Source organism: Perissodus microlepis, chromosome 5 (assembly GCF_051167445.1).
Source record: "Perissodus microlepis isolate ML-2025 ecotype Zambia chromosome 5, ASM5116744v1, whole genome shotgun sequence".
Lineage (NCBI taxonomy): Eukaryota > Metazoa > Chordata > Actinopteri > Cichliformes > Cichlidae > Perissodus > Perissodus microlepis.
In genome coordinates, this window is record NC_140465.1 from 7,625,908 (window position 1) to 7,697,996 (window position 72,089).

The following is a 72,089-nucleotide window of genomic DNA, read 5'->3' on the forward strand; positions in this document are numbered from 1 at the left end:
TGGCGACAAAATTCAATAAACTCCTGTCTGAAGAGAACTTACACGTTCACTCACATTAAAAGCAATGCAGACAAGGACACAAAGACTTGAATCCTCTGATCCTTGAACATTAGCGTATTCCAGTACTGATTTCTCCATTCTACAATCTGTGTTACTAATGCTTACCATGCTACTACTACTACTACCATGGAAATTATACCGGTTGATTTCATTTCAGATAAAAGTTCAAGTTTTCATGACTCACAGCTTAATAAGAGACAGCAGCACAAGGAGATTACTTTTAAAGACAAAATATAAAATGTTGCAGTGCATTTATCAGCAACTCTTCTGCATGAATTAAAGCTGTACCCATAACATTGCTAACGATGTGTTAGGTACAGTATTGGTCAATAAGATTAAAGTAGCATAGGAACACTACTCTTCAAGCCAAGACTTGATTGACTGGTAATATTAAAACCAGGTCAGAGCAACTACACAGATAATAACACAAATCCTCCAGATTTCTTTTTTTTTAATACAATACTTTAATTGTTTTGCTGAAAGTTGTTCTTTAGTCGCAGAGTACAAACAAGGATTAGTGTGCATTCATCCGCAAATCATCTGCACCTCCGGGAGGCTGTTTTATGTTTGCAAAACCAGACTGAAACACTTTGAAAATGTTCCAGAATTTTTTTATTTCATTTTTTATTTTTTGGAATTGAATGCTAAGACATGACGAAAAGGAGCTTTTTTTTTTTTTTTTTTTTTTTAAAGAAGAGGGAATTAAATGTTGCTCCTTTATTTACATGATACTGCTTGCATTTATATTCCTGTGCCACAAATCTAAAAAAAAAAATACTTTTCATCACCCGTTTCATGCGGTCTCCTTGTAAGGTTTTGTTTAAAGCTCAAATGTGTTGTATTTTTAGATAGAATAAGTCCTCTGATGAGAATTAGGCTCTAAACCATGTGACTATGTTTGACCTCCTAAAAGCTGCGCAGGGCCTCAGACGGCACCGCGCAGACAAATAAAAGTAGATACTGCACATACTGTGCAAAATTGCATGTTGCGGGTTACATCTACAGGGAGCACTGCTTGTGACCAATTTTCTCATTACCTGGTGCAGCACAATTACAGAGCTGAGTGCTCTAGCTCATACTGCTCCATAAAACCTATTGGAGGTCCTTTGTGGCTTTTCTAACATAAAGCGCGTCTGCATAAACAGATGCCAGTTTTAAAGCGAAAACATCTGCACATCTTAAACTCACTGGATCTCTTTCAAATTACCTGATGGCTCTGGGAGTTGTGCGGGCTTTAGGAACTCTAATGTTTTTTAATAACATCCAAATGGCCTGTCCTTTACTGGCCAGGTTCAAATGCCGTCCCATCCCGGCCGAGCGGATGTGGACAAGGTCAGGTGGTTTTCACTGCTGCGCAACACATGCGTGCACCTTAATGGTCACTCAGAGGATACTGTTAACCCATTAGCTTGCATAGTGCTCCTCTAGTTCCTGGCTTAAATCAAAACAGCTGGGAAGAGGGTCAAAAAGAAACAAAAACGCTGAAATGATTAAATGTGAAATGGGTTGTTGCTAACAAAACACTTCAAACGCCGCGTGCCGCTCTGCTGTTGTGTTTAGTGACACAAGACTCGCATTAGCAAAGTGATCTAATCGCGTGCTGCTTCGCCATGTTTACATGCATCTCTGCTCACTAATCGGATATGAGGTTTCTTTGCAGAGTTCGGGCCCTGATCGCTTCATTAGTGTGAAGCTGCTCTTCCTCCTGAGCACACAGCACTAATACCATCTCCCTTCAGACACAGCGCTGCAGCCCAGAGTGGCCTCCTGAGGAAGCAGCACCATTAAATATTAATGCCATGTGTTTAGAGGGTTTTTATTTCAAACAGCGGGTTTGTCAGCATCTTATGTGGCGTTCTTCAAGATTAAGTCCATGTGGAAAATGGGGGTCCCGACGCTTTCTGCAGCATTGTGCCTTCAGAATAATTTAGATCTGTTTTTCTAATGGTCTTTCTGTGTTAATATCGCCAACATTTTCCATGATTTTCTTAAGCAAATGGAGCATTTTTAAGTGGGCGAGAGTACTGCCTTCTGTACCTTACAGTGTGCTGTGTAGCTGTCATGAGGTGAAGAATGTTTGGGTTCATTTAAGTTGACATCACTGCAGAAATGTGTTTTTTATAAGCCTCTTTTTCAGTTCCACCCATGATGCAGAAAAATACCATAATGCCCAAGAAAATAACTTTTGAGCGTCTATGAATTACGACGCTGGAAGACAATCTCGAAACATAATCAAGTTCATACATTTCCTTTCTTTGTTGGACTGCTCTGATAAAATAGCGCGAGCTCGTCTAAACGTAATAAAAATCAATCAAAGAATTTGTCATCTGTCCTCATTTGTTCTATTGTCCTAGTTTACATGCCAATTTCACAATTACCCCCTCAAATGAACCTGACCTCGCTTGCATATAGGGAAGTGGCGTATGTGAGCATCCTCCTCAATTAGGTCAGGGGCGTTAATAGTACAGCAGAAAACGAACACTCCCCACAACATCCTCCAGGAATTGCGCCTGACACTACTGACTGCCTTGAATCTATATTTGGGCCAAGCGTGTGGATGTGTGTCACCCAAGACTACCCGCCTAATCTCCGCCACAGAAAGTAAAGTGAGTTGTGGGCCCATGGGCGGAGATCGTCAAGACACAAAGGGATCTCCCAGCAGGCACAGCAAAAACCAGGCCCTGGGCAGGCTTTTATGATACCTTTCAATCAGTGGATGATTCCCAGCTGAAATGACAGGTGATTTGACTCAGCCTGCAATTAATGACCTCATTTTAACAATTAAGAGCAGGGGAGGAAGAGGAAAGCCCCCGAAAAAGACAGCGAGTTGAGCCGGGGGGCGAGTTTTGATGCCTTGATAGTGCAAGACGGTAACGTCTCCGTGTGTCAAACGTGACTGGAGCTTGTTGTCGCGGCTCAGGTGACCTCCTCCTCTTTTAAGCAGGTGGAATCCTGCAGGGAGAGCACACAGTGATGAGGAGCAGGCATGGGGAGCGGGGAGGGGGAGGCTGTGGCAAGGATAGGGCGAAGAGGTGACTGGAGGGTGGCAAGGGAATGATGGAGTGCATCAAGCTGTGTGCCCACCCCCCCAACCTTCGCCTCCACCTTCTCTTACCCCCACCCCCCACAGCATAGAGGAAATTAAAGAGCTGTGTAGCAGGAGGAGAAGAGAAGAGGAGGGTGGTGATTTAGAGCGTGGCACAGGGGGATGGGGACCCGGCGCATTGGAGTTAATTACTGAATAATGAGGAACAATTTATTGTGTTCTTGTTAGAGACATCAAAATGCTGCTGGATACTGCCTATAGAGAGGAGCATGCCTCTCTCACTCCTTGTGCATCGGTTAAAATGTGGCGTTTAACTCAAAGTCATTAAAAAGCCCCCACCTTGCTTTGCCTTGCCTTATAAAGTGGCGGTGTTGCAGGTCTCCTGGGCAGATGAGGGGTCTTAACACATTGCCCTAAAATACTTCCACTTTCCTCCAGGCCTTCTGGAAAGGGCCTAATGACATTACCTGAGATGGGCTTCTTCCTGTTTTCATGGCATGCCACAAATCGTCCTGATTTTTAGACACAGCTACAGATAAGTTAGCTTCCTAACAAGGGTCGCTATCAGCTCCTAAGCTAGCTAATTAAGACACTGCTATAAAATCTCCATAAGTAAAAAGAAAAACGGTCTCCTTTTGATCTTCTAAATGTTTGAAAAGGACTCATTAACACAACCACCTTTTGCATTTCTAACATTACTAGAGAACGACTGCTAGAAGAAGGAATACCATCCCTGATGTCACACTCTGTCAGGTAGCATGGGCTGAGGTTAGCGTAAATTTTGACCTATTAGATCTTCCCTTCCTTTATTAAACCTGTAACTCCGCAATCTAGTTTGTTTTATAAATTATATGCCGCTTCTAATCCTAAAATTCAATGTTTGCTTATTGTTTTAGTAGTTAACTGGACTTGCCAATAATTGCAGCTTGCGTTAGTGTTGTTTCCTTACATCTGTTTTTTTGCCAACTTAACTTCAAGGCTGTCATCCACACTCATCTCATTCAGATCTCCACTGATATTTGTAATGTATCATTTGAAATTGTAGATCAGGAATAATGGTGTATCTGAGTCACATGGTAGCTCACAGGCTAGCTAAATGCTATATCATACCCTGTTTAACACCACGAACTCTTTAGGAAAGCATTTACTGAAGAAATAAAACAGTTGAGAAGTAAGTTAATTTTGTCATAACCTTCCATACAAGTCTTATTTTAAGTCAAAGCAGTTGCCCCCTGCTGGCCCTTAAGGCCAATTCTATTAATGAAATATGGAGTTGTAGCTACCTCAGTCATGTCTAAGCTAGCAGTGGGAAAAAGAGGCATGAACAGTATAACTATGTGCATTCCTGCATGCCTTGGATGGCCCCAAGTCAGGAAGTTATTCCTCTGTCTTGGTGGTCATGTGCTCTTGAATAGAAATGTGTATGAGCATAACAAAGATGTATTTTATGCTTAAACAATGTGTCTACTGCAGTTTTCAGTACATAATAAAACATTACAGATTTACCTCTCTATCTTTGTATCACAGTTAGCTACTGCTACTACTTTTCTAACTAGTCTAGGTCACTGTGGTAGCTCTACAAGACAAAGTTTAGGACCTAACACCATATTAAAATTCAATTTTATCAAGCAATTAAAAGAAAATGCCACATATTTGTACTGTTAATTAAAAATGGCCAGCTATCAGCCAAACTGTTACTTTCACCTGCCAAATTTCTGCTCATACGATGTCAACAAGTCAGCATGTCATACAAAATTTTTGCAGACAGAATTTTTACATGAATATTCTCATTCAGGAAACCATTTGTAACCTCAATTCAATGACGCAGGAATGCACAGTAGCTATATATATTGATGTGGTTGTAATTTTGTTTGTGTTCACAAAGCACATTATTAGCCAATACACTATATTATTATTAAACTATATACTGGCAAAAATGGCATCCATTGGAGGTCCAGGGAGAAAACCACTGCTGACCAAAAACAACACAGAGGCTCGTCTCACATCTGCCAAAAACCATCTTGATAATCCCTAAGACTTTTGGAAATATATTCTGTGGACTGATCAGACAAAAATTTGAACCTTTTGGAAGGTTTGAATCCCGTTAAAACAAACACAGGATTTAAAAAAAACAACAACAACAATTAAACGGTCTATGGTTGCTTTGGTGCTTCAGGACCTGGACAATTTGACTGAGAGAACCATGAATTCTGCTCTCTACCAGAAAATTGTAAAAGAGATTTTGTGGTCTTGGGTTTGTGCCCTGAAGCTTGAGCACACCTGGGTTACGCAGGAGAACAAGGACATGAACCACACCAGCAAGTCCACCTTTGAATGCCTTGAGTGAGTTATGGCTATTCACATTCAAAAACCAACCAACGTTGCTCAATTAAAACGATTTTGCAAAGAAGGAATGTGAAAGACTGCTTGTCAATTATCGCAAACCTTTAATTGCAGTTCTTGCTTCCAAAGGTGGCACAACCAGTAATTAGGTATAGGGAGGAAAATACTAGCACAGTAGCCTACACAAAGAACATGATAAATGTTAACGCAAAAGGTAGCAGCTAGTCTGAATATATATTTTTTTTAAAAACAGCCATTCCAATAGCTCGTTCATACTAGCTTTATGTGTTGACGAAGTTACTTCCTTTTTTGGAGCAGTGTTTGGCAAACCACCAGTTTTTCCCTTTGTCGTAGTCCTAGTGTTAAAACTCATCTATGTGCAAAGTCATTCATATCATACAGGCTTACAGATTACTCATGCAAGAGACTTGTAAATAGCTTTCATGTTGCAGAAGTTTCATGCCAATATTCTTTCATTATCGCTGTAAACACGACACTTCACACCTCGATGATGCTTACTGCGTTCCTCGTAAAAACTGGCTGCGTATAACTTAATTTATCAGGTAAGAAAGTGAAAAAAGGAACGCTGAATGCAACTTGACTTTATTCTCCACCAGAGAAAGACCAAGGCTCTCTTTTCTTAGCAGCAACGTGTCAGACCTGCTATCGGTCCTTAGCAGAGTGTGAAGTATCCCAACTCTTTGATGTGTTAAATATGAAATCTGACCATAGAACAAAGCAGCTGTCAGCAACCAGCACGTGTCAAGAGCAATCCACGCCAATTATTATTGAATTTCTGTCATGCATGCGTCTGCCGTGCAGACACTGAGGTGTGTTACTGTATCGCAGTGCTAACAAAGACTTCAGACAGTCTTCAAAAATAAACATCACAGGCTTCAGTTGTGTATATCAAAAGGTTGCTGATGATCGTCTGCAAATACAAGCCAAGGCTCACCTTTTGTCCAGGCTTCATCGAGAAAGGGTTAAATAATTTGCTGCAAAACAGTCAGAAGCGTTGCACACACTGTACTGTGACCTCGAGAATATGGCTTTAACTTTGTCAAAGGGTCCCATATTAACAGCAACACAATCACTGGATCACAAATCACACAATGTAAGTTATGAGAGCTACATGCTGTGTCTCTGGTGACATTGAGGGAGAACGTGAGAAGGTGCTTGCTGAGTGTGTAGCCATGCTGTGTTGCCCAAATAGATACGTTCCATCTGAGAGTGATGCAGCCTTCGGAATGATCCCGCTAGACAGATGAGTGCTACTTGAATGTTAATGAGGGCTCCTTTAGACACGCATAAATTAAATGATTAGATGTCTGCAATCATGCAAGGTCCTTAGGTGTCCCCTATTTATGGCATTTGAAATGTAGCTGCCTTTATTTACGACATGTCTCCCCTGCACAGGCTTCGCCACCTGAGCAGCCCAACGCTTTCAAAAGACGGGTTTTTTTAATGACCTGTAAATGAATCACTTTGGCAGAATCGTAAGAGAAGCGGAGCCCTGCCTCTTTTTCAAAACAAAAAGGGAAAGTGTGCTGTCCTCTGAAAGAAAAAAAAAAGAAAAAGCTCGCAGATGTTTTGAATAAAAGCCGCACTCCAGACAGGGAAAGATGCAGTAAAACATTTGTTTCCTATACGCCGCTAACAGAAAGATACACTGTCGAGCCTCAGAGAGGGGCCTCAGAGGACCGGCACAGTCTCTGAACGCGGTCGCCTAACAATGAATCTTCCTCCTCTCCAGTTCACACGCTCTTCATTGTCGTTTTCTAGATGCAACAACAGCTATTTTCATCTTCATGATTGTATTAATTACAGCATAACTCACGTCTCTTGGCTCCAGTACTGTTTTCCCTGTAGAAAACAGCGTGTCAATGCTTCAACAAAGGAAGGGAACAGTACATATACTCAGCTGGCACTTCATTAATCAACATAAGAAATCAGCATGGCTTGTCACTTATCTAGCCGAGTCTGCTACTGAAGTTGTATTATTTTCTCTTTAAATGATTCATTCGCGTTGGGAAGATTTTAATGAGATTTAGACTGCATTCATATTACCGTTATTCCAGCCAGATACAGTACATGCAAACACCTCAATATGTAGACATAAAGCCTTGCGACGGACAGGCAGTGAGCGGCTGCTTCACTGTTGAATCATCTTAAAGACTCCTCACTGTCCCAGGAAGACTCTGTTGTGCACAAGCAGCAATAATAGGAAGCACCTAAGTTACAGCCATCTGCTCTCAAGCCAAAGCCGAGGTTTTTTTGTGTGTGTGTTTTTGTGGCAGCAGAGAGAAGGGGCTAGAGAAATTTCTTTTAAGATTCTTGCTTTTTTCCCCCTCTATTTATTAGGATAATGAATTTCTGACTGCAATGCCAGTTCCACTGAGCCTGCTTCTCGGCCTAATTCTCTGTAACATTTCCTCATTGCCGCTGGGGAACATTATATGAAGGCAGGGCTTACAATACCATCAATATGCCCAAGACGACAATCGGACGTCTCATAGATATTAATGGAAGTGCAAATTAAATCAAAGTTGGAGTGCAGCTATCGGGGCTATGATCAATGCCTTTTGCACAGTCAGATTTAATATGGGGTTTGTAATTTGAGTATCCAAACAAAATGTGCATCTTAATGGGAAAGATGAAAGTAATCCCACATGGGGAGGAAATAATACATTAGCTGCATTGTAATTAGAGAACTCAGAGTGCAATGTTTCCCCAGTATTAATGTTGAATAAAAGCCTGATATATTTACGATGTGGAGACAGGATGTGGACGTTTTGAATTGTTTTTAGACACCTCGAGTCGTCTTAGGAAGCATCTTTTAAAAAAAATAAGACTATAACAATGTTGGGTAAATGCATGCGTAGGAAACAAATACAAATGATGAAATAAACTGTCAAATGTTAGAGCAAAAAAGCAGATTTGTTTTTGTTAAAGCAGTGGGAGCACATCTGTGTTATCACAGTCATAATGAAAGAAAAACACCTCAGGTATGTTTTGATTTAATTATGAAATACTTGATCTGAATATGAAAAATCCCATGTTTTTTAAGCCAAGCCGCTACAACCAAACACAACAGAAGTATATGAAACATGATTTTGGTAAAAGGTTCTTAATAAATAGTGATTGAGCAAGTCTCCCCGCAAGCATTCAAATGAAATACGATATAATAATGCCTCACTTTTATTTATTGGCAATCCTTCTGAGTACACACACAGCAGCCAGTTAAAGTGACCCCATGTGAAGTCGGCAGGTAGCATGCAGAGAGCAAACAGCAAAACAGCTTTTCAATGAATAACACATGAGCCAACAAACGTTGCTAGACAATGATCCAGTGCGTTCAGCGAGTCAAGTGCAACACACACAATCACGAGAGAACACAAAGAGCTAATCAAACTTGATGCAACCCTTCGTGATCAAAATGAAACAGCAGCTACTAGTAGGCGCCCATGCTTTTGTAAAAGAAAGTTAACTTAATTAAAAAGATATGAGCTTTGTAATAATCTGTTTTTTTTTTCCTTCTTTGTAATTTTTGTTTTGAATAGAAACACTCTGACAGTTTGAGGTGCTTTCGCTTCTTGGCTGACACTTATACGAGAAGGTCAAAAGCACTCCCATGCGTGTATGCTAAATAGCATGCTAGTGCTAGTAAGCCACAGACTATATAAAAGATTGTTTTCAGGTCTAAAAAGTGAAGCCAATGTGGAATTGCCTTAAACCTGCATTCTTTCTCTCCTGGCGAACACAAGGTGTCTTCTGTGGTGGCAATAAAAGTCCAGTTGAATCAAACTCTAACCTGGCTCACTTGCTTTATGATCTTAGCAAAAACCTAACATCAAAAATCTCAATAAATGCTTTGTTGATAAGATTATGGTCTCATTTACTAGCTTCAAGTGAACTGAATACAATACGGTGTTTATTTCATAAATTATGATTCCTATTATGTGAAAATAGAACAGTAAAGCAAGGTATGGTTTTGGGTCAGTGTACTGGGCTTAAGTCACTCCAGTCAGGCAGCTCACATGCTTAGGTGTCTTTTTTCTTCTTTTCTTGTCTGATTTACTATTTTCTACATGCTAAGATGGCAGTGGCAATCAGCTTGAAAAACAAAATTTCTACAGAAAAAACAGGAACTTCACAAGAAGATCACTGTGGCTTCAACTTTTTACGAGCAGTTTATGCTAGCAGACAGTTAGCTTTGTGCTTCACAAAGATAGCTTTAGCTTTGTCTGCTGAATATACTGAATATTTGCTGAAAATTTACAATAGGGACCCACTCTTCAGTGTAATGGTACCAATGGTTCACCTTTTACTAACAGTTTATGCTAGCAGACAATTAGCTTTGCACTTCACAAAGATAGCTTTAGCTTTGTCTGGACCTAACAAAACGGCCAACAGTATCACACTACTGATTTTATCAGTGTTATATTTTGTTTGCTAAATGATTAAAAAAAATAAATGTAAATATGATAAGTGGTTGTGTAAAACTGAAGTTAACTAATGCTAATTATCTGTGTCTACTTCATTTTCTCAACTTTATAATTAAAAACTGAGTGTCATTCATATAGCATTTCAAGTGTTAATAAGAACCACAAAATTTTAATTTTCACATGTATTTTGAATCAGAATTGCTGAATATTTTGACTGCAGTAAGCATTAGCACCTTCCATCATTTAATCAGTCCAATTAAATTGTTAGGGGTCATTAAGTTTAAAGTTTGCACAGCACTCCTAGCCTTTATAACGAGATAAATGTTGACTTTGTTTTGTTGCACAGTCCTATCTGATAAAAGCATCAGGGGGGAGCACAACTCAATTTATAAGGGGTAACATTTCATCTTTGAACACTTCACTGAGTGGGTATGTAACAGGACGCTATAATCCATCAATAAAACTGTATTGATACTGTCGAATGTTAATATGTCATCCATAAACCCTTGGGCCCTCTTGTCACCAGGACACAGTCTGCTCAGCAACTCATACTGCCTCATGGTGTTATTCAAGATCGACCCAGGTCTCCCACTGAACGGCTGCCACTGTAAAATGTTGCATGCCGTGATAGAGCGGAGCATTAATCAAAGTTGATTTGAAGTGCGAGAGCGCAAGTGCCTTTTTTGTTGCTGGAGAAGTGTTTAGCACAACAGCGCTGTGTACAATGGGGTCCCACTCTTCAGTGTAATGGTACCAAAAGGAGGTCATAAATAATGGATTCAAGATCACTTACACCTCATGAAGCAGGCTATGGCATTCAAAGGGATCATGTTTTGCTGCAAATTATGGATTTAGCTCTTTTGGCTGCAATTGTAAAGGAAAACAAGACCTCTCCAAGAGGACTCTGAAACAGTTTAATGTGGTGCAAAACATGACGGAAAAACAACAGTTTATACACTGCCACTAAATGATGACAGAGACTGGCTGGAAAAAGCAGATTATTTTTGCTTTCTGGTGGGATGTTTTGATTTAAAATTCTCCTGGAATATGTCTCATCTTCAACTTTAGTTAACTTGAAAAAAAAAAAAACAAGATAAAACTTGAGATTTTTAAATTAAATCTTGCTTGTGTTAAGTAAAGATTTGCAGATGCAAACAGATACCGCACCTTCCAACCGTTTTGTTCTATCGCCTTTCCACTTCACGTAACTTGTAACAATTATCTGAATCTCTCAACAGCTGGACATGATTACATTTTTAATGCATTTGAAATGTAACCGTCCACTATCACACCACATTTAATTAAAGATATATGAGTATTTATTCAGTTTTTCTTTGACTGTCACATTGAGCTGTTTGCATACTAGAATTGGAGAGGTCTTCTTGCAATAATATGCCCACATACATGTAGCAGCTCGCTGTTATTATCTTTAGATGATAGCAAATAATGTGATAACCCCTTGTTGTAACTTTTTGTCCTTGCATCAGTGCTGCACCTGACTCTATGCTGCCCCTCAGTGGCAAAATAGTGAAACAGTCCTACAAAGGACAAACTCGTGAACAAATTCTACAAAGTCTCACCTCCAGATGCTGAGCCAAAGTTTGATATTTCACCAGAAAATACGAGGATAAGAATCCCAATAATTTCCAATGTGCCAATGCAGCTGGAGATAAATACAGAAGAGAGAGGAGATGATCAGATCTCACTCCATATCTTAATGGGATCCTCTCACAAGCCATTCCGATTAATGACCAATCTCACAATTATGGAAATCAGAGATTGGTCACTAACAGTGAGAACTTGAAGTTGCTCACACAAACAGCAACAGTGTCACATTGCAGAGAGCGCTAATTGGCCACTACTTTTCATGTAATTGCAGCAACCAGGGTCACCTCCTCTGCTAACCTCTCCTTTAAGTATTGTTTTTCAGCACACAAACAGTTAATGGAGCAATTAAGATGGTTCTCACAAGTACCACTTCTGGGGACCATTTGGCAAGAAAGAGGTAGAGAGAAGCGGCCTGGTGACTGCTCGGTCCATCACGCTGGGTGCACGAGTCCTAGGCGAAATAGAGCGAGGTGCAAGACGTACAAGAACACTCCCACACTGGTGTGACTGGTCACCGATGAAGCAAACATTGTGTAAGGCAAGGCAAGGCAAGGCAAGGCAAGTTTATTTGTATAGCACAATTCAAGGTGCATTTGTAGGAGCAAATTTCTGGAGTTTTTAAGAATTCACAAAATATATCAGTTTACTGGTGCTGTCGGCAACAACATCAAAACTACCTGTTATGCAGGTCTTCTTTGTCAAACCAAACAGCGCACCAGGGCATGTGGCTTTGGGTGCCAGGGTGGTGGCAGCTGATCCTTTGGGTCTTTAAGGTAGCAGCCTCTGTGGATCAAGCTTGTTCCTATTTGCCTAACACAAATAGGTCAGGTCGGCGCCTTAGGAGTTTTTGTCACATTCTTGTCCCTGAACAATTTTTGCGTTGTGGCACATCTATGGGGGAGAGCCAGCCGCGTTCAGGGACACCAGGATGCCGGCAAACACATGATCAATATTATTCATTTCACATGTCAGTGGTTTTAATATTGGGACTAATTGTTGTACACAGCACTCAACAGCAGCTAATGAGAGGGAAAAAAACAGTCACACACAGTCTTTCACTTTAACATGCAAGGATAACTTCCCCCAGTTCATTACAATACAAAACCTTTTTACTTTTTATTACCCATTTGTATTTTTGACAGCATTTATCTGTGTTTGTGTTGGAGCAGATACAATAAAGTGTTACAGTCACAGTCATCAGTATGTTTAAGCAGCATCCAGGGAATAAAACACTGTAACAAAACAGAAACTGTGATAATTTGGTCTCAATTAAAAGTAACGCTTGGTACTTTCCTGCTAAAAAAATTGGTAATAAAAAAATTTGCTATAAAAATGTTTATAACTCTTTCCTGTATTTAACATTGTTGCTTTATTTTCCTTTTAGTAAAACATTTTCTGCTGTTGTACCACACCGGACATTGAACTAAGCCTGCAGTCTGCACAGAAAAACCCCCCAAACTCCCAAAACTGATCTCACCTGTCCAGAAACTGCAGTTTCATTTAAACTGATATTGCTGTTCAAGTCTCAAAGGGACATAATATGAATGCCACCTATTTTTAATCCCTGGAGAATGAAGAAGAGGGGGGAGGAAAGTTTTCATCTCTTCATCTAACCCTTCTACCACAGACTTTGCCCACCTTCTATGACTAAGTTATGCCCTGTCATGTAGTCAGAGGCATCAGATGCCAAGTAGACCACTGCAGCTTGCAGGTCTGTCACTTGAGCCAGTCTACCAGCAGGAATATCTGACAGCCAGCGCTGCACCAGAGGCCTCAGACTCTCCGAGTGGATGAGAGGGGTGTCAACAATCCCCCTGAAAAGAGAAGCAGACAAAGTGAGAGAGCGAAAGAGGAGGGAAAAGCACACACACACACAGACACACACAATGAAATCAGAAGACATCACAGTTCAGAGCCAGGAGTGACAGCGTTGTTTCAGAGCCACCACTTTGGTGACAAAAATAAACCCAATTATCCTTTGCAGAAAGGGCATGGCATGGCATCTCTGATGATATTTACTGTGGGACGGGTGGCACTATAATGACTGGCACATCTCTGGAAGAGCCCATGGGTACGAGGGGACGTGTGGTATAATTTGCACATAGCCTTTGGTTAAATACTTATTATATTTCCCCATTGAAATGTGCTACTTTGATGCCGAGACAGTATTTAGGCGAAGTTTATCAGAAAACCGCTGCTTTTAGTTTGCTGGTTGCACACTGGCATCTAATAGCGCCGTGTCACAACAAATGCCATTCTCTCCACTCCTCTACAGTCAAATATCACAGAGCTTACATTTGAATAAATATGTCAACATGCCCGCCTGCGCCTAATACGAGACGACTTCTGACTTTCCCCACAATCGCTGTGACAGTGACTAAAAGCCATGAGGCCTGAATCATTGTTCGATGTATCCTGGTGCCTTGATATGGAATTCCAACATTTGGCTAAATTAGCACTTCCAAGGAGCGTGTGACACCTTGGTTAACATATTCCACCTCAATTATATTTCTCTTCAGCTGCCCTGTTATCTGGAACCTTTCCTGGCAATCAGAGGTACTGTTTTCCCTCAGCCAATTTTCTAGATAATGCAGCTTATCACCGCTGCGGCTAAAGTTGCCAATGGAATCAGGCTCCAGTCAACCTCGTGAGCGCTAATTGTGTCCCTTTTTTATGCATATTTACCGACTGTCACTTCAAAGAAATCAGCGGCCCATTGAGACACCCGGTTAGCGAGGGTGGGGGGGGAAGCGAATTGCTTCTTTGCAAATTAAAATTAGCAAACAAGCTGCCGATAAATAAAGCTGAGCGTGGCGCGTGTGTGAGGGCTTTGTTCTGGGGCTGTGACTGGGCCCGGCTCGCCCGGTGCCACCGGACGGATTTGCTCAGGGATGGCTGGGGCTAAGAGATGCTTCACTTAACACCCCCCCGCCCCCTCAACCACCACCCCTACTTCCCTTCCCGACACACATTCAAACAGCCCCCTTCCTGTGTTCTCCTCCTTTTTCTTCCTACTGCTCAGCTTCACAGACAAATAGATACAAACAAGGGCGCTATTGTTGCGCCGACACTTGGAGTGAGGTTGCAAATTTGATTCCCTAATTGAACAGAACAATTAGAGCAAGTGTTTGGTTGATTCATCCCTCAAGACGTCATCTAATTAAGCACTGATGCATTGTTTGAGGACTTAAATTAGTGCATCCCCCTCAAACGGGAGCTCTTCATATGAAAGCAAAACGGCGCTAATCACTGCCTCCTTTCGCAGCTTGCTATAATCAAAAGGTGGGCCGCTGTGTTTTGGAGGAAGACGAGGAAGGCCAAAAACAGGCAGTACTTACGGCGAGATGCAGTTGACGCGCACTCCTCTGTCGGCCCATTCAGCGCCCAGAGTCTGAGTCAGTTTGACCACACCGGCCTTGGATGTGTTGTACGAAAGCTGCTTCTGAGGATGGGGGACTGGACAGTGAAGGGTGGAAAGAAAATGAGTTACTGAAAAAAGTCACTGCTGTCCATTTCGGGAAGTGGCACGTGCCATTTAAGAAGGCAACAATTACAGCATCATTAATAGTGGTATGCACTTTTCACATTCTTATTAAAGCCTCTTGTTGTTTTATCATTTGGCTTAACTGAAGAGTTTCCTTCTTACAGAGGGCCAATAGCTTCTACGGTGCACATTCCAGTTCCTGTGGTTTCTTGTGCACACTACATAAAAGCTCTTCCATTAGCTGCTGGGGACTCTGTGGATGATGCTAGGTAAAATTAATTGCTTATAATGTCCAGTTATGCTCTGTCCTCAGCAACAAAGGGAGGGAGCCATTTGTTTGCCTTGACCATCACAGATGCTGCACACTGCATGGGATGCCGGGACAGGGGCTCATTTTCTCCTGGTTGATTAATCATCACAAGGAAGGCTCCAAGTTACATACAACTTTAGTAGTTAACCTCATCACCCGCCGATCTGACTGCCAAATGGCTTCAGTGTGAGACCGGGGATGATAAATACCAGCCAGCTGCGGAGAGGCAGAGAGTGGTCCTGAGGAGAAAAGGGCTGGAGCATCCTGCATGCAATTTAGGGATGTTGGAAAAAAGAAGACAAAGAGGAATAAAATTTGCAGTGTAGGGGTAAAAGCTGGGATGTGTTGAAGAAATAACAAGTAAAGGGTGGGACAGGAGGATGGTAGCCAAGAGCAGGGTTCAGCGACGAGATTGCAGAGGAAGGTAAGGTTGGGTTGGGCTGGGCTGGATAAGGGTAGGCTGGGACCTCAGAGGAGCAGGCGAGGATGAGCCGAGCCCAGGGCTTACACGCAGATTGAAGGTGAAATCCGACTTATCAGGACAGGAAACACAGCTCAAAATGCCTAACAGCACTAATCCTTGCTCAAGACCTGATGATACGGCCGCAAAATACCATTCAGAAAATGCCTTCATCCTTTAAATAAACCTGCATTGATGTTTTTCGCCGTCTTAAAGAGCAGTAATCCCCAGAGAAGCGAAAAAGAAGTAGAAGGAGAGCATTTTCCAAAGCCCTCTTTAACATTCACCCTACTTATTGCCCGTTGCAAGTGGGAGAAAACATGCTCTTTATCAGGCACGCCTTTTAAATTTTGAATTCTTCTGAGCAGATAAGGAGTTCAAATGATGTACTCTTTTCCCAGCTGCTGTTGTTATGTCCATTTCTATGCAGGGCAGATCTGCAGGTATGAGTGCGAGAGTCACAAATCCCTCAAGTAAGGTCAAAACCAAAAAAGAAAAGAAAAGAAAAAGACATCAAGATAGATATTTCCTGTCCGGGTGTCTTTGAGCTGCTGGCCATCATTCAGAAAAAAATTGTTGTTGATGTTCAGAGAGTGTCTGTGTGTGTGTGTGTCGAGGGGGTGTTTGCAGGCCCACGAGCACATTCCATTCAGCAGATGGACAAAAAGCTGTCATTGTGCATTTTAATTGGACATTTACGGCTGCTTTTTGGTCGTCCACTTGGCTAGAACAGGTCCCATCTGATTACACATTATGACAATATTATAACAGATGTCCAGACCAATAAAGTAAATTCCTGAAGGACTGAGCGTAATGCGAGTAATTGATCATTTTCTTTATGCCGGTCTCTATTTACCAGCATGCTCCTGTTTTACAGATTGCCCCTGCAGTCGGGACTGGGGTCCATATGGCACGGCGCTTTACTGGCGATTTGACTATACTGCTGATGAAGTGTTGCAGTTCCTCTGGAGAAACCTGTTGGAGGAGGAACATTACACCGGTGCAGCGAATTACAAGGCTTTTACTAGGCTCCCACTAAACTCTAAAAGTGTCTTCCGCTGTTCAAACAAGGCCGTTGGCACAGGCTGGGGTTTTGCCGCGGCACAGGAACCCTCCCCTCCCAAGTTGGACCTCAGGTTGCCTTCCACATCCTCCAGACAGCTCCGCGGAGAGGGGATGTTTATTATGATGCAAAAATGCCTCGGCGAGATGCAATCACAACACTGCTACTGTATGCAGGGGTGGATGCATCTCTATAGAACTGTTTAACTGGGCTAAAAGTTGCCTAATCCTGTTTTAAAAGTGAAGGCTCACCTTAAGTTTCTCATAAACGAAGAAAACTGCTAAAAAAAAAAGACTTTGTTTGAAGATGAAAATCTAATGCGATGTGCACTCACCCACATAGCTGTACAGCACAAATGTATTTAACTCTCCCTTCCTCCCCCTCCTTCACTCTGCCCAACTCTCCACGCCAAATGGAGAGATTAAAAGCAGACATGGAGGGGCTCCAGAGAGAAAGTGGGGAAATAGAATCGTCACTCACCTATTAGACTGGCCATGGAAGCTGTGTTGATAATCTTGCCGTACCCTTGCTTCAACATCACTCGACCTGCTGCCTAAGGCAAGGATTCAGAGGGGCGAGAGACACGTTAAACACCTTATTATTAAGGCCCTGATATGCCATGCCCAAAGCTGAGCACAGATCAACACAAAAACATGCAGTTTATCGTCGAAGACGGGAAAACGTTTGGTGTGGATTTAAAAGCGGCACAAAAAAAAGGGTGGGCGTGGGGGGGTTGTAGGTTGTACATATAGATGTCTCGCAGCAGCTCGATAATTTAGGACTAAATTTAGTTTCTACAAAGGAGCTCAAGCTGGTTGGACCATTAATTAGGTCACAGTCTTAACTAGTTTGGACAGAAATAGAGTGCTGAAGGAATACGTCACCGAGAATCTGTTTGGCTCTTTTTTACTCATATTTAACTGGGAATAATTAGTAAATGTATTAAACTGATGGATGCATTTTTTATTTTAACAGAAAATAAAGTTTCAGCTATGGGGTGTTTGCATGAACTGTACTCGTTGTGTGTGCAGAATCAGGATTTTTTCCCTTCTTGAGCTTCGAAAACAGCAAGAAAACATGACCCGTCACAAAAGGACAGATAATGTGATTTATGTATGTCAAGTCTTCAGCAACTCTGTTTTAGATTTGCTTCAGTAATAATGTTCATTCAAACACTTTCCTATTAGTGAATCTGACTGATCAATAAGTACACGATTCATTTTGAATTTGTCTCTGTTTATAGATTAGTTTTTATTTTGGAATGGAAATAAACCAAATCTATAAAATTAGTGCAGTGAAATGAGCGAAAGCTACGGTGGTTAAGTACATTTTCTGGCAGTTCTGGTAAACATAAAACCTGTGTGTATGCTACAAAACGTCTTCCTACCCAGTGTTTATCAAAGCAGAGGTGTATGTGAGTGAATCTCTTACAAAACTAATTTTGACCAAATCACTTGGAAAAACACAATACTTGATAATATTTACTACTATTGCACACTACCCTCGCACAGGATGGGAGGTGACACACCTGACAGCACATGAAGGTCCCCCTGAGGTTCACATGAAAGGTTTTGTCCCACTCCTCTAGACTGGTGTCTTCGCTGGCTGAGTTCATGTTGATGCCAGCATTGTTACAACCGATGTGGATCACTCCCCATTTGGAAACGATGGCGTCGATCATCCTCTGGACGTCATCTGACTTACTGATGTCAGCTGTTATCGAAATGGCATTGATACCTGTTTGAAAGTAACACAGGGGTGTACTGTGAGAAAATTTGGCATTTTAGATTCTTTGACACAAAAAGTAATGCCCTAAGTAATGTGGATATAGTGAGATCACGTTTGATCAAACATTTTATCCTTTAGTATGCTGCCATCTGCTGGTCAAGACACAAACTAATGACAAAATTCAAAATGTGAAACTCATTTTGAATGAATAAACGCAGGGCGTGCTTGTTTTCTCACAAATAAAGCCCGGTTTGAAGCGTGCTATTCAACAGTGATGCTGTCATTGCAGATTTTCCAGATTAAGGCTTTGAGGCCAACATAATGTTGTGACTGTTACAGGTTTTCATTTGAATTTCTGGCTGTCATCTATGTCTTTGAACTTATTGCTCTGCACCGCAAGCAATCTTAAGACATCTGCAGTATTTCGGCTATTGCAGCGAACAAAAGCAGGGAGACTCCAGGCTGTTCAGCATCACATTCCTTTGGACTTCTTTAACAACTGAGTCACAGCAGGGTGAACAGTCTGAAAAAAAGGAGCAAGTTATGTTAAATCAGGGTTGTAATGTAGTTCTTCTTATTAACTTTAAGGAAAGTTTTAAGGAAAGGAACAACTTAAGAACAACAACCATAACAACAATCAAGTGAGTAAAGAAAGGAAAGTAACCAGTAACTTTTTTTCCTTGATTACTGATTACAGAATAAAACTGAACCACACTGTCTTAGGAGTTGTGGATTAAAGCCATCTTAGTAAGTGGACTTCATTCCATATTTAGTGGCGACTCTATCCCTAAATTCTATCCCAGATATAAATTTTGTTGACCTTTAAGTTACGTGAGTGACGTCCATTCAATGAAACAAACACAAATGGAGAATGTAAAATCACAAGTGCAGGGGGGAGATGATGAAATTAACTTAATATATACAAAATATATATATATACAATATATACAGAAATTCAAAGAATTTAGATTTGTAATAAAAGTATTTTTAGAAACCTGTACCTGTTAATAATCACTGTCTATGTAACAATGTTCGTGTAAAGTCTCACATTGATTGGCTCACCTGTTAAGAAGGAGACATACAGACATATGCCATGATCCTTACAGTATGAACACTGACCATTCAGTCCTAGCCTATATAACAACCATAGCTTCATAATGATTACAGAACATCAGACTACTTGTTCTTATTGCTTAACAATGCAGAATTATCATATAGAAATAAAAAACCTGAAGTTGTGCGCTACTTGAACACGTTGCCTGCCTGCAGCACTAAAGGACTCCGTGAGAGACGACTGTCTCGCCCTAGCAGCACCTCTCCTCCTCTTCAATTTGCCTCAACATAAGCTCATCATATTCTGTGACATGATTTACTCTGAGGTGTTTGACGAGGTTAGTGATGTTGCCACAACACCTCACTGTCTGCCACAGTTATCGCAAACCGCGTCTTGGCTGTTTGTGGAGGTAAAATACGTCCACACATGACTCCATTTACACTCAGCCATTGTTGTGAGTGTGCACGCCAAGGGGCTGCGACACATTCATACAGCCATATTTCGCACATGACTATGAAAGGCGGAAGAGGAAGTAGTTCCGCTGTGTTCCTGTTAATGATAAACTACATATTTACCCCAAATTACTAAAATATCGATATTTTAATTTGAGAATCAATTCTAGAACATAAATAACTGGTATCGGAGGAATCGGTATTTCAATATCAATCCGCACATCACTACTTCTCAGGGCCAACCTGCAGTACCTTAATAGCCCACCAGGAGGCTGCAGACCACTTTGGGAATCCATTCTCTAAACTAGGATGGGCTGTGAAAAAAAGGGCATTCAAGTCAGTCCTTGTATGTTTTTTTGTTACCTTTAAGGAAGAGCTCCTCAACGACTGTCTCAGCTTTTGCTCCATCCAGGTCTACCACAGCCACCTTTGCACCAGCTTCACCCAGAGCGTGAGCGAATGCTCGGCCTATGCCTTGTCCAGCGCCTGTCACATAGGCCACCTTACCGTCAAGACGCATTCGATCCAGGATGAAACGCCCTGTGACCCCACGGAAAACCTCATCATCTGTAATTTTACACTAATGAACGAGAATAAACAGGCAGATGTGATCAGTAAGTATGATGATGCCTGGAGAAACTCGTCACATCAATCATTACATGCTGTAAATAAAACGCAGTCAGGACTACAAAGTGGTAATCCATAAATCAATAGGATTTTGCAGGGAAGCCACAGATAGAATCAATAATGGCACAGTGCAATAAGGAGTCCAAGTAAGCAGATACAAATCAACACAGAAAAGCTCCTGCTAACAAGTGCTAACAGGTATATTTTAAAATAGGATTTAACTTTTCACTGTATGAAAAAACCTCAACACAGACCTTTTAGATCATCTGTAAGTAAAATTAACCACACTGAATAAGTGCCCCAAACACCAACATTTCATTTCATTTCATTCATTCATTTGTGTCATGATGAGGGAGAGGAATTGTTTATATGGTAAACTCTTTCTTTTGATGGGGTCATGAAAAGAATTAAACCACTACTTGGTAGGTGAGATAAACTTGGATCCCGCTTATCCCTGAGTTGTGAGGTGTTTATATCTAGCATTTAATGTTATAGTATTGCTGATACTGTGAATAGTGAAGGCACCTATATCAGCTGTGACTGAGGGAGGTTAACAGTACCTGATGCCGAAAGCACTCAGCGGCCGGAGGTACCCGACGGATAAGAGTGAGGCCATCTCTTAAAGGGACAATGACCTTTCAAACAAGGAGGCATTATTAGAATAAAGGTTAACCAACAAACAACTGACTGCAACACGAAAACATCTGAAACTCACCTGCTCTACTCGGGGGTCATTAGACACAAACTGGTTGAACTCGCGAAGGGCCAGTCCATTGCTATCTGTGGTTTCATTAAGATAAACCCTGGCTTTGAACAGCGAGTTATCGATACATATGACCCCTCGCAATCTGAGCATGTTGTTGTCCATGATAAATTTGTAGTAGTTGATGTAGTTGTTTTTGTCTGCATCGATGAAAACCATGTCGAACTGTTCACCGGCGGTGGCTAATTCCTGGAACAGAGACAACGTTATTACAAAACTGACCCCATGACCCACAGTTTGTTCACTTATTGACAAAAAGGTCAGCGTTAGCCTTGGACTGTTCTGATTATGGAACGCATGTGACACGCAGTGAAGGCTAAGTGTTACCTAAAGGTATTTTTAGTTTGCAAAACAGTTCATTGGACACTCAAAAGGATTCAAAGTTGATCGATTTTTACTCACCTTTAGTGTCTCCATGGCATTTCCAGTCTTGACATTAATCTTTTTACCATGTGGAGACTTATCAAAAATGGGCTGAGCAAACTCTTTAAGGTATGGCTCCAACTCGCAGGCCACTAAGCACCCGTCCTCTGGTAGCGCTTCAGCCATCGACAGAGCTCCATAGCCAGTGAACATCCCGATCTCTAGGACCCTCTTCGCTTGACTCATGTGGATAAGCATCTTCAGCGTTTGACCTGCCAAAAACAGATCAGAGATCATGTTATCACAATATCACAGTAAAAAAGAAAATGGTATGGTGTAAGCAGCACATGTATGAAAGTCCCACCTTCAACGTGTCCAGTGATACATTCCTTGGGAAGCTTGAACATAGTCTTGCCCTCCTTGTGCACTTGATCCCAGTCATGAGAAAAAGTCTTTCTACAATGGAGTGTAATCGAATATGTTAATGCTTATTTCACACAGCAAATGCTTGCTGTGCTTTATGATTATAAGTGAGGACTTACTTATAAAGTTCCGCAAGCGGTTCACTTTCCTGTGTGGTCATTTTCTCCAGGTAGTCATCCAGGCCACTGGCGATGTCCAGAGCCTTCTGCAAGTGGCTTGTCAACTCTTCTGGAACATTCCCACAGGATGCAGCTATGTCCTGGGCTTTAGTTAAAAGGTCCACAATGACTTCCACTGGGGTATCAGGAACTGGGGAGGATGCCATATGTAATGTTACTTAATGATTTCTCCATTCTAGTCATGATGCATCTCAGAAACTCTGAGTCGATGTTTAATATCAAGTAAATTATTCAGCTGGTTCTAAGAATATCAGAAAATTGAGGTAATGACTAATATGCATTATTCATGCATTATCCTTACAGAAACGTTTTTTTCACTTTCAGCATTTTGTGTTAGAAAAATAATAAATATAACTAAAGAAAAATCAGATAGATCAGAAATACTTTATTGATCTCCAAAAATCTGCAAATTATAGAAAGCATTATATTGCACAGTACAGTACTTACTGCACAGTAAAGTGAATAAATTGAATAGTTTTTAGTGCTAAGTCACAGTTTCTTGCCTATAATGAGTCAGCTGATATCTGCACTCATCAGCCACTTTGGTAAGAACACCTGTTCAACTGCTTATTAAGGCTATTGAGCCAATTATAGGGCAGCACCTCAGTGCATTAGGGCATGTAGACATGGTCAAGATGATGAAGAACATTTGAATGGGGAAGAAAGGTGAACATGGCATGGTTGCTGATTCCAGACGGGCTGATTTGAGTATCTTAAAAACTGCAGATCTGCTGGGATTTTCTCACACAGCCAACTGTGGGGTTCACAGACAAGGCCCAGGAAAATAGAACACATCTGGTGAGCAGCAGTTCTCTGAGAGAAAGTCTCTTGTTAATGTCAGAGGTCAGATGAGAATGACCAGACTGCTCAAAGTGGACAATAACTCAAACAACCACTTGTTTACAACTAACTAAGGCATGCAGAAGAGCATCTCTGAGTGGGATGCGCTGTAACGGGTGATACATCACGGATGCAAATCTATCATATTAATATGAACCAAAATGTGTGTGACTGATGTTTCCAGCTGTTGTTCAATCTATGCCAATAAGAATGAAGGCAGTTCTCAGGGGAAAAGCATGCCCCACCATAATCCTAATAAAGTGTAGCCTGAGTGTCTAAAGAACTACCTGAATTATTCAAATTATTAAAAAGTTTTAACAGGGACCTCCCAATAAAAGTAAGCAGTTTACTTAAACCTAAAGCACTCTACTCGAAATAAGTACTTTCACTTTTATACTTTAATACTGCACGTGTTAATATTTCAGGAAAATATTCCACCTTTTATTCAACTGCCTTATGCACATAAAGTTAACATAACGTTGAGAATTAAAATTGTGCATATGACACCAGCACACTAACGCATTATAGCGTAGTTTAATACACAAGTAATACAAATATGCACAGTTTATAGAACTGTTCTGCCACATATACGTTGTTCACGTGTCCGTGTTAATATATCTTTTAAAATCTAAAAACTTACAGTACCGTTGAGACTTGAGATATCGATTTATCAGAACGGGAGTAAAAAAAATGGCAATAGTCTTACCTTTTTCGGTTGACATGCTTCCGTTTTATGGGCGTGACGCTTTTACAGAGTAGAGGACGCTAATCTGTACCTGCGGAGGTAGCTGAAGTTTCAGTTATATCACCAAAACTAGCTAATTGTTAGGTAAGGCGGAGAGACTGACTTACACAACAACGACTCTTCATTATTCAACTGGTTCTGGCACGTGACAGCGGCTCCTGCCTGCCTCCGACCAGTGTCTGAACGCTGGTTATCAAACAGCTTTCCCAGCTCAGGGTGTCACTGTTTCTGAGAAGAAGCTGGGTAGTGAGTGGGTGGGTGGAAGAGGGGGGGCCGTCAGTGAGCCAGTTTGTGGGAGGGCCTGAAATGTCTGAAGTTCCTGAAATGATTTTGGCTATTTATGGCTGACTGCGATCCAAGAAGACAGCAAAACTCTAACCAGTACCATTAGCCACACGTGTGTGTGAGATATAGATAAATAAATAGATACTTGATCCCACAAGGGAAATTACTTCCTTACAGCTGCAGCAAAAATAATACAAATTGTGTAATCTACAATAGAAAAAGCATTGTAAAAAGTACCACAGGACCATACTGAATGCCTTATTATGTGGAATTCTATATGGAAGCGTTATAAAATAAGCTAATACCATACAATACTAAGTTTAAAGCACTTTAAAACAGCTACACCAGATACAGAAAAGTGAATAAATACATTGAAAACTATTTTTTTTAAAAGTTGATACAAAAACAGCATTAAATGCAGCTATAACACAATGAAAACAAACAGTCACAATGTTATAAAAACAAATAAGATCAATGTTTGGTACTGGGTCGAATGCAAGGGAGTTTAAGTTTGTTGTTAAGTGTTGGTGATTGTCTAATGTGCAGATAAAGCAGATATAGTGAAAAAAGGAATGTCCCTAAAACTTTAGTAACTTTACACTTAAGAGTACCTATGTTAGCTTACACTAATGCAGAAAGTGGTTTTGAAACACATCCATGATTTTTTTTCCCCGTGGTCTTTAGCCTGAGGTAAACCAGGTGCTGTGTTTCTGAGAACTGTCTTCAGTTTGTCAGATCATCACCTGGGGCGGGCGTGGCAACTTTGAAATGCAATTAAAGAGCCTCATTCGTTTTTTTCGCTCTAGATTTGCTCCGTTAGCTCAGACATGAGAAATATTTAAGCCTTTTGAAAAATAAAAGATGAGTTGTCAAGATCAGCCTTTACACAAAGTCTTTTACACATTTCAACCACTTGACACAAGTGATGATATAAGGCCGACACATGTTCCTCTTCTAGGTTTCGTAACGTTCCACTCTGTTACAGCAGCAGTGCTAATAATGCTTATATGTTTATAATGTTTAAAAGGAAAGAAACTGCATTGATAAAGTTTATCTTCAAGGATCTGCACACAGCCTTTTGTTGGAGCAGTTTGACTACAAGTGCAACAAGTTAAGCCCTGGTGAAGTGAGTTTAGGTTAAGTGCAGTGTAAATGTTGGGGGCCACACTGTGAACACACATTCTGCCTTTCATTAGCTGGCTTGTAAAAAATGTAAAACCCTAGTCAGAGATAAGGCATAGAAAGATTTTCTTTTTGCATATTTGCCACACATGTTACAGATCATCAAACGACTTTTAATGATAGAGAAAAAATAACACGATTAAATACTAAAGTTTTATTTATTAAGGGGGAAAAAGCTATCCAAACCTACCTGACTCTGTATGAAAGAGCACCCTGTAATCAACCAGTAGTGATACCTGGTGCCGAGTCTTGCACATTGCTGTGGATGACTGTTTTAAACGAGAATGGTGTGTTTACCCATATGGAAAAGATATATATAAATCTTATAAAGTTTGTATCTGTCTTGTGTGAAACTTGTATGAAAAGCATATAAGAGTGAAAACAGATATAAGATCCCTTGAAAAATTATATAATGAAACTTGTATGTTTTGGATACTTACTAAAACAATATATGAAAGTAATGAGAAAGTGGCCACTTTCATGAGTAAATCATGTAAGCCTTATATGATTTACTCATGAAAGTGGCCACTTTCATGAGTAATCACATATAAGTTTTTACTATTTCTTTTCCATATGGGTAAGTTTACACCAAAGCATCTCAATTTGAATTTAGACCTCATTGCATGAACTGAATCTCCTTCAGGACTTTCTGGTAGAGAGCAGAATTAATGGCTCCGTCAATTACAGCAAGTTGATAAAGTCCTGAAACTGCAAATCAGCCCCAGACCACTTTTTCCCAAAATTTTTGTCATCAGGATGCTTTTAAGATGTATTTATATTTGGTTATAAGCTTTTGCTAATACTCTTGTACAATGCTGAAATTGCAAGTATACATCCGTAGATTATAAAAGTGATCAGGCTTTTTTATCATCAACAATACCCGTCCAATCAGTGAAACTGATGGGGGGTTTTCTAATCTGGTGACAAACTAAGGCGATTTCTACATATCCTTTACTAGATAATACAGCAGTAACCTTTGGGTTTTTAATGTATGCACTGTAACTGTATGCCGATGTAAATAAAGTTGTGCTTTGCATTTAGCTACCACAACAGAAGAGGAGCAAATATAAATGCAAAGAGCAAAGTGGCATGTAATAATTTGAAACAAAACTTTTCAAACAGCTCAAAATATCATCAAACAAAGTGTTTGTGTGCAGTTTGTTACACAGTGTATCTGTGAGCTAAATGTACAGTTGTTGTAGTTCCCACTAAGTGGAAAAAATGTTATTGTGTGACCCCCGACAGAAGGAGAAAGATATAAGATGGGTACAGGACAGAAGAGGAAGAAGAATTTTCAAAGGTAAAGACTGCTCAGCAAGAGGAATAAAATAATCTGTAAACGTAAATCCTACTTATAACATTCTAAGTCATTTCGAACCTTTTAAACCAGATATCAGATCTATTCATGATGTATTGCCAAATTATGTTTTTGTGAAGGGTTTTGCGAAACAAACAGAAGTATACGGATGTCGTGTTGTTCAAAGGTTGCATGAAAATGCTATACAAAGCAGTTTAGTACACTTCATTGACCATGAACACGCCAGTGTCATTTTAGGTCAATGTTCATGGTCAGTGTTCAGTTACATTAAGGGTAGCAGACATTAATGTATCTTTAAAGTGATGATTTTGAATTTATTTACTCACAAAGGCACTTTTTCATACTAACTTTATAGTGTCCATTCTGTTATCTGCGGGGATCCACTCATTTCACAGTTACTTCCTGTTGTTTTTGGATGTTAGTTATTTTCTTACTCTCACGAGTGCATTTTCCTTTCTCTATTATTTCTCGCCCTGGTGTGTATTTAGTCTGTCTGTTCCCTCATCGCCCCTTTTGCTTGATTTGGTTAGTTCACTGCCTTTTTCTGTATGCTCTTCTTGTTCAGCTCATATTGTCACTAGATATTTTAGTACCTACTTTGAGTCTCACCTTGGGTCCACCTTGGAGCTTTGTAACCAATGCCAAAGAAAGAAAATTACCATGTCAAGTGAAACCATTTCAATTCTGCAAAATAAAAATGAACTATATCTATTTAACCTCCTAGGACCTGCTGTCCACATATGTGGACATCACATTTTGGGTTATTTAGACCAAAATACTCAATTTTGCTCTACATGGGCCTGATATCCACTTACGAGGACATTATACTGCCACTGTTCTATCAAAATTTTAAACAAATATCCTCATATGTGGCTCTTATTTTTCTTAAAAACAAAAATAAGGTTAAAAAATAGCCCAAATATCAAAGACAAATTAAAAATGCATGTCGTGGAAGAGTTCGGGTCTTAGGTTAATAGCAATAAATAGTCTGGATTTTAAATATGTCTGTGAAGGTTCTCAGTCATCCAGGTCATCGTAGTCAAAGGAGCTTGCAAAGAAAAGCGTCTGGACTTCTTTAAGTTACTTGAAGACGTTTCACCTCTCATCCGAGAAGCTTCTTCAGTTCTAAGGTCAAATGGTGGAGAGTCCCAGATATAAACCTAGTGGGAGTATCCCCCCACAGAGGGACAAAAGGACCCCCTGATGATCCTCTAATCGCCTGAGCCAAGGTGTGAAACTGGGTGTGGGTCCCAATCAGCCAGAGTTTCGGGTGTGTTCATTGTGAAACCTGGCCCCACCTTATCATGCGAATTCCTGAGGTCAGATGGCCCAGGATGTGAGTGGGCGTTAAGGCGTCTGGGAAGGGATCTCAAAACTGGATTATAGATGGCAGAGAGTTGGTGTCGTAAACCCCCGCCTCTGTTCAAAGATGGTCGCTCACAGTGGACATAGATGGCTTCTTTCACTCCTCTTTCAAACCATCTGTCCTCTCTGTCCAAAATGTGAACATTGGCATCCTCGAAAGAGTGTCCTTTATCCTTAAGATGCAGATGGACTGCTGAGTCTTGTCCTGTGGAGGTGGCTCTTCTGTGTTGTGCCATGCGCTTGTGAAGTGGCCTTTTTGGTCTCTCCAGTGTAGAGGTCTGGGCATTCCTCGCTGCACTGTACAGCATACACCACATTGTTAAGTCTGTCTTTTGGCGTTTTGTCTTTCGGGTGAACCAGTTTTTGTCTGAGCGTGTTGCTGGGTCTGAAATGCACCGGGATGTCATGCTTGGAGAAAACTCTCCTAAGTTTTTCTGATACACCGGCTACATAGGGGATGACAATGTTGTTGCGTCTGTCCTTCTTATCCTCCCTCGCTGGTGTCTGGTCTTCTTTTCTGTGCCTCTTTGCTGACTTTAAGAACGCCCATTTAGGATAGCCGGAAGTTTTGAGTGCTTCCTTTACATGTGTGTGTTCCTTCTTTATTTTAAAGTCTGTTTCTTAAACAAATGTTATTCTATGGGCATAAAGTCATATATTAGAACACAGAGCCCTGTCAGTCCTGTCAACAGACTAGAAACAGATCTCAACAGATCTCATTGCTAAACTTCTACTGTTGTCTTTCATACCTTGCAAGTTGCCCTGGGGCTGTGAAACTCTATGAACTCAGAGTCCATGGAACTTGTTTTGTAAAATGGCTTGTGTCAATGGAAAATTGTACTTAGTAGTCAGTATAATATTTTAATGATATAAGTTTGCATGTGGTAGAATACTGCATGTAATCATTTGTGTTTAGAAGTATATAGTTGGTGGCATATTGAAAGAATGTCTCATCCTAGGAGGTCTGTAACATTCCAAGGTGTTCTAGCGTTCACCCCCACATCCTGGGAGCATGGGAAGAGGTCGTACCTTGTCTTATTGTTTTACGGTAGGATTAACGTAGCTATGTCAGTTTTAGTCTAAGTGCTTTTTACATATAGATGAACTGTTGGATTTTCCAGACCAGCGGGTTTAGGGAAGTCTTTATGGGGTCACACTCTGACCCCCCCCCCACACACACACACACACACACACACACACAAGCACCCACTGAAGTATAAATAAAGACCAGGGCAGTTTCTCAGTGCGAGTCTCAGTTTCTGGAGGCTGCCCTTGCTAGCACGAAGTTCTGTGTGTTTCTCTTCTCTGAGTCTTTACTGAAGAAGTGTTTTAGAGTATATTTCTTAACAGCTTGGTTAGACAGTTACAAAATATGACATTTTAAAGAAAAAATAACCCATCTCTCTCTGCGATTAATCTTCCTGGACATAAAGCCAGGATTCTGGAGCTGTATTTACTGGAGCTAAAGACTATCTATTACTGTACTGGAGAATAAAGATGCAACAAGTTAAGGCTGATTTGTTTTACAACATCTGTATAGCTTCAGTAACACTCATAAAAGATGTGTTGGTAGATAGTGATAAAGTCTTCAACAGTGTTGGTCAAGTTACTTGAAAAAAGTAATCAGTAACTAATTACTGATTACTTCCCCAAAAGTAATCCCATTACTTTACTGATTACTTATTTTCAAAAGTAATTAATTACTTAGTTACTTAGTTACTTTTTAAAAACACGATTTACAACCTGAATAGGTGATAAAGCGATAGATCTTTCAGCCCAATTCTACTTTTTCTGCATAATCCATCATACAAAATGTAATCAAATGGAAAAGTCTCTTTTTTTTTAACTTGTTTTATCAGTTTTAATCTTTTAACTTTATGCATCAAGTAAAAATTAAATTATATGCAACATTCTCTGACTTGAAGAAATTAGTTTAACATTTAAACCTATTTTCTGCACATTCCAGCACATAAAATAAAATATTTTTTGTGTTTACACTCAGTCTTTCAAATAGATGCAAGTAAAACACAGCAGAAAATAAATAAAGTCAAAGACTAGCGGTCCTTTTGCTCTATTTTCACCTGTAAAGCAGGAGTGGGGCAGGCGGAGGTGTGCTCTGGTGCAGGTGTGCTGCAGCGGTCAGTGGAAGAATCCGCGAGTTTCTCTGTGAGTTTCCCATTACGTCGTAGCACACTCGATGCTTGCTTGGAAGTTTAGGGGTTTTTTTCGCTGTAAAAAGAAGTTTTCTTCCCACGCACAACGGACACTAATGTTTTTGTCACTTTTTATGGAATCAAACTCAAAGTAAGGTCAGTACTTCCACACTTTAAACGCTGCACGCTCATACTCGCTCCCATACTCGATATATTATCCATTGTTGATCTGCACACAGCTGTTGTCACTAACGCCACACTCGCTTACGTCATTGTCATGAGACATTCTCGCAAAAAATCACGGTTTTAGTAACGCAGCGTTCCTACAGGAAAGTAATGGTAATCGAATTACAGTTTTTGCGATAGTAATCCCTTACTTTACTCGTTACTTAAAAAAAGTAATCAGATTACAGTAACGCGTTACTGCCCATCTCTGGTCTTCAACAGGTAGAGAAGAGTTCAGCAACAGAAGTTTCTCACGGAAAGTTCAACGTGAGGATGCCTTGGGCATTTCGGAAAAGCTTGAATTTGGCCTGCAGGTCTCAGTGCTTGCTTTAAAACTGATTTGTAAAGGAAACACTGAAGGAATTTAAAGGTTGGTCAGATAAAAGCAATAGACAAGTTAGAGGAAAAAAATGTAAGCCTCTCCAATGACCTTTCACCAGTTTCCAGAATCCAGCTGAGCACCTGAGCTCCAAACACACAAATGAAAGAGCGCAGAAGCTGTTCTGCCCAACATTTCACTTAATGCTGCTTTGTCCTTTATTTGTCATTATTCTAGATAAATTGAAGCCTGTTGGCTAAGAAGTAGTGCTGAAAGTTAGGTAGTTCTAATCCTTTATCCTTGGTCTTTTGTAGTGTTTTTAAGCTTATACGTGGTGGTTTCTCTTTCTAAAGGAATTTGGACATGTATGAATCTAGAGATCTGAACCAATCTTGTGGCGGTTTAGTTGGGATCATTGAGAAGAAATAATTTATTTTTGGTAAGACCATCATTTTTATAGCAGCAACCCTTCCCATGAGTGATATGGGTAGACATTTCCACCTAGCCAGATCGCCTTCTACTTTCTTTAAAAGTGGGATATGGTTTAATTTAGTTAGATCTGCAAGCTTGGGAGAAACATTAATACCTAAATATTTTATATTTCCTGATTGCAGTGGTGTAGAAGAAGAATTATAGAAGGAGCAATTAATCGGGAGGACTGTAGATTTTGACCAGTTAATTGAGTAATCTGATATTCTTGCAAAAGAGTTTATCCATTCAATCACCCCAGAGAGATTGGTTTGTGAGTTTTGGAGAAAAAGTAACACATGATCCGCATAAAGGCTGATTTTATGTTCCACGTTCTTGCATTTTATGCCCTTAATTACTGAATTCTGTCTAATTGCTGCTGCTAGTGGTTCAATAAAAACTGCAAACAGTGAAAGGGAGAGTGGGCATCCCTGCCTGGTGCCCCTCAGGAGACAGAAGCTGGAGGATGTTAGGTCATTTGTTTTGACACAAGCTGTTGAGGAACTGTATAATATTTTTAACCAGTTAATGAAAGAGGATCCAAAACCAAATTTGTGTAAAGTTGCAAATAGAAATTTCCAGTTAACTCTGTCAAATGCTTTTTCTGCATCTAAAAAAATATTGTAGTTTCGATGTTTTTACTGTATGAGTAGTCTATCAAATTAAGTAATCTACGTGTATTTGTTGATGAGTGCCTACCTTTTATGAAACCAGTTTGGTCAGGATGAATTAAGAGGGGGGTTATTTTCTCCAGTCTCTTTGAGAGAGCTTTGCAGATTATTTTGAGGTCTACATTTATAAGGGATATTGGACGATAGCTTGAGGGATATACAGGGTCTTTGCCTGGTTTTAGCAGGAGATTAATGTTTGCAGAATTCATATTTGATGGAAGTCTGCCCTTTTCTTTGATTTCCAAAAACGTTCTGTAGAAAACTGGTGCTAGAATCGTCCAGGATTCTTTGTAGAATTCTGCAGGAAAGCCGTCTGGACCTGGAGCCTTATTATTGGGCATACTTATTAGGGCTTCCTGGAGTTCACCTGGCGTCAGTGGTGAATCCAGTGCCATTGCTTGAGTGTCTAATAATTTTGGAAGAGCTATGTTGTCTAAAAACTGATCAATTTCCTTTTTAGATGGATTTATTTGTGGTGAATACAACGTTTTATAGAAATCTCTGAGAATGTTGTTTATTTGTTTCGGGTCATATATTGTGTTCCCAGATGAATCTTGACCAGCACATATAGTTGTTTTTTCTTTCTTTATTTTTAGCTGGTTTGCTAGAAATTGACCGGATTTATTACCATGTTCATAATTTTGTAAGCGTAGTCTTTGTACCAAGAATTTTTTTACATTTTTTTTTTTATCAGTTATCTCATTTAATTCTAGTTTTGTTTTGCGTATTTTGTTCAATGTTTCCTGATCTTGGTGGAACACGTAGGCTTCTTCTAGAGATTTGATGGTTTTTTCTAATTCCTGAATATTTTTGTTTTCTTCTTTCTTTTTATGTGATGAGAAAGAAATTATTTTACCTCTCATCACAGCTTTCCCTGCTGCCCATAGAACAGAAGCTGATGTTCTGGGAGTGTCATTATAATCTAAATATGAAGTCCATTCTTTTTTAAAATATTTAATAAAGTCTTCATCTTTAAGAGTGATGTATTAAATCTCCAGTTTTTACTTGGCGTAGTATTATTCTTGTGCATTAGTGTTAAAGATACAGGAGCATGATCGCTGACAGCTATAGGGTGAATCTCAGTGTCTGAAATGTCGCTCAGCAGTGAGCTGCTGACCAGAAAATAATCCAGACGAGAGTAGGAGTGATGGACATGTGAGAAAAAAGTATATTCCTTACTGGTGGGGTGAAGGGAGCGCCGTGCATCGCAAAGACCAAAGTCGCTCATATACTGTTTGATTATATTTGTGGACTGCCAATTACGCTGAGTTCCTGCTGTATTGAGCCTAACCATTTCTTCATTTAGTCCAAGGTTGAGGTCGCCTCCAAGAACAAGTGTGCCATCTAAGTGTTCAGAGAGTGCACTGAAAAAACCGTGAAAGAATGAGGGATCATCAACATTTGGACCATATACACTTACAATACATAGCTTTTTATCAAGTATAGATAGTTTAATGATTAAGAATCTGCCCTCTGGATCTATAACTGTATTGAGTACTGTGAAATTAATATTTTAGGGATTGAAATTGCTACTCCCCTTTGTCTAGAATTATAACAAGATGAGAACACATTAGGAAACTCAGGTGTTTTAAGTTCAATCGAACCTCTAAGAGGTCTGTGGGTCTCTTGTAAAAGGACAACATCTGCCTGTAGTTTTTTGAGTTGGTTAAATATTTTTAACCTCTTTTCTCTGGAGCCAGCTCCATTTACAGTCCATGTAACAAACCTTAGTGCACCCATAGATGTGTGTGTATAACTAGGGGTGTACGCTGTGTGTGTGTCGCTTAGACAGGCGGAGAGAATACATCACTTGTTCGTAAATAAAGAGAAGGAGAGAGAGAAAAAATGTGTGGCGAGATGCTCCCTGAGTTTGACTATGTGTGTGCATATTTACTAATATGAGTATGCTTGGCTTAAGTGTGTGTATCCTGTACGTCTGTGTGCGCTGTCTGACTGATGTAAATGTGCTGCCTTTGAGTGCATGATTGTGCGTGATCGTGCTGTGCGTATAATGTCAAAATAAAGGATGTTGTTTGTGGATGAGTCTGGAAGCAGGTGATCGAAGCAGTGAAAGAAAATAAAAAAGAAAGAAACCAAGGACAAGGGTGAGCAGCATAAAAACAAGAGGGGGAAAAAGAAAAAAAAAAAACGATAAGAAAAAACCCCCCGGAAACATTCCAATTAAACCATTGACGGAGAGTGACGGTGTAAATTCTGCTATGATATCACACTTAAGATGCGATATGATACTGGTAAGTTAAACAGATGTTAATGCAAGTTAGTGTGAGTGGATATGAAAAGGGTGTAGCGGATTCTTATCTGGTGTGAAGTTAATACAGCCACAGAGTGATGCCGGGGTCGCGGTAAAGCTGTCCATCCACGTAGAGCCGGTCCACAGCGATGACAGCGCGGGAGCCCTTCTGGATGAAGCCGGGTCGGATTGGGAAGAGGACCCTGCATCGTTCCAGGATCTCTTTTGGGAACTGGTTTTGTTATACTTTTTAATACAATGGAAATCTATGACTGCTGCATTCTTCTTGCGAGGTACTTCCTTTCAGTTTTTTTGTTCTAATTAATTTTTTTTAAGTGGATCCAAGTCAACTGGTTTTACTCATGGCGCTGCCCACACCCAGTGATGAAGGGCTGTACTTTGGAAACACACTGCTGTGAAAGCACTATTTGTATAAATATTGATCACAACAGGTAGTGCATACCCCAACAAATACTACACACAATTGCACATTTAAGAAAAAGCTTTTACATGCATTTCCACATGTGTGCATATATTCAAGCAGAGGAGAGAATACTGTTCTGTAGTTTAAATGCTATAAACTCTAACCATGGTTGCCTCTCCATTTAAAATAAGAAACCACAGAAGGCCCACATCTTATGATCAAATAGGTCAACTGCTGAATAAAGTCTCAGATATGATCGCATGCTTTTCTTAGTGAAAAGTGAGTTCTAGCAATCCAGGGGTGAGAAATTTTAATTGTAATAAAACTTTTAAGCAACTCAGTGCCAGCAAAAGTGTGATACGTGAGTTTCCTGTTGCTAAAAGCATCAAAGTAAAATATCTCTCTCACAGATTTTTAGCATTGCATACACTTAAAAACACCAAAGAGTAAGTGTATCTTTTATTTTCAACAATGCTTATCTTGCCTTTGTACCAATTTTATTTAGATTTAGACTGCTCTGTGCTTTTTGTTTGTTTGATTATAGTGGCCATGGAGCATCTGTTTCGAAAGCCACAGATACACAGCAGATAAGACTGAAGCCATCTTAAAACGAACGACAATCTTTTAAACAAGAGTGCATAGTTAAAATAAAAGAAGTGTAAAAAAACAACTGATTGCAGCTTAAAAACACATCTTCTCAACTCACGGATCATTAGAGATAAACTGGTTGAACTCATAAAGCCCTATTCTAAGATAAATAGTTATCTATACCTATAACCTGCATAATCACAGAAAATTGTTGTTGCTGATTAGTCTCTTCTTCGTGATATTCTTTTTAGGCCTCGTCAAACTGCTCATCTGCAACAGCTTGAAAGGGATTATTACAAAACTGACCACGTGACCCAGTTGTTCACTTATTGAAAAAAATGTCAGTGTTAACCTGACATGTCAGTGTAAACCAGTGTTTACAAATAGATAGATATATATATATATATAATATTGTGGAAAGGATGAGACCCATCACAAAGGTATTCTTAATATCCAAAAAGGACCCAATGCATCTTCAGAGTTCATCAGATTCTCTGATTTTAACTCACCTTTAGCACCTTGATTGCATTTTCAGTCTTGACAGCGATTTTTTTTGCCATGTGGAGAGCCATGGCCAGAGCTCTATAGCCAGTGAACATCCCCATCTCTAGGACCCTCTGTGCTTGACTCAGGTGGATTAGCATCTTCAGTTTTTGACCTGCCAAAAGCACACGAAAGATCACAGCAAAAAGTTGAGTCTGTTCATGGACGTAGCATTTTCTTTGTCAGTCTCACTGAAGACTGAGAAGTCACTTGGATGAGTGACAAAATGTTTCTCTCACTGAAAACGCTCCAAACAGATCAACAGAATCAACTGTGTGGGATCACTGAGCATGCATCACGTCTTAGCCTTGTTTTACTTGATCCAGTCAAATTAAAATGATCTCACTGGTCGAAAAGAACTTCTGAATATGGGTTAAGTGGTCAAGCCATTTATTATCAAGGAAACCATTGGGTTTACATGACTACAGTTAGGCAAGCCTCTCAGTTTAATGGGGGTAGGGAAGTTTTAGTTGCAGGAATGACTAGTGTATGTGTCAAGGTACTGTACATCAAATGCAGTCTTTTTTGGTTCACTCACTCAGTTGTGTGTTTCCTGTTCTGCTGCTTGAAAGGTTGACATGGACATTAAAGGTGTTCAACAATAACATAGCAGTATGATGAACTATAAAACGTAACAACAGTCCTATGAAATAGAATTTCCAAATATAGCTCAAATAATATCGCACTAGGAAGTGCCAGGGTTTTTTTTTTGGAATCCAATACACAGATTTCTGTCATGCAGCAACATGTTGGGGTTAGAAAGTCAAGTTTCACATGCTGAATATTAGTTCCCTTATTTGCTGTTGAGCCGTTGTGTTTATAAAGGATTTCCTTGAAGTGCATGTAGCACTTGCTGTATTCATTTTGTCCTGGTGTATTGTCAAAATATCTAACATGGCTGTGAGCTTACGCTATTCTTACTCCATGTTAAGTTGCAAAGCAATGCCTCTTTCCAGGACTTCTTTCTCCATTTTAACCATCAGATACATAGAATATTCCTGACAGGAAGAAGATGAGAACTGAGCGGGTTTTGGTGAGCTTGTACTTCCTTCCAATCTCACAGTGTTGGATTCTTTTCTCGTTGTATTTGTACTTCTGTGTATCCTGTAATTAGTGTTTACAGAATAAGTCAGGTTGTGTTTTACAATGTTGTTAATTAGATTAAGAAAAAGACATTAAAACTTAATCAGTGTTCTCAGTCTAACATATTCAATGCCAGTGCCATGTTGTTTGATGCCTTAAAACTTAACCTTGAAGTCAGTCCAACCTGTTTTGAAAAATGTCCTTGTTACAAAATGACTGTTTTTCAAAGTGTGGTTTGAAAAAACATAAAAACCCAACAAAAACTGCACCTTCACCAACAGGAGCAAAAAAGTGTGCATATTCCAAAACTGTTCAACTGCTGTATGTATTTATTGTGGTTAAACTGTTATACATACAGTTAAGTAATGTCATACTTTATTCAAAAAGCAGGTGTTACCTCAGAGTTACGCAAAATGCATGCATTGACATGTGAAGCATCTCAAAAAGCTCCTCCCTTGTCCTAAGGGCTTCTCTAAACACTGCTATACTTAAAAGCTCCTAAGGCAGGATGAACTTGTCACTTGCTTTGTTCACACCTGTAACTTACAGCCTACAAGAATGGGAAAAGTTCAACCAGAGGAAAAAGATGCCAAAGAAAAGACAACTGAGTTTAGTTTAGTACGGGTCAAAAGTACATGGAAGTGCCAACTGGGAAAAAAGATCAATAAGGACAGAGTGGACAGTGTCTCGGCTGCAAAAATGTGAGTACACACACCGTAGTCTAATTTACAGAAATCACAGGGAAAACTGTGATAAACCTTTAATCGTATTTTACGACTGACCTCTTTTTGTTTGCATATTTCTTTCATTTTCTTCAGTCTAATGTTCTTCTCAGTAAATTATACACTGCAAATGATCACTTAGTTAGTTTGATAGTAGTAATCTGATATTTGCAAATATTGCCGAGTTAAATTATAATTTCTGCATTATTTAGTCTTTTCTAATGGCAGAAAGTGCCACTGGTATTTTTCAGGAAGTGGAATTTAGCCAGAGGTTAGCTGCTTTTGACTGCAATTCAAAAAAACCATTTTTCTTTGCTTTAAGTCTCACATCAGTTTGAAATGTAACACTACAGTCTTTTTCTGTAATAATGCATTACATATGATTACATAACACAGTTTTTTTTTTTATTGATAAGTACAACATCAAGCATTTTGAAGACGAGCGTTTTAGTGCTTTAAACTGTTTGTATCCTGACATAATAAGATTCCTGCTTGGAGAGAAGAATGAAAGAATGCTGTTAAATGAGGCTCAGATGACACCTCTGTCTAATAAAGAAGCTATTTTGCATAATTGTGTTAGACCAAGATGATGGACAAGTAGATGGCGTCTCTGTTCAGAAATACTTTAATTGTTACTGTTAACTGTTATTAACTTATAGTCTTTTTAATCTCAGCCCAAATACAGACCAAAGGTCATCGTAATGTCCTGTGATTATAATAAATACTTTTTTGTGTCTTGTCTGGCAGCTGTGAAAGTGTCACAGAGAAGGGTACAACCTGGACAGTTATCAGTCCCACTGTCTTTACTTACAAGGTAACTGAAACTCAGGGCTTGCTGGACCCAGGCAACGACACCCTCCTTCTGGGCCACATCAATGACCCTCAGCAGCTAGAGGACATTAAAAAATCGAACAAGCCAATCAGACGCTTTGTGGTGGTTGACCAGGCAGTCTTTCAAATCTATGGCTCCAAGCTAACTGAATACTTAGAGGCCAACAATGTCTCTTACAAGATCTTGGCTCTACCCACCACTGAGGAGAACAAATCTATGGAGACGGCTCTGAAGATCTTAGATGAGGTCAACAACTTCTCTCTTGACCGACGAACAGAGCCCATCATTGCCATTGGTGGAGGCGTGTGCCTTGACATAGTGGGCTTTGCTGCCTCACTCTACAGGAGGCGCACTCCTTACATCAGAGTCCCAACCACACTGCTCTCCTACATCGATGCCAGCGTAGGGGCAAAGACAGGGGTTAACTTTGCAAACTGCAAGAATAAGCTGGGTGCCTACATTCCACCTGCTGCCACCTTCCTTGATCTATCATTCATACAGACTGTTTCCCGACGACATATCTCCAATGGGCTGGCAGAGATTTTAAAGGTACGGCAAATTTAATTTATGATAAAGTCTGTACGTTAAAAAAAACAGCAACTTGTGCTATTCTCATGGGCCATAAAGGTCAAGTACTACAGACACACACGTGCCATTTATAGCAGAGAAACTAGTCCAGAGGTCACTAAAGATGAGTGACCCCGACAGCAGAAGTAACTCCATGCAATTTTTGTCGGTTCTTTGCAGATGGCTATGATGAAGCACAGCGGCCTCTTCGAACTTCTCGAGAAACACGGCTCTATGCTATTGGACACTAAATTCCAAACTGATAACAGTGTATATGGGTGCAGCACCTTAAAGGCTGCATCACAGGCAACTCGCATAGCTATTATGACTATGTTGGAGGAGCTTGCCCCAAACCTTTGGGAGGATGACCTCGACAGACTTGTGGACTTTGGCCATCTTATCAGTCCAGCATTAGAGATGGTAATGATCACTAATGGCAAATACAGCTGAACTCTTTGTATCTTTTGCTGATAAAGTTTATGGAGTATGTGCAAAATATACATTAACGCTATGTAGAGCTTTAAACAGTTTTGAGATTATATACACACACACGGATATCTTAAAAGTGTAGGGTTTCACATTTTCATTCAGGTTGCAAATGATATCATCTCACCTTTCTCTCCCCCGTCCAGAAAGTTCTCCCGTCTCTGCTTCACGGTGAGGCAGTGAACATAGATATGTCCTATATGGTTTATGTGTCCAAAGAGAGTGGTCTATTGACAGAAGAAGAGAAGCAGAGGATCATCAGCTGCATGGTGAGCCTGGAGCTTCCTGTCTGGCATCAAGAGTTTACTATGGAGCTCATACAGAATTCTCTGCAGGACAGGCTGAAACATTCTGGCGGCCTGGTCAGAATGCCTCTCCCTGTAGGTCTCGGGGAAGCAGGTACGGATCCTGTTGCTTGATTTAAATGTACTTGTCACTGCTACAAAACACGTTTTTTCCTTCCAGAAAGAAGTAGAAGTCATTGCTTATGTATTTGCAACAAAGGTGGAACTGGAAGTTTCACATTTTTTGCTGCTGAATTAACTGTTTGCTTTGCTCTTCTTTTTATTGCAGAAATTTTTAATAACACATCATATGAGATCCTGCACAGAGCTTACGAAAAATGGTGCAAGGAACTGAGCGCCGCTTCTGAGAGCAACTGTGACCCTTAATAGTGTCATTCTACAACCCCCTCAATACTGTTTTTTTTTTTTAAATGTTTTGTTTTTACATTTTTAAGTGTGTAGTATTATGTACTGTACTTTTAAATGTTTCGTACTGGTAGGAGAAACTGGTTTATAGCATTGGTCTGCTGCATTTTCAGAAACAGTCACATTGTGAGATAACTATTTTTGTATTGATAATCTTAAAGCCTGTAGAAATGGCCTATAACTGTCAGAATTATTGCTAGTGTCCTAAGTGTTCTCATTGTTGTGTGATGCAGTCAAAAATAATTTGTCACATAAGGGCAGCAACAGCTAGCAAATAATATAAGATCCACAGAAATATAAGAAGCCGCTTACAGCTTGAGTTCGTTGCTTGTTATGTCTGTCAAATATATAAGCGCCATTAAAGATTTTTAATTGGTTATCAGTGGAGTTTGTGTTTGTAACAGTTCACTCGTGTTTTACCCTTAAAACCTTTGTAATAGCATTATTTCAATTTTAAAATTGATTTAACATTTATTTAAAAAAATTAAATGTTAAGTGTATTTATTTTCTTGTTTCATAGCAAACCTGATATGCTAAAAACGTCAACATCAAGGCAATGATTGCTTTTGGATTGTTTTGCTCTGCTGCTTCATGAGAAACTCTGGATAAACTCTAATGGCGGCTACAACCTGATGAAAATACTGACATCAACATCTGTGAGGCCTCTGCTAAAGAAATGCTTTAGTCATTGTAGGCATAAGTAAAAATGAAAAGTGGAAGTAAACAATTGGACACTTCCATAATATTTATAGGGTCTAGAGGTCCCCATAAAAAGTCCTCAATTTCTACACTGCCTAACCTTTTGGATTTGTTGTGTCCATATATAAAAGTTTATTATATTAATTCTATAAGTTAAGTGTCAGGACTATGTGAAGATGGTCAAGGTGTGGCTACGAACAACATGATTTTTTTCTTCATTTAACATATTAATCACAAACTATATATTTCAACAAGATGTTTTTTTTTAAATGTACCTGTTTTTTGTTATTGTTTTTTTCTACAAATGTAGAAACAGCATCACACAATCTTACCACACGTGTTTGTTTTTTTTAATGAACGACTAAAAAAAAAAACAAATTAAAACACAAAATGCAGTTTCAATCCTGATACTGTTCCTGATCCTTTCTTCTGGAAAAAAAAAAGGTGCAGTTGGAAATATATGATTTGGAAAGTGGGGGAAATTGCATTTTTGTCAACATCAAAATACAACACAAAAATCTATAAAATGCACATTATTGATTAATTTCCTCTTCGTCTGTATGTCCCACATTTCCTGATATATCCTGATACTCCAACTGCCACATCCTTACACCAGCACCCTGGCATTAAGTTTTGTTTATGATAGTATGACTACATCTTCTTTAAATTTCTCATTTTGGCTGAAGATGCAATTACAGGTTTTACTTAACCCTTGTGCGCCCTGGACCAAAAAAAAAAAAAGAAGAAGGGGGGGGATCACGCAGACCCCGGCAGCGCGGACCCAGGTCTCGTCGCGAAACAGGGTGCTGGTGGGGGCAGATGGGGGTCAGGCGGACCCCCGGCTATAGCGGGTCTCGTCACAGCGTCAGACAAAGGCACCTAATTGGTTGTAACCCTCCATCGATCGTGTAAGTTACGATGGCAAACCTTGGGGTCTGGAGGGACCCCAAAGCGCCACGGCAACAACTCTCAACTTCACATCATCATCATCGTCTCCTTCTCGAGAGTGTTCGCGTAGACCGGCCTCAGTGAGGACCTCGGACTCTCCGTTCCTCCTCGACCTCCTTCCTCCTTCTCCCCCGTTCTCCTGCTCCCTGCAGGCGAGCGCTTAGCCGGATGGGCCCCGGGTTACGCGTAAACCGGCCCAAGTGGGGACCGCGGGCGCTCCGTGCTCCGTGGGTACTCTGTGACCCCTTAGTGATCATGATGGGGTATTTCGCCACACCACATTCGTAAGTTACGATGGCAAATACTGGGGTCTCGAGGGACCCCGAACCACCGGAGCAAACATCTCTCAACTTCACATAATCATCATCATCATCATCATCATCTCCTTCCTCCTTCTCCTTGGTCCTTCTACCCTGCGCTTGCAAACGCTCAGCTTTACAGAGGGTAGTCTTCACGTAAACCGGCCCTCTCATCAGTTCTCCTGGGCCTCGCTGTTGGACGCTTGGCTTTACAGAGGGCAGAGTTCGCGTAAACCGCCCTCCTTGAGGGCCTCAGACTCTCCCTGCCGCCTTCCTACCTCCTTCTGCTCCATTCTCCTGCTCCTCGCAGGCAAGCGCTTAGCCGGGTGGGCCCCAAGTTACGCGTAAAGCGGCCTTCGCGAGGACTGGGGGTGCTCTCTACTCCGTGGGTACACTGTGACCCCTTAGTAATGGCGATGGGGTATTTCGCAACCCCAATGCACATTCGTAAGTTACGATGACAAACACTGGGGTCTGGAGGGACCCCGAAACGTCGGAGGAAACAACTCTCAACTTCAGATCATCATCATCATCATCATCATCGTCTCCTTCTTGGCAGTGTTCGCGTAAACCGGCCTAAGTGAGGACCTCGGACTCTCCCTGCCTCCTAGTCCTCCTTCCTCCTTCTGCTCCGTTCTCCTGCTCCTCGAAGGCGAGCACCTTGCCGGATCAGCCCCGGGTTACGCATAAACCGGCCTAAGCGAGGACCTCGGACTCTCTCTGACTCTCTCTGACTCCCTGTCCTCTTTCCTCCTTCTGCTCCGTTCTCCTGCGCCTTGCAGATGAGCGCTTTGCCGGATGGGCCCCGAGTTACGCGTAAACAGGCCTAACTCGGGACCTCGGGCGCTCTGTGTTCCGTGGGTACTGTGTGACCCCTTAGGAATCGCGATGGGGTATTTCGCAACCCCAATGCACATTCGTAAGTTACGATGGCAAACACTGGGGTCTGGAGGGACCCCGAAACGTCGGAGGAAACAACTCTCAACTTTACATCCTCATCATCTTCTCCTTCTTGGTAGTGTTCGTGTAAACCACCCTAAACGAGGACCTTGGACTCTCCTTGCCTCTTCCTCTTTCTGCTCCGTTCTCCTGCTCCTCGCAGGAGAGCGCTTAGCCGGATGGGCCCCAGGTTATGCGTAAACCGGCCTAAGTGAGGACCTCGGACTCTCCCTGCCTCAGCGTCCTCCTTCCTCCTTCTCCTCGGTTCTCCTGCTCCTCGCTGTCGGACGCTTAGCTTTGCAAAGGGCAGTGTTCGCGTAAACCGGCCTCCATGAGGATCTCAGACTCCCCCTGCCTCCTAGTCCTCCTACCTCCTTCTGCTCTGTTCTCCTGCTCCTCGAAGGCGAGCACTTAGCTGGATGAGCCCCGGGTTACACGTAAACCGGCCTAAGCGGGGACCTCAAACTCTCCCTGCCTCCTAGTCCTCCTACCTCCTTCTGTTCCGTTCTCCTGCTCCTCGCAGGCAAGCGCTTAGCTGCTGGGCCCCGGGTTACACGTAAACCAGCCTTCGCGAGGACTGGGGGTTCTTTCTACTCCGTGAGTACACTGTGACCCCTTAGTAATCGCGATGGGGTATTTCGCAACCCCAATGCACATTTGTAGGTTATGATGGCTAACACTGGGGTCTGGAGGGACCCCGAACCGCCGGAGGAAACAACTCTCAACTTCACATCATCATCATTGTCTCCTTTTCGGCAGTGTTCGCGTAAACGGGCCTCAGTGAGGACCTCGGACTCTCCCTGCCTCAGCGTCCTCCTTCTTCGTTCTGCTCCGTTCTCCTGCTCCTCGCACGCGAGCGATTAGCCGGATGGGCCCCAGGTTACGCGAAAACAGGCCTCCGTGAGGACCTCGGACTCCCCCTTTCTTCTAGTCCTCCTACCTCCTTCTGTTCCTTTCTCCTGCTCCTCGCAGGGAAGCACTTAGCCAGGTGGGCCCCGGGTTACGCGTAAACCGGCCTTCGCGAGGACCGGGGGTGCTCTCTGCTCCGCGATTACTAAGGGGTCAAAGTGTACCCACGATGGGGTATTTCGGAACCCCAATGCACATTCGTAAGTTATGATGGCAAACACTGGGGTATGGGGGGGACCCCGAACCGCCGGAGGAAACAACTCTCAACTTCACATCATCATCATCATCATCATCGTCTCCTTCTCGGCAGTGTTCGCGTAAACGGGCCTAAGTGAGGACCTCGGACTCTCCCTGCGTCCTAGTCCTCCTTCCTCCTTCTGCTCCGTTCTCCTGCTCCTCGCAGGTGAGTGCTTAGCCTTATGGGCCTCGGGTTACGCGTAAACCAGCCTTCGCGAGGACCGGGGATGCTCTCTACTCCACGATTACTATGGGGTCAAAGTGTACCCACGATGGGGTATTTCGCAACCCCAATGGACATTCGTAAGTTACGATGGAAAACACTGGGGTCTGGAGGGACCCCCAAGGACCACGGCAACAACTCTCAACTTCACATCATCATCATCATCATCATCGTCTCCTTCTCGAGAGTGTTCGCGTAAACCAGCCTAAGTGAGGACCTCAGACTCTCCCTGAGTCCCCGTCCTGCTTCCTCCTTCTCCTCGGTTCTCCTGTGCCTCGCTGTCGGACGCTTAGCTTTGCAGAGGGCAGTGTTCGCGTGAACTTGCCTCCATGAGGACCTCAGACGCCTCCAACATCCCAGTCCTCCTACCTCCTGCTCCTCGGTTCTCCTGCTCCTCGCAGGGGAGGGCTTAGCCGGACGGGCCCCGGGTTACGCGTAAACCGGCCTTCATGAGGACCGGGGGTACTCTCTGCTCCGTGGGTACACTATGACCCCTTTGTAATCGCAATGGGGTAATTCGCAACCCCAATGCACATTCGTAAGTTACGATGGCAAACACTGGGGTCTGGAGGGACCCCGAACCGCCGGAGCAAACAACTCTCAACTTCACATCATCATCATCATCAATGTCTCCTTCTCGGCAGTGTTCGCGTAAACCGGCCTAAGTGAGGACTTCGGACACTCCCTGCCTGCCCGTCCTGCGACCTCCTTCTGCTCCGTTCTCCTGCTCCTCGCAGGGGAGGGCTTAGCCGGACGGGCCCCGGGTTACGCGTAAACCGGCCTAAGTGAGGACCTCGGACTCTCCTAGCCTCCTAGTTCTCCTTGCTCCTTCTGCTCCATTCTCCTGCTCCTCGCAGGCGAGCGCTTAGCCGAATGGGCCCCGGGTTACGCGTAAACCGGCCTTCATGAGGACCGGGGGTGCTCTCTGCTCCGTGGGTACACTGTGACCCCTTTGTAATTGCGATGGGGTAATTCGCAACCCCAATGAAAATTCGTAAGTTACGATGGCAAACACTGTAAGTAAGTAAGTAAAATTTATTTATATAGCGCTTTTCACAGATAAAAATCACAAAGTGCTTTACAACACAGGAAATGGGAATATAAAAACAATATAACAGTAAATAAAACAATGTAAAACAATAAAACTATAAAAACAGCATAAGAAGAAATTAATCAAATGCTTTTCTAAATAAAAATGTCTTCAGCTGTTTCTTAAAAGAATCAATGGAGTCCGTGCAGCGAAGAGACAGTGGGAGAGAATTCCACAACCGTGGTGCCACAGTCTGAAAGGCCCGATCACCACGAGTTTTAAAACGAGTGCGCGGTACCACCAGCAGTCTCTGATCTAATGACCTTAAAGCCCGAGAAGATGTATGTGGTTTCAGCAGGTCAGATAAATATTGAGGAGCCTGACCATGTAGGGCCCTAAAGGTTAGAACTAAAATTTTAAAATGAAACCTAAAATTTACAGGCAACCAGTGAAGGGAGGCCAAGACTGGAGTGATATGCGATCTTCTCTTGGTGCCTGTTAAGAGACGTGCTGCAGCATTCTGCACAGTCTGAAGACGATTTAAGGCTGATTTGTTAAAACAAGTAAAAAGGCCATTACAATAGTCTAAACGAGAAGAAATAAAAGCATGAATAATCATCTCAAGTTCAAGCTTTGATACCATTAGTCTGAGTTTAGAAATATTCCGTAAATGATAAAAACAGTTTCGGACCAGCTGCTTAGAATGCTGCTCGAGCGACATCGAGCTGTCAAATATGACACCGAGATTTCTAAGGCTTGATTTTACATAAGGGTCTAAGAAGCTGATATGCTGTCTAATTTCTGGGACCATGTGGTTTGGAGCAATAATTAGAGTTTCTGTTTTATCAGAGTTTAGTTGGAGAAAATTGTCATATAACCATTTGTTGATTTCTGTCAGGCAATTACTTAAATTAGACAATTTATAAAACTCAGACATTTTGAAGGAACAGTATAGTTGGATGTCGTCAGCATAGAGATGATAGGAGATATATTTATAGCGCTTAATAATTTGGCCTAAGGGAAATACATAAAGTAAAAAGAGAATTGGACCCAGGACAGATCACTGAGGTACCCCACACGGCAAAACTGTTGATTCTGATGTGACATGATTCATGCAAACAGTAAAAGATCTCTCAGACAGATATGATATAAACCATTTTAAAACAACACCAGTAATCCCAAACAAGTTCTCGAGTCTGTTTATCATGATACTGTGATCTACAGTGTCAAAAGCAGAGCTGAGATCCAACAGGACCAGCACTGTATATTCTCCAGAGTCTGCTGCCATCAAGATATCACTAGATACTCTAAGTAAGGCCGTTTCAGTGGAATGCAATTTACGAAAACCAGACTGGAAAGTGTCCATAACAGCATTTTTATCCAGGAAATAGTTAAGTTGTTCTAGTACTACTTTTTCTAAAATTTTCGATATAAAAGGCAATTTGGATATTGGCCTATAACTGTTAGGAAGAGATGGATCCAGCTGGGGTTTCTTTAATATTGGCTCAACAATAGCTTGTTTAAAGAAGCTGGGGACTGAGCCAGTATGAAGAGAAGTATTTATCATTTCCACAATACAGGGGCCAATTGAATCAAACACACTAGTGAAAAATGAAGATGGAAGGACATCAAGGGGGCTTGAAGTCTGTTTTATATGACAAAGCAGGCCTCTGATGTCTTGTAATGTAACAGGAGTAAAAGAGGACCAAGTATCAGAGGAGAGCAAGTTAAAAGTTTGATATTGAGAAGATGATGGAGAGATATTAGACCTGATGGCAATGACCTTATTTCTGAAATAGTTCATAAACTCATTGCATTCGGATGTTGAGTGAACTGGTGCACAAGGAGCATCAGGAGAAACAATACTCTTAATTGTTTTAAGCAAGAATTTAGGATCTTTCTTTTTTGAAGCTATGAGGTGTGAAAAATACTCTGTTCTGGCATTTTTCCACATGTCATTTAGCAAGAGGATAGATTCTTTAAGGTGTAACTTATAAACCTCAAGCTTGGAAGCCTTCCACAAACGTTCTAGCTTGCAACAGTATCTCCTGAAATTACGAATGTTTTCATTTAACCAAGGATGAGATTTCAAACGTAGGACAGTACTTTTTTTCAGAGGTGCCACTATGTCTAAAATAGAATTACACTGGTTATTAAAGGATGAGACAAGAGAATCCAAATCATTGTAAGTCATTTCAGCGTCGAACATGGCAGAGAACCTTTTGCCGGCGTTCTGGTTTATGATTCGCCTTTCAATCGTTATTTTGGGAGCCAGGGGATCCAAATAAAACGACAAGTTAAAATATATGCAGCTATGGTCACTCACATGGACATTTTCCACACGAATGTCATTTATATTTAAACCCAAGGAGAAAACAAGGTCCAATGTGTGACCCTTTACATGTGTAGGGCCAGAAACATGCTGCATAAAATTAAAAGACTCTGTGATAGTCATGAAGTCAGCAGCCATATTACAGGATGCATCATCAATATGAAGGTTAAAATCTCCCAACATTACCACCTTCTCTAATTTAATAATGGATGATAGGAGGTCGTTAAATTCAGTTAAAAAGACTCCGGCAGGGCCAGGAGGTCGGTAGATTAAAATACAATAAAAGGTGCGCAAAGAGCCGACCTTGATCATCTGAACTTCAAATGAAGTAAAAGAATCCGAGTTCATCAGTCTGCATGTGAATCTGTCCTGGTGCACAACAGCGAGACCTCCGCCACGTCCCGAAAGACGTGGAGTTCCGATGACGGAGCAGCCAGTCGAACAAATTTCCTTCAGATGTATATAATCCATGTTTTGTTGCCACGTCTCAGTTAAACACAAGAAGTTGAGAGATTCCTTTATAAAAAGATCGTTTAAAATAAACGATTTGTTTGTGACTGAGCGAGTGTTGAGCAGGGCAAACCTGATTGAAGACGTTTGGTTGGTGCAGTCAACAGCTGACTGCAGTGGCACTCGAATTAAACACCTGTGCGCACCTCTACACCTGTTACGCCGGGCGGGGACTTCAGGGCTAGCAGAAGCTAATATCCATAGTGGTACATCACCTCTGCCATCAAAACGGCGGTCGAAGGACGGACGCCAAGTGAACATGGGGCCATCAGACCATAGATTCCGAGCTGGGAACTGAAGTGTAGCGTCGGCACCAGGTGACAGTAGATGAATTGGTCATAGGCACCGGGATTCTTCCCACATCCAAGAAGCTAATCTTCGGTACCTTCTCAGTCGCACCTGGACACCGGCCCTGGTTCCCCTACTTCTTCTTTTCTTCGTGTTAAATCCCACCGATATGTACGGTAACATGCAGTCAGGTGAGGAACACACAAAGGGTGGAGGGAAAAATTTCCTGTAACTGTCCCAGCTGTCACAGTAGCTCTCCATTGAATCTTTGATATACAACATCATGCCCCGATCATAAGTATTGGTGGCAGAGACAAAATCAAAACACAGGACGGTAAAAATAATATTGCAAGTGACAATAGCGGCCAGTATAAAACTATACCAGCGAGCTGTACTAGCGGCACAAGCGGCAAAGCCAAACACAGGCGCCATCTTGAGAACCACTGGGGTCTGGAGGGACCCCGAACCGCCGGATCAAACAACTCTCAACTTCACCTCATCATCATCATCATCATCATCAATGTCTCCTTCTCGGCAGTGTTCGCATAAACCGGCCTAAGTGAGGACTTCGGACTCTCCCTGCCTCCCCGTCCTGTGACCTCCTTCTGCTCCGTTCTCCTGCTCCTCGCAGGTGAGCGCTTTGCCGGATGGGCCTTGGGTTACGCGTAAATGGGCCTAAGTGAGGACCACGGGCTCTCCGTTGCTCCTCGTCTTCCTTGCTCCTTCTCCATCGTTCTCCTGCGCCTCGCTAGTGAAAGAGCAGCTGCTTGGCCTGCCTATTACGCGAACACCGCCCTCCAGTTGGACCTCAGGCTCTCCGAGCCTCCTCGTCCTCCTTGCTCCCTCTACATCCTTGTCACGCTCCTCGCTAGAGTACGCTTTGGTTTGCAGAGGGTGGGTTTTGCGAAAACCGCCGTCGGTGAGGACATTGAGCTCTCCGTTGCTCCTCGTCCTCCTTGCTCCTTCTCCATCGTTCTCCTGCGCCTCGCTAGTGAAAGAGCAGCTGCTTGGCCTGCCTATTACGCGAACACCACTCTCTGTTTGGACTTCAGACACTCCTTGCCTCCTCCTCATCTATGCTCCCTTTACATCGTTCTGATGCTCCTCGCTAGCGTACACATAGGTCTGTGGAGGGCGGGTTTCGCGAACACCCCCTTCGGTGAGGACCTTGGGATCTCCGTTGCTCCCTGTCTTCCTTGCCCCCTCTACATTGCTCTCAAGTGCCTCGCTAGTGAAAGAGCAGCTGCTTGGCCTTCCTATTATGCGAACACTGCCCTCCAGTTGGACCTCGGGCTCTGCGTTGCTCCTCGTACTCCTTGCTCCCTCTACATCGTTCTCAAGTGCCTCGCTAGTGAAAGAGCAGCCATTTTCCCTGCCCATTACGCGAACACCGCCCTCCATTTATGCTCCTCGCTAGCGTACGCTTAGGTCTGCAGAGGGCTGGTTTCGTGAACACCCCCTTCGGTGAGGACCTCGGGATCTCCGTTGCTCCTCATCCTCCTTGCTCCTTCTCCTTCGTTTTCATGCGCCTCGCTAGTGAAAAAGCAGCTGTGTGGCCTGCCTATTACGCGAACACCACCCTCCAGTTGGACCTCGGGCTCTCCATGCCTCCTCGTCCTCCTTGCTCCCTCTTCATCGCTCTCATGCTCCTCGCTAGTGAAAGAGAAGCTGTTTGGCCTACCTATTACGCAAACACCACCCTCCAGTTGGACCTTGGGCTCTCCATTGCTCCTCATCCTCCTTGCTCCCTCTACATCGTTCTCAAGTGCCTCGCTAGTGAAAGAGAAGCTGTTTGGCCTGCCTATTACACGAACACCGCCCTCCAGTTGGACCTCGGGGTCTGCGTTACTCCTCATCCTCCTTGCTCCCTCTTATCATTCTCAAGTGCCTTGCTAGTGGAAGAGCAGCCGTTTGGCCTGCCCATTATGTGAACATGGCCCTCCGTTTATGCTCTTCGCGAGCGTACGCTTAGGTCTGCGGATGGCCGGTTTCGCGAACACCGCCCTCTAGTTGGACCTCGGGCTCTCCATTGCTCCTCGTACTCCTTACTCCCTCTACATTGTTCTCAAGCGCCTCGCTAGTGAAAGACCAGCTATGTGGCCTGCCTATTACGCGAACACCGCCCTCCGTTTGGACTTCAGACACTCCTTGCCTCCTCCTCATCCTTGCTCCCTCTACATCGTTCTCAAGAGCCTCGCTAGCGTACGCTTAGGTCTGCGGAGGGCGGGTTACCTGAACACAGCCTTCCGTTTAGACCTCGGACCCTCAGTGTCTCCTCATCCTCCTTTCCCTTTTTTAAAACATTTTCCTCGCTCTCACGCGCCTCACTGGCGAGCCCTTAGCTTTGGGGAGGGTGGGTTTCGCGAACACCACCGTCTGTGAGGAACCCAGTACCTCCCACACACACACACACACACACACACACATACAGGAGGCAGTGAGGAGTAGAAGGAGGTTGTTGCTACGCCTGCGTCGCGAAACCAGGGCTCATTGTGTGTGCGCCCGGAGCAGCTACGGGGGAAACACATGGGACAACCGACCAGTTTGGGGCCATGGTTTATTCAACGTGTATTTTCAGTGTGGTTTAACTTGCTAATCTGATCTGAAATACTTTCCTTGAATGTGCCTTAATTTCACCTCTTTTTTATTTCTTCTTTTCTTAGCTTACTGAAAATGTTGGCGACCAAAGGCCGGATCCAGGGATGTGTGCTGCTTGTGCTACTGGCGTTATGTGGGCAAACTGCTCGCTGTCAACATCGATACAAAGGTAAAGTGCAATCCCAGGGTTGTGTGCTGCTTGTGGTACTCGCTTTATGTGGACAAACTGCTTGCTGTCAACATCAATACAAAGATAACAAAAGAATAGCCTAGTGTAACGTAGTGTTTTATGTTTTTTTTTTTCTAGAATGATTCAAATGTTACTATCATTTCCCCAACCCCGCAGGCTCTGCGACCCGTGAAGAACTGAGACTCCTTCTGGTCGGTAAAACAGGATCGGGAAAGAGTGCATCCGGAAACACCATCCTGGGGGATGCGAACGCTTTCAAAGAAGACGTTTCGCCTGAGTCTGTCACCGACGGCTGTCTCAGAAAAGAGGCAGAGGGCGAAGACGGAAGAAATATCGCTGTGATCGACACTCTGGGGCTGTCTTTTGGATGAAATAGATGAAATGGTGGATTTCAATGGAGGAAACCACTACACCAACGAGATGTGTAAGGCGGCCCAGAAGAAACTCGAAGGAGAAAGGCTGAAGAGGAGAAAGGAGGAAGAACAAAGAAAAAGGGAAGAAGAGGAGAGGATCGAATTGAAGGAGCGGTGTAAATTCTTCCGCCTCGCTTCCCTGGGATTATTTGGCACAGGAGCGTACTTTACATCTTATGTTCTCATGGGGCTCGGTGGAGCCCTTGGATATTCTCAGCTAAAGACGCCGAGCTTGACGGTTGGGCGTCTTCTTTACTCGTCGATACCGTGAAAACTGCGTAGGTGTATCACCTACTCGACCTAGTGATCAACGAGTACCGCACCGAAGCATGCAACGGGTGCAAGACCAATCACCCCAGCCAGAGACAACACGAGTGTCTGCGAGTCTTGGTGTCAGGGTCCCTGTGCCTACCCGGTCGGCTCAGTATGGCTACATATGTTTTTCATTTTGTTCCTGCTCTCTCCCTTCCTCTCTTTCCCTCCTCCCTCTGCCAGGGCGGAGCTCACCTGTGGGCTTCTGCCCTTGGTCCACGCACCTGGTCGCCATCACGCACCTGTGGCTCGTTACGAGAGTGTTCCAGCTCCTTTATAAGACGGCAGCTCTGTGTTTCTCGTCGCTGGACCGTTGCCGACCCGCATTCCCTGGACCAACCCCTGTGTTTCCTGAGTGATTGAGTGTGCGAGGAGTGGAGTACATCATCGTGTTTTCTGTGGAGTGTGGAGAGGAGCGTGAGGAGTGGACGGAGTGCGTGTGGACTTTCAGCGTCTTTTCCCTTTGTGTGTGGACCCCCGGAGCCCGGCTTCCCCCTCACCTCTGTAAATAGATCACCTGGTGTGCTGTAATAAAGATTCTTGTGTTTCCCAACTCAGAGCCTGCGCGTGTGTCCGTTCCATCCCGCTGTGACACTTAGAGGATAACTTATACGCTGAACATTATTACAGCATCAGGAAAAGACTCCTCACGCCGCGTTTCATTCCTTCCATTCAACGTCTCCTGATCATGTATTCACAGCCACCGAAGGCGCTGTACAGCACCGAGCACCTGAAATACGGACAGTTTGTTGATATTGTAATCAAAAATACAGCCCCGGGGGGGAGGGGGGGGCATTTTAAAAACGCACCCTCCCTATTGCGCATGTCCCTAAAAGGTATGGCTTCCAGATTGCCTCAGTTGTATCGTGAGTGTAATTTCAAATAAAATAAAATAAAACTCAGAAGCGTCTGTGTGTTGTATTCTTCTTTTTCTTCTTCTTCTTCTTCATCTTCTTCTTCTTCTTATTATTATTATTATCATTATTATCATTATTATCATTATTGTGATTATGCTTCATTTTTATGTACTGGGGTATCAATGACCCCCACGCTGCCGCAGCAGCTTCTGTGCGTGGCCCCCAAGTGCTACGTTTTCTTTCCCGATCCCCTGACGAACCCATTAGAATCGCTCTGGGGCACTCTTCGACCCCAAATGATCGTTCTGTTTTTTTCATTTTCATTCACCTGTCTCTACTGAGGGTGGGGTACTTTGGGACCCCCGGGGTCTGGGGCTGCCCCGAAGGGGAGCACAAGGGTTAAACAATTTATGGATGGATGGATAGGTTAACGTAAAATATAAACTGACTAAATATTCAATTCAATTCAATTTTAATTATACAGATGCTTAATAGTGTAAGGCACAGACCCTTCAATAAATAACATTGCAGTGATAAATACGTAACCACGGGTGCTTTGATACAAATACAGAGGAGTTGTTTAACCCTTGTGCTCCCCTTTGGGGTATCTCCGGACCCCGGGGGTCCCAGAGTACCCCTGGGTCGCATTTCACAGGCCGCGCATCAGGGTTGGCTCCTGCGCCCCGTACACCCACGTTTCCCTCCCTGAATGCCACTCCCGTGTCAATTTTTCTCCTAGTTTCAGGCAGGCTCTATCATGTTCGTCCATGGGAGGCCGCTGTTAAGGGATCGAGCACCTGAAACACGGACAGTTTGTCGATATTGTAAAAAAAATACAGCCACAGGGGGGCGTTTTAAAAACGCACTCCCCTGTTGTGCATGTCCCTAATGGTATGCCCCCCGTACATCATCGTTTCCCTCCGCGGATACCACGCCCATTTCAATTTTTCTCCTAGTTTCAGGCAGGCTCTATCACGTTCGTCCACAGGAGGTGCTGTACAGCACCGAGCGCCTGAAACACGGACAGTTTGTTGATTTTGTAAAAAAAAATACTGCCACAGGGGGGCGTTTTACAAACGCACTACCCTGTTGCGGATGTCACTAATGGTTGCCCCCCCCCCCGTACGCCACCGTTCAACAATTTTACACCAGTTTGAGGCAGGCTCTATCCCACGTTTGCAGAAACGAACAGTCCTCGGTCGGGAAACAGCCCTCGGTCGGAAAACAGCCCTCCGTCAGAAAACAGCCCTCGGTCGGAGCGGCCTTACCCCGGTCGGTACACGTAGGATGGGATATATACGCCGGTCGGGAAGGAATCTCGGTCGGCTTTGCGATAGACCGAAATAAGTGCCTGCATTTAGAACTGGATGCGAAGCATAATGTTTTTCTTTGTCAGTTTACTGCTTCTCGTTCCCGGAGCTGCGAACAATCTGTTCTGCAAACCCTTTTCCACCTACGTGGTGCCCGGATTACCTTATCCGAGTGGCCGAGACCTGGTCATCCACTGGTATTCAAACTGGAAAAAAGTCTATTATTTTTACTTGACGGCTCCGCGTCCAGATTTCCTGAACCCGAAGTACCAAGATGGCAAGAAATTTGATTCCCCAGGAGCCCCTTGGAACACCGACCTCGTCATTTACAACTTCACCGAAAGCGACACCGGTTCATAGAGACTGTTCATTTCGACCTCAATCGACAGTTCTGAACACAACATAAATGTCACCATTGCAGACAACCCACGCGTAATCCTAGACCGAGCCAATTCCACTTTTACCTGTTTTGCGGACTCGACTCGGCGGGGTCCTAAGCCGACCAAAGTCACGTGGACTGTTGAAAAACACGGAACCAAAGTGGAGTTCTCCAAGTCTCCCCCGAGCACGATAACTGTCAATGCGGACAATTTCGCGGTCGGGTGTTTCGCTAGCACCATTGGTGGAAACTTCACGTCTGAGTACGTGGTTAGAGAAAGTTATGTCGCCACCGAAGGAGTTCAGCGAGCCGATTGCGGACACACGGCCCTACACGGTCCCTGGGCAGCGGAAAACATCACGTCGTGTCGAGTCACGGAAGCAGAGTCTTGCAAAGCTTTTTGCTTTCGGAGCAAAGAAGATCGCAGCGCTTACTTTGACAACAGACTGATGTACCGCCATTCGCCCAACCCCTCGAACGGGTCCGTCGAGGGCATCGAAAATCGTCCCGAGTCGGCGATAAGGGCTTCGGACGGGCTCAGCTGCATCACCGGGGGCTCTTGCATGAGCATATTGTTGGGGCTGGGGCTGATGCTAGCCGCCGTGCTCGCGATTGCGATGGGGGCATTTTGGCACATGAAACGGACAAGGAAAAGTTGGTCCCCACAGTCAAGCGAGCAGCATGACAATAGAGGCTCTCTGCTTCCTATTCGCTCTCCTCGACCGCAGAGGCAGCAGAAGGACAGCCTGTAAGCGTAATCTCTTTCAACGGATGGAATAGTTTGCATGTATCAAAGAATCTATGCGTAGTGTTGTACAGCACTGGTGATTACGAAGAATATGCATTCTTAACCTTGTTTGCTTGTGTGACGGTATGTATTCTTACGATTATAACCACAAATGTAACCACATGTTGCCTGCTTTCAAATAAATTATCTGAAAGTGTACGAATATACGCAGGGATACTTTCCTGATACCTTGTTTGCGTGCGTGTGAGAGTATGTATTCTTATGATTATAACCACGAATGTTTGTAACGTCTTACAGAAAGTGGCCTATGATATGTTGAGCACAACACAATACAATTACAGTGGTAATTGTGGCAGTGTAAGCCTTTATTTGAACCCTGTAATAAATTTCAGAAGCAAAGAATCTCAGTCTCATAATTTCATTTGGAAAGGTCTACTTCTGCAAATGCATCGCAGGATTACAAGGAAAAAAAACAAGCAAGCGGAGCTGTTGTCAGTGCAAAGCACAGACCGATGTTGTTTTCTCCGGTTCAGAGCAATCCCTCGCACGTGCAGAGAAACAACAAAACAAGAAAAATGAACAACCTCTAAGTATCTGGTTGTGTTTCATGAAGTACATAGGCTTTCTTCATCCAACCTCCTCCCCTTGGGCTTTTCCCTATCCCTTACCAATCATTGTCGGTCATGCCTTTGAAAGCCTGCCCTTTGTAATAAGTCTTGGATCACAGATGCTTTATTCCCTGAAATAGTAGCTGCTTGAAACTCAAAGTCACTAAATGAAGCTCCTCTTCCTCACAACCATACACATGTACATACACATGTGGTTAAGACATTACGAGCATCAGAATAAAGCATGTACAAAGTCATCGACATGGTTTTGTGGTGAGCACCGTACTTTTTGTGCCTGTGGAAGCACCAGCTCATCCTAACTCACATACACTAGAACCCAGAGGTGGTGCTGTCAAAAGGGAACGGTCATTTCTTGTTAAGCTGTTGGTTATTGTCACGATTTGCAACACTCTTCACTTTCTCTGAATGTATTCTGTACAAATTAACGAACGTTGCATCCAATGATTGTACAGTTTATTGTATTTTTGGAAAAACACCACACATGCACAAAGAAAGACATTTTTATCACGGGTTTTATTGAAAACAATAAAAGAGTACAAACATTATGTATGACTCATATTGTTTTTACACTTGGAGAAATCAGGGTTAAAGTGTCGTGTAACGTGTTGATTTCGTCGGCATTCTGAGGACTTTTCGTGTTCTCAGGTGCAATACGCTGGTGTCTTCGCTCTCGGAGGTGTCGTCGTTCTCGGAGGTATCCTCATTCTCTGCGGTTTCTTCGCTCTCGGAGGTGTCCGCTTTCTCGGAGGTGTCCGCTTTCTCGGAGGTGTCTGCGCTCTCCGAGGTGTCCTCGTTCTCTGAGTTATCGGTTCTCTCACTGTTGTCGCCCCTCTCAGCTGTGTCGGCGCTCACAGCCGTTTCGGCCCTCCCAGCGTTGTCCGTACTCTCACCATTGTCGCCCCTCTCAGCTGTGTCAGTGCTCTCACCATTGTCTGAGATCTCAGCGGCGTCGGGCCTCTCTGCTGTATCGGCCCTCTCAGCGGCCTTTTGAGCGGCCTCCAGGGCGCCTAGGCAGATGTAGCCTGTTATCTCTTTCATCATCTTCCACACAGGTTCTATATCCACAACACCTTCTCTCAAGACACGGGCGGTCTCGCTAGGACACTTAGCTGTAGGCTCGACCTTGGTCCTCACCGTGAAATCATGGTCCATTTCATAGGTGAACCACAGTTCGTATTCGTCCTCGGCTAATTCCACGTTGTCAGCATTTGCATATGATTTCGGATAAAGCGGATCACCCGAAGCTTTGCGTAACTTATCCCGAAAGTCTACGATTGTATTAGCGGTGATATAAAGATCCTTAGCATAATCGCAGTGGTCCTGGGGGTATTTGTGCACATAATGAAGCATAGCCAGACACCAACTGCTTCCCCCACCAGTCATCGACTGTCTATACAGAAACCTGTTAGACATCATGACCTTGAAAGTGACAGTGAATGGATCGGCCGTCTTGGCGAATTCTGCTAATCTCTCATACAGGACCTCCTTTTTCGAGGGAGCATTCGATCGCGGTTGCGTACTGTCCAAGAGCACTAGGTGACCATGGGGATTCATCTTGTTTAGTCGTGTTATAACGTTACCGTCTGCGGATCCTATGTCTGAGACACTCGTTCGAATGTCGGTGCACGTTGACCGCGGGGCTCGTTTTTATATATTTTTTAACATGGGTGGGGTTTCGGCTGAGGCTCTATTTCGTGAAAGAAACGAGTCAAGTGTACAGAAAACAGAAAAAGTACATTTCTAAGGAATAAGGTTTGGTATGCACATAACTTGGGTTTCGCGACCCATGAGCCAACCAACTTTTCCACCGCAACCATCAGTTTGAGACCCAGGTCCTGTCATTGGAATGGTCCATGTACGGACGCAGCTGAAGGTATACGAGGGTGTGATTCTCTCTGTAGAACGGGTCACTCATTATGTGTAAGTTTCGCTCCGGGTTCGTGTGCAGATCGACAATTATACTGTCATCCAGCACCGTCTTCCGGAAAAGAGGTATCGTGGAATATGCTACGAGCAACATCGAGTTTTCTCCCGTGGCGATGCAGGGTTTGCATCTTTTTCCCCGGGCCTCGGCGATGAGCTCTGCTGTTTCGTAGGCCTTTCCGTGTAACACGTACCGGATAATAGCCTCCGAACCCTTACGGAAAACACCGGCGTGGTCGTCTATCACTTTTGCCGGTTGCGGATCCAGGCTGTCTAGATTGCAGTGGGAGTGTGTGAACAGATGGCAGAGTTTAGGCCACGAACACATACTGTGCTTGGCATACACTACAGGAACCTTGTTCGCCGTGAACACAATATCCATGTCGGCGTACATGATTGCGTTCCCCTCGTTGGTGTCCAGTGATGTCGCATATTGTTCTTTACCCTCTTGGCACGCTTTACGCCGAAGTTCTCGTATTACCCCCGGGGCATGATTAATCACAGCTATACGCAAATGATCCATCAGGTTCAGATCCGCCGTGTAAAGGTGTTTGTAGCTGGCAGGAGGTATGGCGTCGGGTATGTCCTCCAAGCACAACATGACGACGTTACTCTCGTCTTTGAAGTTGAACACCATCTTCGTCTCCTCGGTACGGGGTAGGTTCAGGTGAGAGTACGCGATCATGACAGGGATTCTCTGAACCTCCAACTCTGCAGCCTGAGCTTTGAGTTTGGATACATAATCTAGGTAAACTCCACCGAGCAGGATAGTTCCATCTGGGATTCCTGTCTTCTGTACAGCAACCCACGTGTGAAACACGAGGATAGCTGTTGTCCAACCGAAACCCTGGAAAATTACGATGAAGAAATTCTTTAACCTGCTCAAAGTAAGAAGTATGCGAAGTTGCCATTTCAGTTTTAATGTTTAGGGTTTTTTTTTGTAGTTTTTGCGTGCGCGTGCACACCCAGAAAGGTACCGCAGAACCGGAACGCTGAGTGCACTGTTTATGGCGAGATGTTAGATAGTATTGCAAATAATACTAATATTTACGTTGCCTAGAATGCGGGTGTGCGTGCAGTGCCAATACATGTAGAGTTACACGGGACTGATTACTCATTTATGACTATCTCTGCAGGCACAACTTCACAGAGGATGAACCGCACAACCGACGAGGGCGAGCGCATCTGTGCCATGTCCGAGGATTATAAACCAGAGCTCAGGTGGAAGATTACTGCGGAAACAACTATAGATGACGGTCACGAGGAGCGATCGTCATTCACAGTTAACGTGAAGCCACTGTGCCGCGCGGAGGAAGACTGTGATCGGCAGAAGATAGCTATCTCTCTAACCCAGCGTCACGCCTGCTTCGAATACAGATGGAGGGAAACCTGTGCTAAGATAGAAGATTTACTCGATCAACTACATGCCCTTTTGAAAGAGGCAGCGGATACCTATCATGATCACATGTCTGGTCACAAAAGCGTTCAGAGCACATGATACCCGAGAGACTATAGACACTGGAGAGCGCAACTGGGACCCATTGTGTATTTTCAACCACATCATTGCGAATGGCCAATACAGTGTCATATGTTCAATCCGATCGAGATACTCACTATATATAATATCATGTGAATACCTTAGTTTGTACCAGGATTACATGTAACTGTTGTGGTGAAAAGACTAATGTCGATGATTAAAGACTGATACAAAAGACACACTTGTTGTTCGCATGTATTGTATGGGGGCTGGTTTGGCGAACTGGGTCTCGGAAGTAAACTAAGGGAATCGTAAAAATCTCTCAAGCGAAAGACATCCTATTGGATGTGGTCTTGGGCAGTACGAGCGTTATTCGAATACATTTATGTTCTATTGGTATAGGATTCCACAGAAGTGGTGGTATGAACTACCTAGTGTCAAGATCAAGGTCTTTTTAGGAATACAACTGTGGGTTCGCCTGAACTCGTTTTCATGTTTCCTGTACCACATAGGTTGCATTTTGCCTTGAGGCGACTTTTGTTGTGATTTGGCGCTATATAAATAAAATTGAATTGAATTGAATTGAATTTCAGGAAATACCAGTATTTACAGCGTTGGACATCTGTATTGTCGTGTGTATCACTCGGTAGTCGCAACAGTTAGGCGAATGGCTTCCCCGTTCAACTCTGGAACTCACAGTGGTCGAGACTCAGACTGCGAGCATGTGGGTAACTCAGTTGGTCCAGCTTTCAAATTCAATCCCATGTGCGAGCTTTACCGAGAATTCGCTTGCAAGAGGGTAAAGGTGCCCTATGTAGAGGATAATTCCAAGCGCCGCCTAACCAATATAGTAGATTTGGGTCCACCTTGTAAACTCAAGACAGTAAAACCAGATGGAAACTGTTTCTTCCGGGCTATCAGTCAGGCCCTTTGCCACAATGAGGACAGTCACGCTAAAATTAGGGAAGCGATTGTGTCATTTTTGAAAAGTAGAACAGACTCGAAACGTGGCCACATTGCACCTGAGGGCATACCCAGCTCCGACTACATCAGCACCAAGTGTATGTATCGATTGGGCGTTTGGGCGACCGAGGTTGAGATACAAGCATTGTCAGACATGTTACAGTTACCGGTATACACGTACTATAAAAACCAATGGTTGCGCTTTACTTCCCGAGACGTGATATGGGAAAAGGGTATATATCTCAATTGACGTAGTTACAGCTGAAAACATATTGTTTGTGACATTCGACCGATACGGGTACGTCATCTCCGACTGTAGCGACACTTTACGGTTTTGGAGTATGGAAGACGTTCTTTGCTGCATGTGTGAAAGTAAAGGCATTGGATTTGTATGCGTTGACAGCGTGTTTCCGTGTAACCTTACATGAAATTGTGATTTGAGTTGTGTTATAACAGATCACCAAACACAAAACGAATAAAACACAGTCATTGTTCCATCATCGTTTCACATTTATTTGACATTGTATTACTTCCATGTTATTCTGACAATAAACAGTATCTTGCATTGCGTGAGCTTATACATTTCACAAAAAAGTAATGCAACTCCAACAACATTTTGTTCCATCGTCGTGTCACATTTATTTGACATTGTATCTCCTCCATGTTACTCTGACAATAAACCATATCTTGCATTGCGTGAGCGTATACATTTGTATGCAAACTCATCCAATTTCGTCAACAATGAAATGCAGAGTCCCGTCTGTAGAAGTAATTGCGCCACGTGTTCAGGTCCATTTCACCACACACTGCAAAAGTCAAGGGCGATCGTCTCAAAAACACTTCCTTCGTGAACTGAGCGATGTGGACAAGGGCGTCGTGTTGCCCTTCTTCGGCTACATCGTAAGGTCTATCCTGTTTCAACAGCCCGTTATATATGTCGCGGATGCTAGATCCGTATATCGTCACCAGAGTACGCTTGGAGGACATATGTTATAACAGGGGCTCTCTATCAGCACCTTAACGTGGGGCGTAGCCCTATCCACTACGGCAAAGGTGTTTCCGTATTCGCTCATTGTCTGATACAGAGACGTGACTTGTTTCATGAGCGTGTGAGGGATGACAATCTTTCCGTGGAAATGGTCTCTAGGTGGAAAATCCGCAAAGTGTAGTCCATCATACGCAGGTAGTCCCGAACCTACCATCCTAGTGAAATGTGTCAGGATATCCAGATTGTCAAAACAAGCGCATCGGATAAGAGCCATGATATCAGACAAAGCGCGATATTCCACTTGTCGGTGTGCAGGATTGTGAGAGGGAATGCATACGGACATATCTTCTTCACACTGTGGAAAAATTAATGTGAACGCTCCACTTGAATCTTTCTTGACACAAACAACACCGAACAGCCTTTGCAATCGATAGGGAACTCACTACCGTCAGAGGACATTAAGACATCTAAAGCCCCTCTAGCTCTGTCCGCAACCCACAGGCTCTCAGACATCATGAATTGCAACACATTCAGAGTTGCTTGTTTGTTCGCTTCGTCGTACACGGACAGTGAACGGTTGAAGGGTTCGCTGTCAGTGCCGGCTATCTTGACGGTCAGCTCACTGTTTGCGCGTCGCTCGTCCAAACCGGCATGAGACATTCCAAGGTCCACGGACCACTTGGATGAAAGTTTGTTAGGATCGTACGTTATGGACCTTGTCTTGTTTCAGTTCAAAACTGCGAATTTGACAGGTACCTTGTTCCACGCTCCCTGCCTATAGGCATCATCATCGAGTCGGTCGTGAAAAGAGCGCTGTGACCGGCAAGCTGTATAAGGGCCGTTAGATCCAAGGAGAATATCACGGGCTGATTAGAATCAGTGGCCTTCTTCACAGTGTGAGAGAAAATAAAGTCGGTTTGACTAAACGCCATCGTGGCTGTTACTGGAGAGTGCGCCTACTTTATACTGTATATAAAACACTTTATTCTGTTTGCAGGCCCACGTCAGCAGGCGTCTTGTCTTACAGTTGTTCGCCACCGTACAGCCAGGGCTTTTCGTTCATACAACGTCCAATTCTATGTTTCTAGTCAGGCCCGTATACGCGCGCGACAACTTCATTAACGGGCACGTTGTTATCGAGAAGATCTCTGTAGAAATTTTTACAACCTGTGCAGTGGTACCTAACCTAACCTGTTTGGTGTCACAACACACACCAGGTTTTCTTTTGTCATAAGCCGTGGTTTTCACGATGAGCCACTTTTTCTGTTTGAACTCATCTATCCATCTTGACATAGCCACCTCGGCAAGGGAGTAGGGGCATTTCTTATTTTATCTTATTACAGGTATCTGAAATGTTGTGTTGTGATTTTTCATACACAATGATGATTGTGAGAACTTGTTCAATAAAAGATTCAGCTGTTAAACTTGTCAGTATGTCTTTGTATTTCATGGAATCGACATTTGTTTGCGCGTACATTAGAATGCTCATCACAGGATCACAAGAGCGCTATGTACTTTCCTGACGGGGCAGTGCTGGAGGTGAGAATAATAAACAAACGAAATCCAGCTTATTACTGTCAAATGTCATTTATTTCATTTACAATGTGGAGAATCCTTGAAACATCAGAGTTCCACATAACATGGAGTACACCTTTATGTTACATATAGCATCGCATCTGTGTTGTTAATCGTCCATGCACAAACCCAGCCAGTCGGATCAAAACAAACGAGTCATAACAAAAACCCAGCGACTTGGACCATTAAAAAAAATCCCAGCAGACTGGATAGTAACAAAACCACAGCCAGTCAGATCATGCAACTACCCCAGACAAAATAAGACAAACAGAAAAAGCCAGATACAAGTCCTGAACGCCACACAGGCATTCGTAGGAAATCACGGTCAACTTGTGTATGTGTATGGTTTCTAACATTGTAGAAGATGTAAAATGTAGATGAATGTGATGAGAAAAATAAACAATGAAAATCCAGCATTTTACATTACACAGAATCCATGTCATTTATTTCTTTTGCATCATAGAGAATCCTTCAAAACAGTACACCTTTCGTTGCACCAAAGTTTTTCCTGACCGAGAGTCCCGACTGAGAAAGTTTTCCCGACCGAGAGTCCCGACCGAGAAAGTTTTCCCGACTGAGATCCCCGACCGGAAAAGTTTTTCCGACCAAGAGTCCAAACCGAGAAAGTTTTGCCGACTGGGAGCCCCGACCGGCAGCAGTTTCCAAACAGGCAGTGTTTTCACAAATACATTTTCAGGCTGTTATTTTCAGACTGGCTGTTATTTTATGTTATTTTATGTTATGTTATTTTGGGTATGTGAAATGTTGTGTTGTGGTTTATCATACACAATCATGATTGTTAATCGTCCATGCACACAATAACACACACGGCCAGTCGGATCAAAACAAACGAGTCATAAGAAAAACCCAGCCACTCGGACCATAAAAAAACCCAGCGGACTGGATAGTACAAAACCACAGCCAGTTGGATCATGCAACTACCCTACATAAAATACGACAAATAGAAAAAGCCAGATATGAGTCCTGAACACCACACAGGCATTCGTAGGAAATCGCGGTCGACTTGTGTATGTGTATCATTTCTAACATTGAAAAAGATGTAAGAGAATAATAAACAAACAAAATCCAGCATATTACTGTGCCATGTCATTTATTTCTTATGCATCACACACAATCCATGTCATTTATTTCTTTTGCATCATACAGAATCCTTCAAAACAGTACACCTTTCGTTCTCCTGATCGAGATCCCCGAGGTATTTCGCGACCCCAACCCACCGCACAAGTTACGATAGCAAACATTGGGGTCTGGAGGGACCCCGAACCGCAACTGAAACAACTCTCAACTTCACATCATCATCATCATCATCATCATAATTATCATCACACTCGTCTCCTTGCAAACGCTTAGCTTTACAGAGAGCGGTGTTCGAGTACACCGGCCTCTGCGAGGACCTCGGACTCTAGCTGCCTCCCCGTCCTCCTTCCTCCTTCTCCTCCTGCGCCTCACTGGAGAATGTTTTGCTGTGTAGCATGTCAATTCCGCGAACACCGGCCTACGTGAAGACCTTAGACTCTCCATGTCTCCTCATCCTTCTTGCTCCTTCTCCTCAGTTCTCCTGTGCCTCGCTAGCGAGTGCTTAGCCGAACAGGCCTTGGGTTACGCATAAACCGGCCTTCGCGAGCAACACGGACTCTCCCTGCCGCCCCGTCCTCCTTCTCCTCGAATCTCCTGGGCCTCGCTGTCGGACGGTTGGCTTTAAAGAGGGCATTGTTTGCGTAAACCGGCCTCAGTGAGGACCTCGGACTCTCCCTGCCTCCTACTCCTCCTACATCCTTCTGCTCCATTCACCTGCTCCTCGCCGGTGAGCACTTAGCAGGATGGGCCCCAGGTTAGACGTAAACCGGCCTTCATGAGGACCGTGGGCGCTCTGTGCTCCGTAGGTAATCTGTGACCCCTTAGTAATCGCAATGGCATATTTCGCAACCCCAATCCACATTCGTGAGTTTCAATGGCAGGGACCCCCAAGCGCCATGGCAAACGACTCTCAACTTCACAACATCACAATCATCATCATCTACATCATGATGATCTCTTCTGACTCGGGCTCTTGGCGAAGGAGGTCGCACTTTTCTCCTCTCCTCCTTCCCCTTATCTTCCCTGCTTAGCCTCTTGTGTCCTTGTCCTGTCTCGTGTGTATTACTTTCCCTGAACAGTCTCTCACTGTCGTTCTCTAAAACCTAAAAGAGAATTATGGATTTGATCAACTGATCTCTGAATGCTATTGACACCCTTTTCTCAAGTCTGGGCTCGGGAGAGCCTGAGTGCCCTGGAGGGACTTTCCCTGCCGGATACACGATGGACGGGTGGCAGACATGGAGGATCTTGTGCCTGGTGGGACTGTCGATCGAGGACGCTGGAGATATCTACCTATTTGGAACCATGATAACAGGGTTCTTGCTGATCGGAGCTGGCTTGGCCCTGGCTTATCGGAGAATTAAGAGAGCGGAACCGGCTGTTCAAACCCCTCCAAGGCTGCCCGCTGGAATTCAAACGATGGGACGAGGCGCGACTTCTCACAACGAACGCAGCATGGTTAACACCTTGGAGACGCTTACAGCTGCCGTGAAGACTCAACATAACAGCATTGAGCGTATATTGGGATACATCAAAGAGAGGCCTGCTCAAAATGAGACCCTTGAGCGAAAGTTGGATCACATCGCAGAACGGATCACTGCAGTTGTGGGGTCTCAGAATCAAAAGAATGACAACACCACGGAACAGAAGTTTGATACCATCATGGGGAGGCTCGCGGCTCTCCAACGGGAGATTGAGAGACCAGTGTCGGAGTGTTAAAGAACAGCTTTGAAATTCTCCTGAGCTGCTCGCAGAAAAGAAAAATCAACGACATCAACATGCGGACACCACGGCGCCAGCTGCGGGTCCAAGGCTGGTGCCGAACAAAAACAACTCCCTGATAACGACTGTGTGTTGACTATTCTTCCCATTCTATGCAAGGCCACCTGGGTTGGCTGGCAGACTGTCTACTTAGCCTGATAGGGCAGAGGACACTGTCCCAGCTGAACTCTGGACACGCACGCACATACACTTACACTGATAAGCACGCACTCATCCCCCTCCCTTTCCAAACGCCTTCGATGCTTGTTTCCTGTGGGGGAAGACGGCGGGTCCGTGTGCCGCGCTGGAATGGTAGCGCTGTGCAGGATGACTGCTGTGTTTTCCTTCGGACTACTCCTCACCCCCTACCCAACCCTGTGGCTTGTCACGTGCTCCAACGTTGTACTGTGGACATTTATGTGCTCTCTGTGCAGAGGAGTTTTTTTTTTGTTTCCTGTTCTCATGCTGTCCTCCCATAGGTGCCCAGCATGAGTAGAGGTCTCTTTTTTTTCCCCTCTTGTACTTTCCCCATTGTTGTGTACTTTTTCAGTGTTTTTCTGTAATGCTGCCGATCTCCAACCTGTATTCCCATGTGTTGTCTATGTTGTGTGTGTAAGTCGGGGGGGTTCTATTCCTCTGCGGGGCACCCTGCATATGGCCAGTAAAGCATTCATTCATTCATTCATCATCATCATCCTCTTTCTCCTCTGCCCTTCTGCCCCGCACTTGCAACCGCTCAGCTTTACAGAGGCCAGTGTTACGTAAACTTGGACTCTCCCTGCCTCCCCGTCCTCCATCCTCCTTCTCCTCGGTACTCCTCTGCCTCGCTGGCGGCTGCTTGACTGTGTAGCCTGTCTATTTCGTGAACACAGCCCTCTGTGAGGACCTCGGACTCTCCCTGCCTCCCCGTACCTCCTTCCTCCCTCTCCTCAGTTCTCCTGGGCCTCGCTGTTGGACGCTTGGCTTTACAGAGGGCAGAGTTCGCGTAAACCGCCCTCCTTGAGGGCCTCAGACTCTCCCTGCTGCCTTCCTACCTCCTTCTGCTCTGTTCTCCTGCATTTCGCAGGTGAGCGCTAAGCCGGATGGGCTCTGGGTTACGCATAAACTGGCCTTCGCGAGGACCGCGGGCCCTCTGTGCTCTGGTGGGTACTCTGTGACCCCTTAGTTTTTGCGATGGGGTATTTCGCAACCCCAATCCACATTCGTAAGTTGCTATGGCAACCACTGGGGAGACCCCAGACACACGCAAGAAGAGAGGTGTGTGGGTTACGGTGGAATGACATTTGTATGAAATGCATCAGAAGCTTTCGAAAGAACAGTTTGTTTGTGAACCGAAGTTATGTGTACTGTTGATATTATTGTGTATGGATACAATGCAGTGTTGTGCTCTATCCGTGGTTGTAATAAAGTACGGTTGTAGAAATTATACTGTGGCTACCCGTGTAATTTCTGGTGTTCTGGCCATATATAACTACACTACACCCCACCCTGTGAGTGCATAGACAAACGATGACAACAAAAATATCAGCTGTATAGTGTTAATGTGATTTTATTTTTTAATCATACAAGCAACAAGGAAAAGCTAAGACGATTACATGACAGAAAGTTAGTCCGTGGTCAACTTGCAATTTCTTTCAAGGTTGTAATCCGCTGCTTTGTTTGATCATCTTGCTCGACAGAGCGCTTGGTTTCATTGGATTCCTCTCCTGGATGCATAATAACATAGCCCAACATGCCGGATACGGTGCACACTACAAGAGACACCGTTGATATTAACAGCAGAGGAGAAGCTGCAAGGAACCTGAAAGGGTGTCTTCTCACCAACGATAGCATTCCGTGGTCAACATTCATTACGTGGCCAGGCGCTTGGAAAATAGTCAAACTTCCGTCGCTGTTTTCTTTCAACGGTTGAGGTTCGACATCGGTCTCACCGTTCCCATTGCTATCCTTCTCAGTAGACGCAACGTCGGACTTGCCATCGGTCTCACCACTCCCATCGCTCCCATCGCTTTCCTTCTCTGTAGACGCAACGTCGGACTTGACATCGGTCCCATCAATGGCGGCCCTACCATGTCCGTGTCTCTCCTGGTCTCTAGCTTCAACACCAGTCGCGATTTCTGCTTTTGTGCCCGCGGTATCCGAAGCAACATCGGCGTTTTCCATTATGTATGTCGCAGCGTCTAAGTCCTGGCGATCTGCGATGTCTCTGCGGCAGTCACTATTACGCAGTTGCGGTCCAGTGGGCACATCTCCGTCGCCGTCGATTTCACTGTGGCGCATAACATGCGGGGCCCCGATGGTCGTCATTGTTTTGCAAAATGAATGTAGTGTCGCATACATGTAAATGATACAGTTTTTTTGCGATGTTCACAATCACGAGTGTCTGCTAAAGCATGTGAAGATTAGTAACAGTATGATATTGCTTTCATGCTGATTAATCCGCAACTCTCGGTATTGTTGTAATGTTACACATAAAATTTGGAACCTGGTTACTTCTCCCGACCTGCGTATAACTCTCCCGATCTCCGTATACTTTTCTCGACCAGCAAATCCTTCCGGTTTACCACACGTGAGGTGTACACGCACCATTTTTTGCTCCGCGCAGTTTATCCATCCGCACCAACAATAAGTCACACACAGAATCACAAAATGTACCCTGTCGTGCAGATGTATTGCAGTTCAAATATAATACACAAAGTGGAGATAATGCGTGTATTACTGCCAAAACCGTAGATCCTTTGATTGAAAAATGTGACATTACAAGCACATGCGATATTTGAAAAGGAGTTTATTTCGCAATTGCAAACACCAAGCATGTCTGCGCAAACATGAAACGACCACATTATCGAGAATTGTATGTGATGAGACAATACAACACACAGGTTTATTTTTACAGGGATTGGGTGCTCTTAACAGTTACAAGTAAACTTCAGCCTTACAATCCAAAGAAGCAACAGTGTCGATGTGACACAATACAAGAAATACATTCAAGTTAAAGTGGGTTTACTCTTTCCAGTTGCAAACACCAGGTATCTCTTTATAAGCCTAATAACTGTCATGTCGACGAAATGGTCAATTTTGATAGATCTCAGTCTCAGTCCAACACACTACGAATCTTTACGGTCCTTTCCACGTAGCGACCAAAAACTTCGTGGACGTGCTCTTTCTACGTTGTATTGAACGGATCTGTCCTTCAGGGCGAGACATTTGATATTGAGGTTGTATAATTTCTTTTTTGACATGAAGTTTTGTAGGATCGTGTGCGGTGTCACGGACAAGTTGACTTTAGCGTAACCCCCTTTCCTCCTTGACGGCATAGCCATCTTGCACCATACACCTGATGACTCTCTCGACCGCGCGCCACAGTATCGGATCCAATCCGTTATCGTGCTGTTCTTCTTCTCCATCCTCTTCTTGTCCGTAGAGGGCATGAAGTTTGTTCTCCAGCCAATGGATTTCGAATTTAATCGTAGAGTACAGCTTGGGATGCAGGTCAGAGTTTCTGTTTCTGTACAGATATGTCACTTTGTCGATTGTGCCTTGAGAAGTTGTTAATGTGAACTCTTCATAAGTGGGACACCTCCCCAGCCTGGGTATCTCGTAAAATTTAGGATGGTAGATTTTAGGTTTGTCCACGTGAAAGAAAAATTCTCGGGTTATATTCTTCATGGTGCCACCGCCGTGTCAGTTGCTCTTCTTTCTCTTTGTATAATTAGCTTCTATTTTGTAGCTCACGCATACATGTTATGACACACATCTCCCGACCGGCGTACACCTGCATGTATGCGAGACCCAACGGTGGTGTTGGTTTGTAATGTGTCAGTGCAGGCGGTAAAAAGAAACAGAGTTCAATCACCAAGCGTATTCACCGTAGTGGCAATAAAAATACAGAACCAAGACGAGTCTGAGGTTTTTGGTTTTTATTTGAACTTACAACACTGTTAAGGTAAACTGGATATGCTCATTACAAGGTCTCAGTGTGATTTACACTATAAACCAGTGATTTGATTTGTAACACTTTAAAACCATCTCCAGCTGGCCGTGTTTCACGGCATCTTCTCCCACCAGTTTCTCGTAAGCGTCGGAGATAGCATCTAATATTTTCCTCTCCGATTTCAGCTCGTGCAACAGCGTGTCTGCCACGATTCCCACCTTTGCATCCGACGCTTCAATCTCACGGTCGAACAGGAACCGTTTAATGGAAGGAATGAAGCGAGGCATGATGAGTTTTTTCCTGATGCTGTAATAATGGTCGGCGTAAAAGTAATCCTCCAAAACTCTCAGACACTCGTGCTGTCTCTGACTTGGGTGATTGGTCTTACACCCGTTGCATTCGTCAGTGCGGTACAGGTTGAGAATGTCATCTAGTAGGCGATACAGCGCAGTTTTCATGGCATCGACGAGTAACAGAGAGGCCCAATCATCATGTTCGTCGTCAGAAGACACATCATCTTCTTCCGACGAATTGTCGTCGTCTTTTGCACGGATGGTTGTGTCTTTAGTTGGACTTTCTGCTTTAGTTTGAGCTCCAGATGGGGAGACGGAAGAACGATCCTCGTGTTCGCATCTTAGGGTCGAGGAGTCCATGGTTTGTTTGTTTTTTTGTTTGTCTTTGCTTTTGGATAGGAGAATAAACGGTAAATGAGGCTCAGAACACAAGAGATAGCCCACTTATTTTTCAAAAAAAAAGAAATATGAGTTGTGCCTCAGATATGGGTTTGTAGTACTGTGTACAATATTTTGTACAGTCCAATATCGACACCGCGCTTGGTCTTCCGACCGCCGTATGATTCTCCCGACCGACGTATGATTATATCGGGTGCGCTTGATTGACATACATGGGGTACGGGTATGTCTTCGCTGGGTATATGTGGGCGACTACAGAGGAACCTACTTGGGAAACAGAGGATTGGTCTTTGGGACCACCTTCTTCACCATGTTATAGTTTACCATGTTATAGTTTACCACATTATAGAGAAGGCAGCGATGATGATGAGGAGTAGGAGTTATTATTCGGTCCCCCTACTTATGGCGATGATGGTTATTTCTATTATTATTTCGGGCTCCCTGACTAGATGGGGGGGGGGGGGGGGGGGGGGGGGGTTATAAACTGTTTTTCCATACTTGTAACCACCTTGCTTGAATAAAAGTGTTCACATTTCATGTTCGTGTGCGGTGTCGTGCATCACATTGGACACTTGGAAACACTCACCTTGTAGAATTTCAGCTATATAATCTGTGGCTGCATGTGTAAGGAAACACATTGACGCTCATATGTCATGTATACACAAGGTGTTTATTTGAAATAAGTTGCACTTCACAATTAGCACACCTACGATAAGCCGCATCACATTCGATTAATTCATCCACTCTTATTACTTGAAAATGGGTGCACATTCAATATGTACACGTAGTCGTTAGTTACGGTTGTACAGAGCTATCCAGAATGGGCCTTCTTCTGAAGTAGCTCCACACGATGTCACATAGACCAGGATCACTGCGGTGATGAGACCTGTTGGATGCATACTGGCTGGTCGATGTGATGAACATAGGCTTTGCTTTGACTGAGTATGCTAAATACAACATATTAGCGACGCGGATTCCTTGCACCGTGGCCTAGTCGTGTAACCCGACGTCTTATAACACGACGCCTCAAGGTGACCCGTTGTCGCCACTTTAAGCTCAAACATGAACCGCTGTTATCAGGTGGTAGACGACGTGCTACCCAGGAACACCATTTGCCAGAACCTCGAGGTGTTCCTGGGTCACATACGCCACCAAACACTGACGGAGATTATGATGCAGACCGAATGCGCTGACGTTGCCGATTATGACGGTTTGTTTCAACCTGAATCATGTTCGGCCGACTGGGGCTCGTGTCCACACACGACAGATGTCATTACGCCTACAGTGTCTCCTGTGCATGGACTGCACGGTGATGGGGCTTCAGTGGACGTGCTGGATTACCTAAAACAGTGCAATCAGTGTGTGGAATACGGGCCATGCTCGAACCCACTGTCCATTGATGAACTGGATAACTTTTTGCATTCAGACATTCTCGACCTATATTGGGAATAATGGTAACCCGTAGCTTGTTGGTTAGTGAGCAATTCTGCATGTATTGGTGATGTACCTTGACTCGTGAACATTACCTAAATAAAGAAATGTAATACTTTGCCAGCACTGTGTCGTTCAATATCATACAGACAAAAGTGTAACATTTCACTTCTATCTTCACGTGTCTTCACAAACAGTAATACAATGGGTGC

General features: G+C 43.3%; 2 protein-coding genes across 3 annotated transcripts; one reads left to right on the forward strand and one right to left on the reverse strand.

Moving 5' to 3' along the window:
- Window positions 1-11,954: 11,954 nt before the first annotated feature.
- On the reverse strand, window positions 11,955-24,330 carry LOC146386480 (uncharacterized). Of its 2 annotated transcripts, XM_084927567.1 has the most exons (12): window positions 24,101-24,330; window positions 23,955-24,024; window positions 22,349-22,538; window positions 22,171-22,262; window positions 21,846-22,078; window positions 21,396-21,632; window positions 21,241-21,315; window positions 20,417-20,633; window positions 18,348-18,556; window positions 17,300-17,372; window positions 14,841-14,958; window positions 11,955-13,316 (listed from the first exon to the last, which is right to left on the reverse strand). In XM_084927567.1, the coding sequence occupies exons 2-12, from the start codon at window positions 23,968-23,970 to the stop codon at window positions 13,121-13,123; spliced, it is 1,656 nt and encodes a 551-aa protein (XP_084783693.1). In that variant the 5' UTR covers window positions 23,971-24,024; window positions 24,101-24,330; the 3' UTR covers window positions 11,955-13,120. The 2 variants fall into 2 exon arrangements, with proteins under 2 accessions (XP_084783693.1, XP_084783692.1); XM_084927566.1 differs by having other exon boundaries at window positions 23,955-24,330.
- A 13,096-nt stretch (window positions 24,331-37,426) lies between these two features.
- Window positions 37,427-40,146, forward strand: eevs (2-epi-5-epi-valiolone synthase). The gene is made up of 5 exons (XM_084927205.1): window positions 37,427-37,569; window positions 38,338-38,971; window positions 39,170-39,409; window positions 39,622-39,874; window positions 40,049-40,146. Exons 1-5 carry the CDS (start codon window positions 37,427-37,429, stop codon window positions 40,144-40,146), a joined length of 1,368 nt encoding a protein of 455 aa, XP_084783331.1.
- The last annotated feature ends 31,943 nt before the right edge of the window (window positions 40,147-72,089 follow it).

Excerpts from the sequence above, each read along its gene's own strand:
- LOC146386480 (XM_084927567.1), bottom strand. Across the intron at positions 20,634-21,240 it reads CTGAGTGCTTTCGGCATCAG|TGTAAAATTACAGATGATGA; the intron begins GTACTGTTAACC and ends CTCGTTCATTAG. Across the intron at positions 17,373-18,347 it reads GGACCTTCATGTGCTGTCAG|GCAGCAGGTCGAGTGATGTT; the intron begins GTGTGTCACCTC and ends TCCTTGCCTTAG.
- eevs (XM_084927205.1), top strand. The coding sequence starts at position 37,427 with ATGGGAAAAGTTCAACCAGAGGAAAAAGATGCCAAAGAAAAGACAACT. Across the intron at positions 37,570-38,337 it reads AGTGTCTCGGCTGCAAAAAT|CTGTGAAAGTGTCACAGAGA; the intron begins GTGAGTACACAC and ends CTTGTCTGGCAG. Across the intron at positions 39,875-40,048 it reads TGTAGGTCTCGGGGAAGCAG|AAATTTTTAATAACACATCA; the intron begins GTACGGATCCTG and ends TTTTTATTGCAG.